The 72,089-nt window shown below is 45.2% G+C and overlaps 1 protein-coding gene across 1 annotated transcript; it reads left to right on the top strand.

Moving 5' to 3' along the window:
- The first annotated feature begins 25,454 nt into the window (after positions 1 to 25,454).
- Positions 25,455 to 32,509, top strand: LOC100285945 (glyoxysomal fatty acid beta-oxidation multifunctional protein MFP-a). Its single transcript, NM_001158834.2, has 18 exons — positions 25,455 to 26,075; positions 26,684 to 26,755; positions 26,889 to 26,954; positions 27,065 to 27,121; positions 27,211 to 27,278; positions 27,372 to 27,453; positions 27,554 to 27,609; positions 27,702 to 28,004; positions 28,104 to 28,190; positions 28,286 to 28,460; positions 28,824 to 28,945; positions 29,043 to 29,206; positions 29,276 to 29,530; positions 29,667 to 29,788; positions 29,880 to 30,001; positions 31,012 to 31,160; positions 31,258 to 31,396; positions 32,235 to 32,509. The coding sequence occupies exons 1-18, from the start codon at positions 25,979 to 25,981 to the stop codon at positions 32,268 to 32,270; spliced, it is 2,172 nt and encodes a 723-aa protein (NP_001152306.2). The 5' UTR covers positions 25,455 to 25,978; the 3' UTR covers positions 32,271 to 32,509.
- Positions 32,510 to 72,089: the final 39,580 nt, after the last annotated feature.

Raw genomic sequence — 72,089 nt, 5'->3', positions numbered from 1 at the left:
ACTCATAGCATTTGAGAACAAGTCCCCAACATTGGCGCCCACCTCTGGTGTACTCACTTCCACAACCTTTGGCAAAGCACTGACCTTCGTCATGCCGCTGAAGAAGATAACAGCGCCAGGGGCTGCTGCATTGCAGCCACTAGACACAAACCAGGAGACTTTCTCTCTCTGAGAGGCTCGAAGCTAGAATAGAAAGGCCACCAGTCCAACATTCCAGGAGGAGGAGTTGGACCAGGAGATCAGGGACATGGAAATCATCCATCAACAAGTGCAAAGGAAAAAGGAGAAGATGGCTCGGCTAGCCGATCTTCAAAGGAAGATCGATGAAGCTACTGAGGAAGTGCGTCAGCTTGCTCAAGATGACCAAGACCGAAGGCCCCAACACATGGAGCTTTGTCAAGAAGGCTTATTCAATGAAGAGGGATGGTATGATGATTTTAATCATGATACCTTTACTTTTGATGATGCTTCTCCCTTGGCAGCAGAATTGTAGGATATCCCATGGCCATAATCCTACAAGCCACCCTAGCTACCCATGTATGATGGGCACTCGGACCCAAAACAATTTCTGATGAGCTATGAGGCAACAATATCCTCATACGGAGGCAATGCAGCTGTCATGGCTAAGTCCTTCGTCATGGCAGTTCGGAAAGTGGCCCAGACATGGTATTCTTCCCTTCGGCCAGGGACAATCACGTCATGGAAGAAGCTCAAGGACATGCTGGTGACTAGTTTCCAAGGCTTCCAGACGAAGCTAGTAACAGCTCAGGCTTTGTTCCAGTGCACGCAAGATCATGAGGAATACCTTCAGGTGTATGTCCATATGTTCTTGCGACTCAGAGCACAAGCGCCCACAATGCCCAATGAAATTGTCATTGAGGCCATGATTAAGGGTCTTCGGCCAGGACCTACGGCTCAATACTTCGCCAGGAAGCCCCCACAAACACTGGAGAAGCTGCTTCAGAAGATGGATGAGTACATCCGGGCTGACAACGACTTCCGCCAAAGAAGGGAAGAAGCTTACAGGTTCTCAGAGATGACCAGGGGCTTCGGAGAAGAATCCACCCGAGGCCCCGAGGCATGTCAGGTCAATCCACAGCTCCAGTCAGAATGACGACAAAGGAAGCCAGCTTCAGAGGCCACAGTACACCTCACAATCTTCGGGGCAACAGCAAAGCTCTTTCATGCCACTAGCTCCGAGGGGCAGAGGCGCCAGGGGCTTCGAAGGAAGATATAGGGATCATCCTAGGAAGATCTATTGCCTATTCTGTGGTGAGGACAAGGGTCATACTACAAGAATGTGCCAAATCACCATTCTAAAGCAAAAGAAGATCGCAGAAGCCGAAGCTCGGCAGAATCAGCCGAAGCAGGTCTTGCACACTGCTTCGTGCCATTCTCCCTACATACCGGAATATGTGGGTAATCAACCTGCAGCTTCTGTTGCTTCGGCTAGCCATTCACAGGCTTCCTGGCCACAACTCCCACCCCCACCACCACTGCAACCGACCTATTCCCGAAGCCAACAGCCAGAAGGGCGCCAGCACTCCCAACAGCAACGTGAATTCAGGGAGGAATCCGAAGCTCGCACAGTCAACAGTACTGTGCCAGAATCAAAGCACATTTATTGAGCGATATCGTACCTCTGAAATACTTTTATGTTCTATGTCATTTTATTTTTCAATAAGGAACAAGCAATGTAAATCTAGTTTTAATTCATTGTAATAATTTCGCTTCTATCAGAATGAACTATATCATCTTCACAGACTTACGAAGCTCGAAAATTGTCGAAGCTCAAAAGTCATTCCTAAAGGAATGCAGAGCTAAAAATTGCCGAAGCTACAAAAAAGTCGTTCCTAAGGGAGCGCAGCGTAAGTTTTGCCGAAGCTACAAAAAAGTTGTTCCTAAGGGAGCGCAGTGTAAGTTTTCTGCTCAAAAGTCGTTCCAAAGGGAATGCAGAGCCAAATACCGCCGAAATATAAGGCGAAGAAGTTCAAAAAATGTTCCTAAGGGGATGCAGAACTTATACCGCCGAAATAGAAGGCGAAGAAGTTCAAAAGATGTTCCTAAGGGGATGCAGAACTTACAGCGAAAAATAAACGGTGAAGTCGAAAAATAAACGGCAGAGAGAATCCAGTTGTTCCTAAGGGGACGCAGAGATTGTGTGTTTCGGTGTGGGCGTGTGGGTGTGTGTCTTCGGCATTAGCATCATCTTTTGCATCATATCATCACATCATCCCGCATAGCATCACATCATACATCATATCACACCAATGACACGAATTGAATACGAAGCCGATCTTCGGAGAATGCTTTGTAAAAATGAAAATGTGCTAAGGCACAAAGTAACCTGAGAAATACAGTTTCATCAGCCCTGTTACAAAAGAAGGGACCCCTTGTTTATGAAGCATGGATATTTTTACGAAGCATGGATGTTTTTACGAAGCTTGGATATTTTCACGAAGCATGGATCTTTTTCTTTACGAAGCATGAAAAGAAGGGAAGGTGTTTTTTCGCCTAAGGCTCAAAAACGGTATGTATATAAAATTTCATGCATCGCAAAGAAGTGAATTACAAATAATTTACATAGTAGATTCAAAGATATACACATCAAATATACAATCTTGTTACAATAAAGTTACATTGACCATTTAAAAATGTTTTTACAATAAGTGCTAGTCTTCTTTCAGGATATTCTCCGCAACTTCATTTAGCAATTTATTGATGACTTCGTCAACAATAGATTCAACCATATTAATGATCTCCAGTGCTTCTTTCGTTTCTGGATCGGCCAGGGGATCGAACGGTTCCGGTGGCGGAGATAATTCAGCTAAAGTGGAAAAAATTAATCAGTCCGAAGCCACAAAAACAAATTCCGAAGCTAAACATCAAAAGATATTACATATACGTTTTCCGCGCTCTGCAGCTTCTTCAGCTCGCCTTGCTTCTGCTCGGGCGTCATGGATGTCGTTTTCACTTTTCTTCATAATTTCATGAGCCATCTCTCAGCCACCATTCACCCAGACATCATTATAGAATTTTCCGCCCATGAAGGTTGCTTCAGCTGAAGGATCCTTCTGACATCTGCGGAGAAGGCTGCTTCGGCCTGGGCCATGGTCTTGATGTGATCGCATCCCGCATTCTCCAAGATAGCTGAAATCTTCCACGCACCGGAAAACGCACAGACATCCCCGCGATCACTTAAGATTTCTTCGAAGCTCTCGGCCTCCCCACTTATCCATTCAATAACACCTTCGAGGTCGCCACGTTGGCGAAACTAGTTTTTATTTTCTTCACACAGTCTAAGGATTTTTCAAAGCATCTTTCCTTGGATGTGCGAAGTTCTTCAACGTTTTTCTCTAAATGATTTTTCCAATATTCGCTGATTTCTCGGTTAGCTTCTGCGAGTGCGCATTTTTCTTTAGCTTCGGTCAGTTGCCTCCGAAGGTCTTCAATTTCAGTTTTTTGGGCTTCGGCCTGGGTTTTGAAGCTAGCTTCATCTTCTTTGACTTTGTTAATCAGAGATAATAGGATTTTGTCTTTCTCGAGACCTTCGTTTCTCAGTTCAATTACCTCTGAACGAAGGTTGTTCAGGGCCATTGTATAGCCTTCATCCTCTATATTTTTCTGTGCCCTGAGGGCATTACTAAGAATCAAGCCCTGCAAGTGGAGGAAAGAATAAGTATGACAAATAAAATACCCCATTTTTAAATTCAAATGTAATTCTTATACCTTTATGCTATTATGTGCTAAGCTGTCAGCAAGTTCATCCTTCGATAAAATTGAAAGGCCATCTTCCAGCTTCGGGAATCCCATGCTGTTACCTATCTCCCGACAGATAGATATTTTTTTGTTGACTGGGAGACAGTATAGGAAATCATCTTCATTGCTTCCATTAAACACTAATGCCCCCTTCGGATATTTCAATTTTTGGGCATAGTGTCGTGCTTCTAGCCTTTCTTCTTAAGATAGTTCCTTTTCCGAAGCATGACGAATGATGTACTCAGTGCTTTCTTTTGAAGCTTCGGGAGCAGGAGTTTCGACCTTTTCAAAGGCAATTTGCTCTGTCGCCTTTTCTTTAATTACGACAGGCTCTGTCTCAGTGTGTACTGAAGGCCTAGCTTCAGCTTGAACTTGCGCAGCTTCGGCTTGCCTAGTTTCGGTTTCGGCCTGCGATTTAGTATCGGCTGGAACGACTTTCTTTACGAGAACAATACTTAAGACTTTCGTCGTTTCCAGCACAACATTCAGCACGTTTCTTCAATTTGCCTCTACTTAGGAGTGGCAGCAGAAGTCTTTTGTATCTTCGGCAAATCTGCCTCTACTTGAAGGCTCAAAATCTCTGGCATCTTCATTGTTTCTTCAATTTTTGGCTTTTCAGCCTTATCAACCTTCGTTTCTTAGGAGTGGCAGCAGAAGTCTTTTGTATCTTCGGCAAATCTACCTCTACTTGAAGGCTCAAAATCTCTGGCATCTTAATTGTTTCTTCAATTTTTGGCTTTTCAGCCTTATCAACCTTTATTTCAACCAGCTTGACTGTAAGCACCTTCGGCATTACAGGCGGCTCTTCAGTGCTCTGTGTAGTCGGGACAGTTTCTTTTATTTCGGTAGCAGAAGAGGTCCCTACGCCAAACTCAGGCACCATAGCCGGTTCAATGTAATGCGGCCGGTGCGTAAGAACCTTCACCTTTTTGCCCTTCAGCACAGGTTCAACAGGGGTGGCCGAAGTAGCAGTTTTCCTCTTTTTCCCCTGTCCCCGCAGCGGGTAGCGGTAATCGGGGTAAACGAAGCCAATGGCGTCAAAAACTCTATTCAGTCTCTTTTTCCCCGACCTCTGAAGGCTGCAGACAGTGCATTATCTTCCGCCTTGGAATACGCTCCAAGCAGTTCATCACTTGTAGCTTCGATACACTTCAGCCAGTCGTCGTTTGGTCATCAAACTTCTCCCTAAATCTGAAGGTATACTTCAGCCGGACCAGACCACCTTCGCTAGAGTCGGTGATGGTCTCCTTCGGCATTTCCCAGCTGTCTATAAGCGGCCATACCCTGAAGGCTATATGTTCTTGAATCAAATCTCTCGTCCCAATAAAGGAGCAAACAGTGCTGAAGGCCCGTTGACATGCTTCAACTGTCTCATCAATTTCTATCTTCGGCCTTTGGAGGCCGAAGAGGGATCAAATGGGGCACATGATGACTTCCTTAATGTCTTCCCTTGCTTTCAAATCATTCTTCACATAAAACCATTCTTCCATCCAAGCTCTGGGCCATCTCTTCCGAAATGTCGGCATCGTGTGGCTTGCGTTGGGGCGAGCGATAAATCCATAACAACCAAAGTTGTTGTGATACTGTTCTTTACCCATGGCCTTCGTCTCATATAGAAGTTTGTGCATACTGCAGAAGCACTTCGCGCTTGGCTCTAGCCCTTGACTCCTTACTGCCCAGACAAAAATCCCCATCCTTATTATAGCTTCGGGGGTAATTTGATGGAGGAAGATCTGGTAGGTTTTCAGCACTTCAACTACAAACTTGCTCAAAGGGAACCGAAGCCCAGCCTTGAAGAAGCTTCAGTAAATCACAACTTCGTTTTCCTCAGGGGCAGGGATGTTTGTAACACCCGGGTTTTAGGGGTCCAAAGCCCGGGCGTAACATAATCACCAGGTGTGCTGGGACCAAGTCTCACACATATGATGAATCGTGGCACAGGATCGAATGTCACAACTTTACTACATAACAGGAGTTCTATACAAAAATAAATAATTACATTATATGGAGACAACGGTCCAGCAACCCAAAGTTGACTGGGAGACGACGGCCTAGACCACTCACGAACTCATCACAGCATCCTCCACGCGCCTCATCCTGTGGTACCTGCTCTTGACCTGTGGGGGGGTGTGAGACAGCAAGAGTGAGCTCACATACGTTCATCGCTCAACAAGTTGTGGGGAATAATGTGAATGAACTCGCCAAAGGTGGGAGTTCATGTGAAGTGTAAGGCTTACCAAAAAGGATGGTTAGAGCTAAGCATTGCTTTTAAAGTTGGTCAAAATTTTATTAGCAATTACTAAGTATAAGTAAATACCAACCCAATTAAGCAGTAGAACAAAAGTAACAACATCACCTGCGATGCAATGCATATGACAAATTGAATTTAGTTCCATAAATTAATCATGTGAGGGTCCGAGCTGCTCATGACCGTGAGCACGGCTAGTATACCAGTTTTACACTCTGCAGAGGTTGCGCATCTTTACCCACAAGTCATGTTACCCATCTGCCAAGGGATCGCGACTTCCCTTACACCTCTACCGAGGAGGCGAGGCAGGGTAACACTACGAGGCCTTTACAAAGTTCCACTAGCTTCAGAAAACCCGCTACAGTTTATAGGAAGCTCCAATGCAGGAATCCCTTGCAGGACCGCCATCGCAGCAAAATCCTCCCGAGGGCCTCCCTACACTGACCACTCCCCTACTGCCCTTGCCCCTTTCGGGTAAGGTAGTCCTCCACTAGCTTTCCTAATTAATCAGCCAAGGGCGTCCCATTATACCCTTGTGGTAGCACTGTTTTCCCGGGTGGTCGCTCCATGTTCCAATTAACATAATGATCTTATCATGAACGATAAATAACAACGGATAACAAAAGTATAATCATGAGTAATGTATCTTCATACCCAAAACCACATAAAGCACTAGCAAGTACTACCCAAAAAGTTCAGTGGTAACAAGGTATAAAGATAATCAAACTAGGGTAACCTATTGGGTCCCATCAAAATTAACCTATGTAGATCATTATGATTAATTAGAACATGAGTGGGTAAAAAGAAGTGATCAAGGGCACAACTTGCCTGGCACTTGAGATTCCAGGTACCAACTTGCTCTTCAGATGACACGTGTTCTCACCGCTAAACGTAGCAATACAGACATACATGTATAGGCAAAATTAACATCACACCAAACATAAGAATAAACTGCGTAATAATAATCTATGCGCTGCTACGAGATCGTAGGAATGAGAATCATTAAATTCGGAGTTACGGTTATCGAGTTACGATTTTCCAAAGGTTGATGTGATTAAATAGGAAAACTAGGTTCTAGGTTAATTATTATAAATCCTGTGAGAAAGATATTCCTAAGAAATCATTAATTTAATTTTAATCCAAGTTATAACTTGATTAGAGAACGTATTTTAGTCAAATTACAACTAGGAAGTGAAAATACTACTTTAAGTAAGTTAATCCAATGGGCATAGGGTAAACAAATTAATTATTTACAAACATGTTTCATGATAAAATAAGGTTACCAAGGTGTAGATAATTCTATTACGAAGCTAACGCAACTTGAACGGGTCAAATTGGAGTTAAAACGTAGAAGTTATGAATTTTGTAAGCATTTAGTATTTCCTTTACACAAGAAATCATTTTCTAGGTCTATTTTATTAATTCCAGCGAATAAGTGTACTGCAAGCACAATTTAACAGGAGTTCAGGGTTCATTTTGTAAATCCGAGGTCTTCTCTGTAATGATCTTAACACTGACTCGGGTGGCGGGTTGATTTGAGAAAAGCCAAGGGGGTCTTTAGAATAAATGTCAAGGCGAAGGGGTATGATCAAACCTGAGCCGTCCGATCCTAGTTCTAGGGACCAGATTAGATCGCGAAGGGTTACGCCTTAACGGTCATCAGATCACCGATCAGCGGCCCACACGGCTCCATCGACCCATTTTGATCAGAGCCGCATCTCATCAGGTTAACGGTTCAGATCGCACCAGGCCAAACCGGTATCGGACCTCTAATCTAAGCCGATCAAAGGGAGATCAACGGCCAGCGACCATCGTTCCTAACTTCTAATCGCCGCTGTTCAAATCGGATCCTACGGTCACCGGGACCCATCCCCAACCTCACGCACCCAGGCGGCGGCGCCGCGCTCTGTGCGGCGAAGCACACGCCGGCGAGGCGGTCCCAGGGCATGTCAGGGCGCCAAACCTCAATCCGAAGACTTCTACACAATGCCAGAACGATAGCGCATCGATTAGAGGCACATACCATGGATTGAAGATGGCAGGGAGATCCGGCCGCGGTGCAGAGCGGGTTGGCGGCAAGGAGGTCGCTCCGACGAGCAATACGCTGGGCCCAGGTGACGCTCACGCCCGATTGCTTGCCTTCCCACGATCTACGGTCGCTGGTGAACGCCCAAACCGACCCCTATTGGTTCTCGAAGTCAGGACTGTGAGTTTCCCGGTTTAATGGTGGCGGCGAGCTATTCACCTGCGACGATGATGCGTTTCTAGCGGCGATTGGGACCTAAACGTCTAGTGGCTAGGCACGAGGGAATGCGGCGGAGAAGCAAGTTCCTAAATAGCCGAGCGAGGCAGGGAGGCGGAAGCGGACCGTACCGGCCATCCGCGGTTCTCCCAGGAAGCTCGGAGATTCTGTTGCAAGGGAGGAGATGAAGCTGGCGAAAGGGGGCCCACGCGGTGGTGAGATGAGGCGCATACGCCAGGTCAATCCGTTCCCGTGATTCAAGCGCAGAATCGGTTCGCGGAGATTCGGCTGGGGAGGTCCTGAGCTAGCAGCGAGGTTTGCGGCGGGCGGTTGCAACGGCCACGACCGAGCTGGGGGTCGAGGAAGTAGCCGACATGTGGGTCCCACATGGCGGCCGCTTGGGGTCAAAGCACACGCAGCAAGAAGCCCTGGCCGAGCGTACACGGCGCAAGCAGGCCGATTCGGCCAGCAGGCCCAAACCGAGGTCTACCCCTTCCCTTTTCCTTTTTATTCTCTATTTTTGTTTCTTTTCTTTCTATTTTCAAATTTCAATTTGAATTTTGAATTCTTTTGTGGAAATTTTTGTACTTAAGTTGAATGTCCGACTTAATCATAACATTATGAAAATATTTATTTCTATATGATTTCTTCTTTTCCTTTACAAATTTGAATTTGGCATTCAATTTCCAAATTTGAAGCATTTAAACCATATTCAAATCCCTGTTGTGAATTTCAGACTCCCAGTGTCAAAATCGTTACTACTGTGAATATGACCTCTACTATTTTTAATTTTACTAGTTATTATTTGTTTTGTTATTTATTTATGGAAGGAATAAAAGGGTTTTATTAATGTCCCCATTCTTATTTTCTATCTTATATTTTTATTTGATTTGAAATTGGGGATCAAGTTTATGTTTTCCATAAAACGCATCATCCAAAAATTATCATCAAGAGATCAACCTTTTCTTTATTAATCTATCAGTTACTTAACTAATTTAAAATTATTGTTTGGAGTACGAGGAGGAAGATTTCTAATAGATTCCAAAGATCTAAAAAAAATTCTCACCACACTTATTATATATATTTTTATTCCTTCATTTTACTATTTCATGATATTTTTTTCTACCCAATTTTAGGTCTTACAATGTTATTGTCTCCTCCAGCCCTCACGATAGACATGTCCCGAAAGTACATTCCTCTCATGTTCTCAAGATGACTCTATTTGATGGTTGATTTTCCGAAGATTGAATGACTTGGCCGCCATGGCCGATCCTCAGAATCATCATCCCCACTTTCCACATCATAGCTATCGCTGTCACCAGTATCTTCAGATAAACCTTCCAGTATCTCTCTAGTAATTTTCTCTGTGTTTTTTTTTTGCTATCGATTCAACAAATCTAGCAATATAAGGATCCACACCCTTCTTCTCCTCAAACAGCTTCGCCTCTTCAGTCAGCTTCGTCTCCGCAACAACCTTCTTTTCCAGAGACATTTTTTCTCCAGACATGGTGAAAACGCGTTTTTTAAACCGAAGCTCAGAGAGCTTGAAAATCTACCAAGCGCTAGTGAGCAAGAGCTATAAAATTGAGAAAATAATGCAAATGGCAGAAACAGCGTATCAAATGCAGCTGGTGTGAGTTCCTATTTATACGCCCAGTGCGCTGCAAAATGGAGGGCCCCATCTGTCATTGTTTATTGCTATTCTAGCAAAGGGAAGGTGTTTTTTCGGACCTTTGGCTTAAGGCCTTCGTCCATGTCGCTGTCTGAATTCGTTATCTTAACAAATTAATACTGCGAGGGGCTACTATTGGGGGCCTTCTCTTCCAAGTGTTTTCCAAGTGTAACACATGAACAGGTACCTTCGGACTCGGGTTAAAAACATATACGATGTGAAAAGCATGGTCGAGACGAAGACTGATGTTGCTCTGAAGCTACGCGCAAGGGAGCTTCAGCGCAATGGCGGAAAGAGGAACCGACTGAAAGAGGAAAAGGCTATCTAGTCCCCATTGAATTGCCCATAATTCAATAGTAAATATGAAGGGCATGAATATAAATTTACACAGGCTGTGCCATGTGCCTATAAATAGATGAACAGTACCCCCGTACTGTTCACGCTGACTTGTGTTAAATAGCTCTGTTGATCTAGCCTCTCACGGGCGCTGTGCGGGGGTATTTATAGGTATCTGAGTGCCCAGCGCCTTGTGTTAAGGACGCATGTGCCCTCAGACACCTAGTTTATCCCCAGAATATTCCCATAAAGCAGGGTTACAAGCTATAATTACAAGCATGCCTTTACAGATTAGGCCCGTAACACAAAGGCGGCCACGCAGGGCCCGTTACAATGGGCCAGATCACACGTGGGCCTCGGAGCTGAACGAGGCCGCGCTGCGGGATGGCGTCGCCGTAGGCCTTCGTCTGGTGCCGAATGGAGCGAAGGGTGTCCCCGCCCGTTTTGTCTCTGTCAGACCAGCGACTGCAGCAAAGGCCTCGAGCGAAGGGTGGCGTCTTTGCCTTCGCCCCAACACTTGTATTCATTTGTGCGTCACGCTTGGACTTTTACCTTCTGTCAATCCGAAGGTACAAATGTAATTCAATATTGTTTCTGTTTATCCTTGTTAATAAGAAGAAGATATATTAATAATGTCATATGATTATTCATGTTGTCTCCTATATTTCATATGTTTCTTCTTTCATTAACATATTTTGCGATGATGAAGGTATGTCCTTCATGACCTTCATCTGAAGATCATTATATCCTAAGGGAAATAATGCTTCGAAGGACGAAGGACTTTTAACCATTAACATTTGTGTTGCCTTGTTCTTAACTCATATCATTTGAGAATAAGTCCCCAACAATTATAAAACCCAAGTTGTTATCCTAAAAGGCACCTCCTCAGAGAGGAAAATACCAGAAACCATAAGCATAGTCATCATCATTAAACCATCATCATAAAGTCATCTAGAGTAGTTCTAATCAAAGAGAATTCCAAGGCTGCTCGTAACCGTGAGCATGCTGATATACCCGTTTCTAACCCTCTGCAGAGGTTGCACACTTTACCCACGAGTCGTGATCCCTTTTTGTCATAGGTCGATCAATTCCTTAAACACTCCCAAGGTGAGTCAGCAAGGTTTCACTACGTAGCCTTTACAAAGATTCACTAGAGGAATAGTCGCCCGTTAGGATTCTCCGGGTTTGATAAACACAATACTCCTCCCCACAGGGGGCGACTAACAAAAAGCAGAACAAAAGAACCTCGGCACCCATCCTCGACAGAGACAGTACTGTGCCACGGACCCCATTGACGGCACGATGGTGAAGCAACTACACCTCTAGCTCCTCTATTTAATTAGCTAAGGGCGTCCCACACAACTATTTTTCCGGGTGGTCTCTCAACGAACAGGTCCTTACGGAGAGGTACTCGTAAAACAACCCGAGCCCCTTTAGTGCCACAAGTTCATCACCATATCCAGAATAGTTCATCTTATCATAAAGTATTTCTCATCGTGTTCATTGATTAAGGTAAATCACTAGCATGATATTGATCATAATAGCTCAACCCAAAAAGGTAATTCAAGGATAGGATAAAAAGAAAACTAGTCAATCCTTAGGTTGATCATGGTATGTGAGAGATTGAATTATAAAGTAAATATGACATAATAATTCAGAGAACACTTGCCTTCACCAAGCTATTGCTCAGGGACTTCTCCTGCAACTCCCTCGAGAAACACGAACTACTCGTTGTCTAAACAAAGCAATCATTCATTCAACACACTTGGGAAATAACAAAATAAAAATACACCAAACAAATGCAACAGAGTGATCACAGGTTCAACTGAAAAGTATAGATAGAGAGGTGTTTTCTAAGCCTAGGGCGGATCACTATAATAAAAGAAAGTCCATTATTCACTAACCAAGCCTATGTTGCTATGACATTTGTTCAATTATAATTAGTTAAGTGATGGGATTAATCATTAGATGGTGTTAAGCCAATAAACTTGAACATTTAAACATTTGTTAGGGTTTTGTATCCATATTTTATTTCTATTAAGGTTCTAAAAGCATCATCTCCAAATTAGAGACCAACTATAAATTGAGATATCGAAACCAGTGGGTGAATATACTTTTAATAGATGGACAAAAATAAAATGAACAATATGCAATTTGAAGCACTTGATTTGGAAAGTTATGAATTTTGCAAGTTTTGTGATTTAAAACTCTATTTTAAACGCATTTTCTGATTAAATAAAGATCTAAGGGCCTAACTGTAAAATTCCATGGGCTTGGGTGGGAAAACGATGGACGGTGGGTTAATTTCCTGGAAACCGGGGGAGCTCTTTAACAAAATGCGTGGGCAAAAGGGTATCGACTTCCTCAGCCCTCAGATCACGACTGAGACTAAACTAGGCAGGGGCGGGACGCGAGCGTAGGGCATGAGCGACTGACACGAGGGGCCCACGGGCAGTGGCACGGGGCGAGTGGCGAGGAGCACGGGACGACTGACAGGGGGGCCACGGTGCGGTTGGGACCGATAGTTAGAGACACGGGCTGGTGCGGGTGCGGTGAGGCGCAAGGGCCGCACTGACACGCGAGGTCCGCTTGTCGGTGACCCGAGAGGAGGGGAGAGGGGGTTGGCAAGGGGAGGCTGATAGTGGGCCCCGGTTGTCGGGGTCCTCGTCTTCACTGGTCGTGCATGCATGGGGATGTCCGGCCAACGCTGGGGGCACACCAGCGTGACCTCGAGTGTGAGCGCAGGCTATGAAGGCTCACCTGCTCGGCCTGGTGGCCATGGTCGGAGAGAAGAGGGAAGGAGAAGGGAGTGGGAGAGGAAGGAAGGGGGTAGATGCTCACCCTCGGCGGCAAGCATGACCGATCTCGGTGGGGACGGTACGATGACGAGGAAGGGCGGTGCTTGGCTCTGTTGTTGGCGGACGACGCTGCGGGCACTGTGGCGGCGCTCCGGGCGCGTGGGGCTCGGCATGCTCGACAGGGGGGAGTGGCACAGTGACGCTGAGCGGGGCTGAGGGCTACAGGCGTGCGAGTGGGAGGGGGGAGGGGCGAGCGGGGGGCTGGGCGTTCAAATGGTCGAGGGGGAGTAGTTGGGGGTTTAACGCGTAGCATGGGCCAAAGTCCTCGACGTGCGTGTGGGCGAGGCGGAGAGAGGCGGTTGCGCGGGTGAGGCGAGAGGGGCTGACAAGCGGGGCCCGCTATGCAGTGACCACGGGCGCGAGCGGCAGTTGTGGCGCGCGGGACAGCTGGCAAGCAGGGCCTCAGGGCAGAGGGAGAGGTGCGCGTGGGGCTAAGGGCGCCAGTACCGACAAGGCGGGCCCACCGGTCAGCGAGAGAGGGGGGAAGCGAGCACGTGGCTAAGTGGGCTGGCTGGGCTGAAAGGCCGAGGGGGATGGGGTGTGGGCCTCTTTAGGTTTTTCTTTTATTTTGGATTTCCAATTCCCTTTTCTTTTATTCCCTCTTTTGAATTCAAATGCAAATGAGCCACAAATTCAAATACAACCATATCAAGCATATGCATCAAACAAAGACAAAACTTAGGGTTCAACATGATGCAACATTCCATTCTCCGTTGAGGTTTTGCCTTCTAGAATATAATTACATTTTCTAATGAAGTAATAATCCTTATTCTATAGAAAAGAGAAAGGGGGTTGAGAGGGAAGGGATAAGAGGAGTAACACCCGAATTTGTGGATATGATCAAAGAAATTTTAAACTCACAAAGTCAAAGTGTTACAACCCTAAGAGTAGTTGTAGGGTTCACATTGTTCGTTTGTTGCCTTTTGTATCTATTTTCTACTAACAATGATAGGACCAAAGACCCAAACAGACAAAGATAAGTGTTGGGGGCCTTCATCTTTCGAAGGTCCTCAAAAACACGTTAACCATTGGTTGTCAACATGTTATTAAGTGTTACAGGAGCTTCGGCGACGAAACGCGTTCGATGCAGAACGTGGAAAAGGATGAAGAAGCAAGCTTTGTCATAACGACACAAGGAGATGATAACGGGAGAAGGTGTTATCATGATTATTAGATGTCGAAGACAATATTGCCCTCACGTTGTTTGTAAATTCTATGTACTGTTCCTACGGGCATACATGTAATTTCATACGAAGTTGTATGTTTCGCTATAAATAGATGAACAATGCCCTGCATAAAGTACCTTTTGGGGTGGACTGGATACTTGTCTTGTGTAATCTCTTTCCATGTCACCTTCGTTCCAAATCACTTTTTGGAACCAAAGGTATGATTGTAAATTCGTTATATGAAAGGGGAAATGAGATATGAAAATATCTGAGATGAGTTAATACATTTAACTCCTTTACATTTCTTATATATTCATTTATACGCTGATGTTTGATTCTTCGAAGGAGTTGTTTTGAAGAGACAACTACTTAAGGACAAAGGTTGGTCATCTTTTGAATGATTATGTTCCCTTGTTTTCAACTGTGTATAGCAATTGGGAACAAGTAACCAACAATAAGGGCCCTAAGTCTACTAATGATGAGTGTGTCTCCTATCTGGATTTGAAGGAGATGATGTGCGCATTAACTAAAGCCTTTGAGAGCCACATCATTGATGATAATTTGTATCCCTCAGGTTCGATATATCCATCATTCTCTTCTTTTGATGAAAATATTGCAAATGAGTATAATGAATGTGAAGTATCAATGGATAATATTTTTCATGATGTCGTATATGTGATAGCGAAAATTGAATATGTGGCTATTACTTTAATAGATGATTCGTTAGTTTGGTAGAATAATTTGCATGAATATGAGAAACCACAAGCTTGTACAGATGTGAAAGCACTTATGAGAGAACAATTTGTTTCTATGGATGATACTAAAAATAATTTGAGTAATTCTACTAATGCCATGCCTTTAGATAAATCTGAGTTGCCTTTGTTACAAGAGGATTGTCTTGTTGTTCCTTGTGATAAAGAAGACTTTTGTGATGATATTACTATTATTTCTATGCCACAACTAGAGAACAAACTTGATGTTGTTGCTTCTGATCCTATTAATTGTGCCAAAATTAGAACATTCAATCCTATAACTGGCGTGCAGGATGAGCTGAAATTGTTATCTTCTTTAAATACTTTAGGCTATATTAAATTTGATGTTCTATGTAATCTAAATAATTTAGAGGAGAAACTTTCTTGTAGTGCTGATTTGCCATGGCTATCTAAATATACATATCATGTTATTGGAAGATATAATTGGACAGGAGAATATATGGTACATCGAGTATATATTTGTTCAAATGTGAACTCCTTTTGTCATGAAACAATATGATCAATTAGAGGGTTTTGTTAAAGCTAACCATATCATGTCCAGTTTCACTTGTCCTTCTTTGTATGTTTTACAACAACATGGTCAAATTTAAGAAGGGAGCAAGGTTGGACGACATCAAGCACTACATCAACACCTTTTGCAGGCACCAACGAATTTGAGTCGAGGACAACTCAAAACCAAGAATGGGAGAAGGATGACTATATGGATGTCAATTATATGGTCAAGGCCCAATCAATCATAGAGTCCCAAGCTTAAGAGGAGTTCAAGTCCAGTTTATTCGCTAATCAGGTTAGGACTGCATGAGTGGTTCTCACAAAAACGGACGCCTAGACCACATACAGACTCTGTTTTCGACGTTCTAGATATCATTGGAAAGCTAAGATAAGCTTTCTAATCCAACTAGTACTATGTAAAAATATGCTTGGAGTTGATGGGAATCATTATAACAAGATGATGTCCAGAATCTGCCAGAAATTAGTGATACATGTTTCTTGGCCTAAAGGCCTTGTACATCTTGGATTTGCTCGGCCACCCCCTTGGCCACCGTGTGAGTCGAGGAAGACTCCAATTCAAGTGGAGGAGGATGATGATGACATCACTCCCATACAAACAATGCATGGACTGACAACACGAGCACGTGCACGACAGCTAAATCTCCATGTTCGTTCTTACCTAATCAATTGTGTTTTAGAGCTTACGCTTGGTGCCATGGATGCTTTGATGATTAGGAACCTTGGAGAGAACCATCAAGGACTTGGAAAAGGACAAGATGTCAAAGAGGAAAAGCTAGGACATTCACAACAAGAGAAAGTCAAGTCTGACTCAACTTCGTCTCCACCTTGGAGTACAGGACCAGTCTGCACTAAAATGGATGCCTAAGATGCATCCACTTCGATTAGGTTGGACTTTATATGGATGGAAATTTAAGGAGATAAGATTTTCAACCCTACTGAAACCACCTTAAAATTCATCTGGAGTCAACAGGAATCGTCGAAACCATTCAACGTTCAGATTCTGTTTTAGTGTTGCGACACTGTCTATTGAGCTATTGGATCGTGTATCATGTTGGAGCCCTTTAGGGGTGCGACCAAGGGTCACACACGCCCATAACCTCTATTTTATCAGCATCCTCCACCACATTAGGGTTTGGGTTTTTCTTAAATCATATCTGTCATCAAATAGTATCGACGTTCATCGGTTTGTGAGACCCCATCTCGTGATCAATGCAGTTTTGATTGTGTTCTTCCTGTTCTTGCATACTAAAACAATCATCCAAATTACCATACATCTCTTTCAAAGCTTGTTGCATTCCTTTCCAAGTCACATCATAACTAACCTTACAGTTGTATGTATCTTGTAGTCTCTTTTGTAAAGCTTTAGTATCGAGTGAAGGCTCGTTCCTTAAGGTAAGGCTTTCTGTGCTACCCATGCTTGATTGGTGTTACCATAATTTATCCAACTACTTGATGAACAATTATGATCATTGACTAGTACAGTAACCTACAAAAACAGTGAAATAAAGAAAATTGAAGCCAAAATGTCACAAATACCAGTATGAAGTTAGAATTAAACATAGGGAGGGTTAGTACCATAACACTAGAATCTGGCCTTCTAGAACCATTAAGTTTCCAAGTTCCCTATATATCTACTCATATCTGATTTTGTTATGCCAAGCTCAAACTCCTCATTTATAGCATATTGCATGACATCTAGCCTAAATTCTTTCATCCATGCATAGATAGTTACCAACTTCATATCAGGGTGATCAGCGTCATGCAATATATTTATCATCTTCGGATTGTCATCATCAACAAGCATGGCTACATCTAAATCATTTGCATCTAACCTAGAAGTTTCTAATGCAAAATTACATGGTTCTGGCTAGGTTCAATTCATCTCTTGATCCTCAGCTTGAGGTCCCAACAACACATACACGTCATCCTCATCAGATATCTCTACTACTTATTAAGACGGTAAAGGGTAGGCTGCCATTCCGTGTTCTGCCATTCCCATTCCCCCCTCCCCGCAAAGCCCATTCTCATTCCTGGCTACAATTCCGTGTTTTGCCATTCCCATTCCCCCCTCTCCGCACTGTCTTTCTCATTCCCCCCTCCCCGCAAAGCCCATTCCCATTCCCACGTGCTTCCCACGCCTAGCTAAAATTAAATTAAAAAAACACAAATGTGGCTCCAATGGGATTCAAACCTGCGACCTCTCAAGCAAATGTGCTCGTACCTACCACTACACCACATGTGTGTTTATGTCAATATCTGTTATAGTAAAAATATCTACTACATCTCTCCCAAAGCACACCTGCTACCCTTGCACAATGTGTAGTAGTACATAATTATCAACGATATTCCTGAATTATATTATTGGATGGAGAGAGTAGTATTTAAAGAAGAGCCTTGCATGCAATTTCTTTTGTTTGAATAATGTTTTCAACTTAAATTTCTTTTTTATATGTGTGACATTTATTCTCCGTAATATTTTTTCCAGGGATCCGACTTATGAGTCATTTTCATAAACCAACCCCAAAGATGAATCCATGTTTCTTACTTGAAAACCCCGAACAAACACCACTGGCAGGAAGCGCTCGCGTTGGCGTCGCTCATCGACGACGAGAAGAAGCTTGGCGACTGCCAGTTCGACCTCTGGAAGCATACTATGTGGCCACATGCGTCACTATGTTCAGCAAGCTCCGGCGCAATCGCTGCTTGGACGTGGTCCAAAGCGGCTGCACCGCGCTGTCCATCTTCAAACAGGGGGGACCTCATGGTCATCGTCAACGCCGGTGACTCTCGGGTTGTTCCGGGCACCGCATCCGACAACGACGCCGTCACGACGTCCAGCTCATCATTCACCTGAACCTCAACCTGCCACATAAGTCACTACTGACCGGCCAGCGGCCATGAATTCTTGTGCGCTGGGACGACGACCGTTGCTGACGTTGTGTGAGTGTCCTCGAACAAGATGTATGTAGAGGAGTAGCACATCTGGTGGTGCAACGGCTAGGTGTACTACCTCGCTAATCAGCCCGGGGTGTACTTCGTTTGGCAGCCCAGCCAGAGTCATCGGTACTCGCCATGTCGTGCGCGTCCGACGACTACTATATCAAGGACTATGGTGTCATCTTAGCGCCAGAGGTGACGCAGAGGAGGACCGACAACAATGACTACTCGCCATCGTCGGGGTAACTTTTATGCCGGCCTGCCTTTAATTCTTTCGCAAACACATACACTTGCCTTTTTTGTTTAAGCAAGCGTGTATGGCGGTGCGTACCTGATGACTGATGTACGAGGGAACTTCTACCGGCAGGTGTGACACGTGCTCTTCAATGATGAGACCATGCAAATCGTGGTATATATCGAAGTCTGTATAATACCGATGGTTGCAATGTAGTAGTGAAACAACTAAATTAAAATAACAAAATTTATGTATGGCTAGGATTACAAATGGATTATGAAACATTTTCTTATAACAATATAAGACACATTTTGTATATAAATTATTATGTTATTATATGTTCACGTTGCAACGCACGGGCACTCACCTATTCTAAATAAATCCTTGTCGCCTTCTGTACCATCATTTTGAGAATTTTCAATTACAATGCTAGCCCAATCAACTGACATGCTATCAGGACCATTACCATCCATTGCTCTCGAAGTAAACTTTGTCTACCTAATTATTTTGTGAGTTAGCACAAGCAGCAAAAATACGAATTCATATGAGATGGTAAATGGTGAAAATGAACACAATGGGCACCTTGGTATGTGTATGGTCACGTATAACTGAGACACAACTCCATTGCTACCGGGGTTGCAATACAGCGGGCACCTTTAAGATGACAGCACGACAGCCGACGGGGAAGGGAGAGGGCCTGGCGAGGCGATGCAAAAATCCACGCGCCGGTTACGGAGACGACAACCATCGGGTAGACCGGCCATCGAGAGAAAACTGCATCCACTAAGGCCTTGTTCGTTTCCGTCGGATTGCACCCGAAATCGTTCCAGCTAATCAAAGTTTATATAAATTAGAGAAGCAATCCGGTCAGGAATCGTTCCGACCCACCAATCCGACAGAAACGAACAAGCCCTAAAGCTGCCATCGATCTACTCTCGTCGTAAGCTACATAGCACTAAACCGGTTTAGATCTTGGGAAAAAGAGACGAACTAGGGAGGAGAACTCACTGTGGGCTGACGTGTTTACGACGAGAGAAAGGTGACGAATTGGGGAGAGAAACAACCAAAGTCAAAGAACAGGGATGAGACAGTGATGACATCTGGCCGTAAGGGCATACTAGTCATAAGGACAATGCGGGTCCACATGTCAGGTCTGTAAAAGAGGTAGCAACCTAAAATGATGAATGAGAAACGAGGAGCGACATATTTTTACCCGCGCACCGGAAGTCGACCCAATTTGAAGAGCGCCTTGTAGAGTGACCCGTTTTGACAAATTTCTGGCCAGCGCGCGATCTCCCAATTCACCTGGTTTTATCCATTCACGTGCCTGATATTTCCTTCGTGCCTCCACAGTTCTACACGCTGCCAAATCTCTCGCGAAGCACCCCTCCTTATCGATGTCGTCTGGCAGTGGTGAGTTTCCACCGGATTCATCTTAGACAACGTCGACACAAAATCCATCTGCGAAGGCTGCAGATTTTGAGGTAAGCAGTTTGATTCGATCAGAGGTCCAGAGCTGCTGTTCGCATAGCATGCGTAGGACACTTGCGAGGCGGCTTACGTCGCAACTCCTACGGACCACTGCGAGCACGAGGGTCGTAGTTAGCTCTGAATAGTGGATGAAGCTGTGTTCGTCGAACCACGTTGCCTAGATCCGGCGAAGCTTCGTGTGACTGAGAACAGAGCCTAGGTTGGAATATCGCACAGAGTAGGGCTGGACATTCGGGTAATATGGGTAATTCGGTTCGGTCTATTAGGATTCTACAAAAATCGGGTTCTGTAAAATAGGAACCGAACCCGAACCCATAATTACAGGAACCAAACTCAAATAGACCGAAAAATTCGGTTCGGTCTATTCGGTTCCTACAGAACCCGAATAACACAATCAGTTACAAATCATGAGTTCATGGATGACACACAAGCTGATACAATACTGCACATATGTCCATACAAAGTTCATAACAAATTAACTTAGAAACAAATTCACACAATATAATACCACTACCATTGTACCACAACATATGGACAAGAGAATAGGAGTAATTTAACAAGTTCATGACAATTGACAAATGCCAACTTGATTCTTGGAGCAAACTGGACTGGGCGCCTGGACAGCACAGCAACTCATCAAGGCAGCAACTCCACTCACGCCATGCCTGGGCGGCACCTGCCAGTGACCACTCACGCCATGCCTGGGCAGCAACTCCACACACGCTGCCACCAGCCAGTGACCAGTCCACCACCTTGTGTCCTTGTCCACCAACTCCACTCACGCCATGCCTGGGCGCCTGGCCAGCAACACAGCACAAGCACAATTACATTGTGTAACTTACACAGTATGACAGTAATAGTGACACCAAGTAGATTTTCTCACCTTATTTGATTATTTCTATATCACTCAATCACAATTTCCTTGTCCTTAGAAGTTGTATCAGTATTGTTGGCAATATTCGAACTATCCATTTCCGCAAAAAGTGCTGAAATAAAAACTCAATTAAAGCAATAAGAACAAGAACTTAATGAGTTAATGTGCACAACAACAAATAACAAACTGCAAGGTACCTTCTTCCAGATTGGCCAACTCCTCAGTATCCTCTTCATTGGTGATATGACATGCACGCCTCATCCAGTCTTGAGTGCAAACAAGAGCTTCAACCATGAATGGAGTGAGAGAGCTTCTAAAATCATCTAAAATGCGTCCACTAGTACTAAAGGCACTCTCAGATGCGACTGTGGAGATGGGAATGGCTAGAACATCACGAGCCAAGCACCATAAAATTGGAAACCTTGTAGAATTCACCTTCCACCAGTCCATGATATTAAATTTGCTAGTATGTTCTTCATTCTCTTCAGCAAGGTACTTCTCCAACTCTGATTTGGAAGCACTGACACCACAATTGTTCGACTTCATCCTTTTAGCAACCAATGTTCTCATCAAGCTACTACCTTCATCTTCTTCTTGTGGGTTTTTTGCTTTAGTGGTCTAGCCATCCTTTTCACTTGTAGCATATATTCTCCCATACTCTTCAAACAACTTTGTGAGTGTTTCATTCATTTTAATCCAAACCACTTCTCCATGGACCTCACCAAACATCTCTAAGGTAGCAATCTTGGTGTAGTTTGAAAGTTTGTACCTCGGATCAAGAGCAACAACCACAAAGATGAGAATGTTGAAGCTAGTATGATCACCCCAATACTTGTTGTACTTTGCCAACATTTTTTTGCCATTTCCTTGCGCAAAGGATCGTTGCTTTCACACCAAGACCGCAACAATATGTTTAGTTCAGCAACCTCATGAAAGAATATGTGAGTTGTAGGGCAAAGAATGGCAGAAACACGAAGGGTCAACTTGTGGAAGTGCTGAAGAAACTCAACCATCTTCGCTGCACTAGCCCAATCATCCGAATCTGGAACTCCAGGCTATTTTTCGCCATTTAAATCAATTGTATAGTATGGATCATCATCTGCATAACTCTCAAACACCTTCTCATATGCTACCGCTGCCTTTAGCATATTGTATGTTGAGTTCCAGCGTGTGACAACATCAAGTGACAAGAAATCATTGGTGTTTACCTTCTCTAGCTCTCCACACTTCTTAAATTTGGCAATCCTAGCAGGGGAGCTCTTAATGAATTTAACAGCAGCACGAACACGCTTGATAGATATGTCAACCTCTTTCAATCCCTCTTGAACTATCAAGTTCACAATATGTGCTGCACATCTCATGTGAAGTAACTTGGATTCCAAGACGCTAGTCCTTGATTTGTTTGTGACCTTTGCCATGTAGGAAACTGCACCATTATTAGCTGAAGCATTGTCAACGGTGATGGTAAACACCTTGTCCAATCCCCAATCAGCCAGACACCTCTCCATGTCTTTTCCTATGTCATCTGCCCTGTGACCCTTCACCATGAAAAAGCCTATTATCCTCTTTTGTAGTTGCCATGATTCATCGACAAAATGAGCTGTCACACACATGTAGCTTTGCTGATGGTTGGATGTCCATGTATCTATGGTCAAGCATAATCTTTGACAATTTGTCTTCAAAAATGCTTTTAGCTTCTCTTTCTCTTTGTTGTAGGCACCAGTTACATCTCTAGTTGTTGTTCTTCTAGATGGAACCCCAAACCGTGGACAAGCCTTAGACATGAACTTTCTAAAACCTGGTCGCTCAGCAAAAGCAAATGGAAGCTCATCTGTAATTAACATTTCAGTAAAAGCCACCCTAAGCATTTCTGGATCAAACCTCCAAGCAGTGATGCTAGACCTACTGCCATCTTCACTACAAGCTTGCAAAATAGGCTGCTTGTCATCATTGATCTTATTGGGATTCTTTTTGCATACCTTCAAGTGTTTTCCTAATGCAGATGTACCATTGACTTTTGCCTCACACTTGATAATAATCTTGCAATAGTTGCACCTTGCTTCCTTCACAACACTAGAATCTTTGTCTATGATCTTGGTGAAACTCTGCCATACCTCTGATCTGGGTGCCATAGCTTTTCTTTTCTTCACCTCTTTCTCTGCAGGTGCCTCTGCAATACCTTTCTCGGGTTCTTGAGTTGAGTTGTCTCGCATCGGAACATTCTCAATCAATTCTAGTTGAGGCATTCTTTCTTCAGGTTGTGCCATCTGCAAATGAGATGTCCTTAAGCAACATTGGAACAACATTCATATTTGAAACATCATTCATCTAAGCAACATTTGCGAGTTTGCAACAACATTCATATTTGCATGCAAATTGCCAAATTGGAATAGCGAGCTAGCAACAACATTCATATTTGCATGCAAATGAGAAGTCAGCTTACATTGCAGGATTCCTCGCTGGTTGTCGTCGTGCCTTCGATGGGCGTACCTTGCGTTGTGGCCGGAGCTTGCAGTGAGGGAGTGGCACGCCGGAGCTGCAGCGTATGCTGGTTTGTTGGCCGACTGGACGCTGGACCTTGGCGGGCGGGGGAAGCTGGGAGCTGGAGCATTGCTGCACTAGAGCAGCACGACGGTCGCCGGACGCCGGAGTTAGATCAGCCGAGCAGGAGCCTGTACACAGGAGCAGAACGCCGGACGTGGAGCAGTGGAGAACCAAAGCTGGACGCAGGAGCAGAACACCGGACGGGGAGCAGTGGAGAACTGGAGTGGAACACAGGAGCAGAACGCCGGACGCAGGAGCGACGAGCGAGTAGCTCTAGGCGGCGGCCGGACGGGGAGCCTCTAGCTCTAGGGTTGCCTGGTCGGAGTGGTGGACTGGTGGGCGCCTGGGCGGTGGCTGCCTGCGGGCTGCGGCTGTGGACTCAGGTCTCAGGAAGTCAGGGTTCAGGGAGGAACAACCAGGCGGGCCTTGGACTGGGCCATCAGCTATATCCTATTGGGCTGACTGCTGTGTGTGGCCTACGAAGGTATATTTCGGTTTTTAGTCTATTCGGGTTACACGCTATAAAACCCGAACCCTAACCCGATAACCGAATAGGAACGATCTTTGGACTGAACCCGAAAACCGAAACCCGAAAAACCGACCAAATCGGTCTATTTGGGTTCGGGTTCGGTTCACGGGTTTAAAATGCCCAGCCCTAGCACAGAGGCATACAAAAATCCTCCCTGTGAAGCGGAATCTACCTCCTGCAGAATGATTTCCGCAGTCCATGTTTCTTTGTTGGTCAGCAAGATGCACATGTTGTTGGTACATTGTTTAGTTAATTTATAAACTCTTTTTCTGCATATAACTTGGTTGGCTCTAGAGAAAAGCCCTTCGGTCTAGGCTTTCAGCCCTCGGGTAAAGAAGAATGATGATTGATGGCTTAATGTGACATTATTATCTTATACATTGCAGGGGAGGGGACGAAATTTGTTTCAGTGTTGATTTCTGAACATGGTATGATGCTTTTGTCATCCTCTTCGATTGTCTTTGGAGAACATCTAGCACATGTTGTACCAGTTAAAAGAATACCTGTTGATCCTGATAAAAGAATAGCACTCGGGCGTTATCACAACTAGGATGGCAAAGATGCAGTTGGTGGCGCGGAAGTTGTTAGGATTAAGGGTTAAAAAATAAGGAACTGTTAGAGATATATAGTTGTTAGATCCCAACTTGTTTAGGGAGATCCCAATTTAGAGTTTTAGGGGCTTAAATATAAGGAGTTATTAGAGATGCTCTAAAATCCACCCAATCAAATCACCCTCACATTCATAATATCGCCTAAATCCACTAAATGAATTACACCTACACATAACACACCCTCAAAATCAACAGTTCAGATCGCTGCAAAACCCTCATTTCTCTTGCTCACTCAAATTTAATGGTCAATATTATTTAGATTATCCTTGCTTCCTGATCCCTTAGACACTGCTTCCATTCTCTTCCATTACCTCGCCGTCCCTCCCTTTCCCCCTCACTCGTGATGTCTCTGTCGTCGTCGACCCTTCCCCCTATCCTCCCACATTACCGGTGACGACCTCTCCTTCTGGGAGCGTCGACGGTCCCTCTCTCTTCCCTTCCAGGGACAGTAGCTTTAACACAAGTATTAGACTAGTATAGATATGAAAACCAAAAACTAAAATGAACAATGTTTTGAAACTGAGAGATTGTTTAAAATTATAAATATCATTTTTTATTTATTACTCAAATTCAAGTTACGAAACATGATAGTGTGCTATAATTTCACGGAGTGAGTATCTACGAAGATCGCAACATTATAACAAGTTCATTGTTCCGTTTGTACCTATGGCAATTTCTTATATCATTGTAAATATTGCAATTCCTTTTATGTCATTCGAATGTGATTTCTTACTTTTTTTTATACCATCACTAGTGTTATAGAAAGGATTCGGACATGTAAAAAAAATTTATCCTCCAATGTCACTAGCACATAGAATTTTCTCTTGTTCCTGTTGAATACAGTATGTATACTACACGTCCTCGAGAATTCGCGGTAAAACACAAGGGCAGATCTGATCCTTCGACGCGCTGATATTTCCGTTTTCCGACAATATCCTAATCTACAAACTCAAATTTCGCAGCAGCTGAGCCGAGTTCCATGCCTTCTCGGGAAACAAAGCAGTAGATGGATGAGGCACATCGCGTCAGCGGCAACCGCCTGCGGTACGCGCCAGAAATAATAATTAGGGGATCCTGATAAGTGTTGGCACAAGTAGCTTGCCAGCACCCAACTCCAAGCAAGCCATAACTGCAAGAAAGCAACGGCAGCAAGAAACCTTGTAAACATCGGAGCATAGATCGCGGCGGTGATGGCGGCCAAGGTGAGGACGGAGCTGGACGTGGGCGCCGACGGCGTGGCCGTAATCACCATCTACAATCCGCCCGTCAACTCCCTCTCCATCGACGGTATGGTACTCCGCTTAACCCCCGTCATCCCAAATCTATTTTCTTGTGCCTGGCCGGTTGATGCGAGATTGGGGTTTGTGGCTCGCGGGTGGTCGAATCCGATTTGGAGGGGTGTACTAGTACCTCCTTTATGCCGATTCGTGCCACCGCTGTGCTTCATTTTGTCGTCGTGATCTACCTGATCCAAAATTGGGGGTCATACACAGGTCGATGCGGCATGATAGAATACGTGTGGAACACCAAAAAGATTTCCTTCTGTGTTCGGTGTATATGCACAATTTTCAAAACTCCAGAAACACGGAATCACTACAACCATGATAGTTTCATTCAGAAAGTAAAGATAACATTGCACTTAGATTATAAGGCATGCAATATGCACATATAGTTTATACACACAAACAACTGTCTGAACATTTCTTTCATTTTTGTACTTAAACATATACATATGTAAGGCACCTCAAATGCAGTCAAATGCATCTGTATATATAAGCCAATCAGAATAATTCTCATATTCTTTGGTTCAGTGTTATAATATAGGGTCATCATGTGTGATATATTAAATTAGCTGCTAAGTATATTGTTTCAAAATTGCACTTCTTTTCTTTCAGTCTTACATAGCTTAAAAGAAAGCTATGAAGAAGCACTTCGGAGAAACGATGTTAAAGCTATTGTCGTTACAGGTACAAAGCAGTTCATTGTTTCAAGCAATATGTGTGTCAATTTTGGTTGGCAGAGACCTGACTGCAGCACCTTTAATCCCCTCTCCGCCTGTTTGCCTGATGACAATATTTCTTTTATAACCTACTATCACAGGGAAAGGAGGGAAATTTTCTGGAGGATTTGATATTAGTTCCTTTGGTGGTGTTCAAGGAGGCCAAAGTATGTTGTACTTTCCTACTTTCCATTTCTCACTACACTATCTCATCTTATAATTGTTTCTTATTTTATCTACTGTTCTCAATACTAATTGGTTTATTATTTTTTAACAGCAATGCAACCAAAGGTTGGCTACATAGCAATAGATATTCTCACAGATACTGTAGAAGGTATTTAATTCATTCACCTTTCTTGATTGGTTATTGATTTTCTGTTGAAGAACTGTCTTGATCTTTTTGCTATGTACTGTCCTAAATAGCTGCGACAAAGCCATCAGTGGCAGCAATTGATGGTCTTGCTCTTGGTGGGGGTTTAGAAGTTGCCATGGTACTTTATTGTTTTATTATCCTTGTCATTGTCATTTAATTTTCATTATTTCAGAGTGTTAACATTAATGAAAATGTTTATGTATTCGTTTAGGCATGCCATGCACGGATTGCAACTCCAACAGCTCAATTAGGTCTTCCAGAACTTCAGTTAGGAATTATTCCAGGATTTGGAGGTATATTCATGTTACTATTTGTATAAGAGTTTCTTAATGTCCTAGGTACAAAATGATTCATTTCTGATGTCCTTTCAACCATGTGGTTCCCTAATTGTAGGAACACAGCGACTCCCACGACTGGTTGGTCTGACAAAATCTTTGGAAATGATGCTGGTAAGCTCTGATGCTTCTTTCCTTCCTCTTTTCAGCTTCAGGATTCTGTTATCGGGCATTATCTTCTTTTAAAACATGTATCATTTTTCCAGTTATCTAAGCCAATCAAGGGCGGTGAGGCACACCAACTGGGTCTGGTTGATGCCTTAGTTTCTCCTAATGATTTGGTGAATACTGCTCGTCAATGGGCTTTGGATATATATGAATGTAGGAGGCCCTGGATCAAAAGCCTTTATAAGACTGACAAGCTAGAACCTCTTGGGGAGGCTAGGGAAATTCTGAAGTTTGCAAGAGCTCAAGCTCAAAAGCAGGCAGCTAATCTTCATCACCCACTTGTTTGTATTGATGTCATTGAAGAAGGTATAGTTGCAGGACCACGGGCTGGACTCTGGAAGGTACTTGATATGATTTATGTTCCTTTATGCTAATTTTATTTTTTTATTGATGGATAGCATTTACAAAACTCTGGGCACATTTACTTGATGAAAATGCAGGAAGCAACTTCTTTCCAGGAACTGCTTTTCTCAGATACTTGTAAAAGCTTAGTTCATGTGTTCTTTTCTCAGCGGGCAACGTCTAAGGTATGAGGATGCTTTTTTATATTAATATGAAGGGATCGTACATATTAATATGAAGGGATCATACAATGTACTAATTGTTTTGTTACATGGAACAGATTCCAGGTGCTACAGACTTGGGGTTGATGCCTAGGAAAATAACTAAAGTTGCCATTCTAGGTGGTGGGCTTATGGGTTCAGGAATTGCAACTGCGATGGTATTAAGTAACTATCCTGTGCTACTTAAAGAAGTAAATGAGAAGTTCCTAACTGCTGGAATCAACAGAATCCAAGGTGGAACATAATTTAGCATCATCTTAAAGGCAACGACTAATATGCAAGCAGCTATTATGTGCAAGCGTGCAAGCAGGTCTTTTAGTCCGTTAGATCTAGATCTAACCGTATGCAATATTTAGCATTTAAATCCTCCCACCACCACCTCGTGTAGCTTTATAAAAAAGCCCCTAACAAACCACGATTACACATACGGTTGGATCTAGATGCAACGGACCAAGAGAGCTGCTTGCACGCTTGCACCTAATGACTGCTTGCATATTGGTCGTTGTCCATCTTAAATCCTTCTTATTCTTAGGAAAATCTTTTGATATTTCAATCAGTTCTATTATATTAGGTAAACTTACTATTTTGTTTCCCCAGCCAATTTGCAGAGTCGAGTAAAGAAAGGAAAAATGACCGAGGAGCGATATGAGAAGGCTATGTCTCTCGTTACTGGTGTCCTTGATTATGAACGTTTCAAAGATGTAGACCTCGTTATAGAGGCAAGTCTTTACTCTTTGCCCTTCCTCATTATGCACCAAATGGTACTTAATATAGTGAACTCCTTTATCCTTATTCATTTGCTTGTCATGATTGCAGGCAGTTATTGAGAATGTGAAGTTGAAGCAGCAAATATTTTCTGACTTAGAGAAGTACTGTCCTTCACATTGCATCCTTGCTACTAACACATCTACAATTGATCTTAATCTGATTGGGGAGAAAACAAAGGCTCAAGATCGTATTGCTGGTGCACACTTCTTTAGGTAATGCAGCGTAAAATTGATTTATGCTTTTTTTTTTGCATCACTGTATTGACTTATTATATTATGTAGTCCTGCGCATGTGATGCCACTTCTGGAAATAGTTCGTACTCAGCACACTTCACCACAAGTTGTTGTTGACTTGCTGGATGTTGGGAAGAAGATTAAAAAGACACCAATAGTCGTCGGGAACTGTACTGGCTTTGCAGTTAATAGGATGTTCTTTCCATACACTCAATCAGCACTCTTTTATGTTGATCTTGGTATGGATGTTTATAAGATTGATCGTGCTTGTACCAAATTTGGAATGCCTATGGGTCCTTTCAGGTAATATATCGATCCTTGCATTATTGCTGTTCAGTCTATAAGTTTCTGCAACTTCATTTCTATTTCATGAGGTTGTTTATGAGTGACTACAGATGGATTCAAAACTGTTGTTCCTTTTCAATTTCTTTGTATCCAGACTGGCAGATCTGGTTGGTTTTGGTGTGGCTGTGGCCACTGGTATGCAATACCTTGAAAATTTCCCAGAGAGGGTCTACAAATCAATGCTACTTCCTCTGATGATGGAGGGCAATAGGGCAGGTAAGCATAATCAAACAATATTTTTGCTTTAAATGTTTGTTCTCTATGCAGCTCATATCTATATTGGTTTATTATGAAATGTTTAACTCAGGTGAAGCCACCCAAAAAGGATTTTACAAGTATGAGGGCAAGAGGAAAGCGACTCCTGATCCTGAAATTATGAAATATATTGAAAAATCTAGGAGCATGGCAGGAGTTACACCAGATCCTGAGGTTTGCTTTCATAATTCTGTTGACTGTGCACGCCCTTCTGTTGTTCCTCGAGAAACATGCAGTTTTTCCTTTTTCCAAAGTTCATGTGTTTTGTAGTAATACAATCGCTTAGTGGCTGTGGTCCCGTGAATTTTTCTTTGTTAGTCTGTTGCCAGTTGAGAAGTTGCCATTACTGTACAGTCTCATCTGTGCTGATAGCAATACAGCACCTCAAGATACGGTGTTATGTACTTTCCATATAACCCAGCTGCTTTTTGGGCGCCTAACTCAATTGGTCCTGGGCGTAGAACGGTAGAAGGCGATAGCAGTATAGCACCCAAGTTCAAAGTCCTCGTCCAGGCAAATCTGGGTGCATATCTCTTAATTAAAAAGAAACCTGGTTCACTTGTTTGGAAACATGTTTCGTGGGAACTGTGGTTTGATGGTGTCCATTAAATTATGAAAAAACAATTTGAAGTAGAGCCAACACTGTGTCAAGCCATTTTTCTTTATGCTAGATATGATGGTTAGCATGGCATGAAATGCCAAAGCAAATTGGACATAACATGTGGTAAAGTAAATGTTATATTTTTTTGGAACTGATAAGGTTGCTTTTTTTCCTGAGAACGTGTCCATTTACACGTGTTTTATTAAGAGGGGAAAATCAAGTTATTACAAAGGCACAGCTATCCTTCTTTAAAACACGAGCAGCGTTTACAGAAGGCATTTGCACGGCCACGGTAATTGCACCAGAACATGCATCACCTAAAACTGACACTCGAGCGGATTACATTTTCATCAGTTTGCGCGATGGTTCGTAATCTAGTCTCTTAGCAAGCTGAGAAGCACCAGCAAGTGGGAGTAGCCGGCTAAGATTCACTCATTCCCCTGGTGTACCACATCGTAGCAGAGGAGTGGTCGTTGCGGTGTTGCTCCAAGCACTGCCATTTCGCTCCTTCCAAATGGTCCAAGAGGCCAAGAGCCCAAGATAAGGTTGCTTCTAACACTGAAATCTTTGGTCCTTGTACCAGCTGATGAAGCTAAGTGAGAAAGACATAGTCGAGATGGTGTTTTTCCCGGTGATAAATGAAGCCTGCCGAGTCCTTGATGAGGGTATCGCCGTCAAGGCTTCTGACCTAGACATCGCTTCAATCTTTGGCATGGGGTTCCCACCTTATAGGTCTGCTTTCAGAGCCCTGGTGCAATACCCCTTTCTCCCTTTGTAACTATATACGTAACTGAATGACTGCTCGCATTCTATTCGTTGCTACAAGCAGGGGAGGTGTCATGCACTGGGCAGATTCCATCGGCGCAAAGTACATCCATGGAAAGTTGGAGGAGTGGACAAAGCGGTATGGGGGCTTCTTCAAGCCCTGCTCTTACCTCGCTGAAAGAGCTGCAAAAGGGATTCCTCTGGTGAGCAAGTCATTATCCTTTCTTATTCTTTTTCTTTTTGAGGAAAACGTACGTGTTTGATTAAAGGGACGTTTGGTTTCACTTAACTAAAGTTTAGTTGAGTCTTTGTCACATCGAATATTTAAATAATCACACAGATGAATACTAAAAAACAAGATAATTTATTGAACCTAATTAAGCCTATATTGAATACTCATAATCGATATTTTTGATGTGACACAAACTAAACTTTAATCAGGAGAACCAAACACTTCCTAAGTCCTAAGGGCTTGTTTGATTAGGGAGGGATTGAAGGGATTAAATCTTTTTGTAGTTAAAATTGAATAGGAAGGCATTTTAATCCTCCTCAACCCTCCGATCTATGTGCAATCGAACAAGCTTTACGGGACTGTTCAGTTAGGAGGGGATTAGAGAGAATTAAATCCTTTCCTAGTAAAAATAAAAATTGAATCCCCTCAACCTCTTCGATCCCTATGCAAGCGAACAAGCCTAAAAGGGAAATACATGCTTAATATGAAGTCACAGTGGGCCTACAGTAAGACGCGAGTGGTTACAGAAGCCATGATTTTCTTAAACTACATCGGTTTAAATTAAATCTTGCACATGGGTGCCTTGTCATGCAATACTCTGAATTTTGCACCTCGTTAGCATAAATACATTCATACGTTCAATGTTGCAGCTCATTGGCATGTTTACAAAATGCTAGTGTGATACCATTAAATTACCTACACTAATTATCTTATTTGTCTGTAACATTTTGTATTCTTTTTGGTCTAATTCATAATGCAACAATATTATGACCATAGCACCTGATTCGAAAACAAAATTTCATTTGCAGAGTGCACCAACAAAGAAAGTTCAGGCTCGGCTATAAGATGATTTCCTTGTGGATGGAGGAGACAATAATGGATTCCGGTGAAGCATTTGGAATGCGTAGAGCTGTAGGCTACCACTATCACATGCATGTAACGCAATATACTACTGTGAAAATAAAGTGCACTGCACGGCGGTTTTTTTATATATAAATACAAGGATTTTTTTCTTGTCACCTGTAAAAATTTAAACAGATTTTTTGTGGAATCTCATGAGAACTGAGGCACCGCTCCAAATTCTAAACAAACCCTAAGAATGGTACGGAAAGTAAGTTCCGCTCACGATCCATATAACAAGATGGAATAATCAGAAAGTAGGCCTTTACCCCACAAAAATATGCGAAAATAGGTCTCGGTTATATATATCTTGAAACGACAAAACATGTATCCGGTATTCCGGTCAATGAACATGCGAAGCTGTATGCCTTGTGTTTTTCCCTACACACATCTTTTACTTTTTTAACTAATACAATACTATATCAAACTAAACATATGTACACGTTAGATATTAAATTAATAAGAACAAATATTATATTTTGTTTTAGCCAAAAGACCAAGAAAGTTACGAGTTGAGAAGGGTCTCGATCTCTTTTTTTATAGCTCCCTTGCTCGTCCGTCCTTCTTTAACTAGTAAGATGGTATTATGTGAAAGTGTTGCGTTGCTTCATATCATGTTAGGCTTATATGATTTCTCACAACTCATCTATAATGTAATAGTTCATTGATAGGCGAGAAGCGAGTAAATGTAATAGACCTAAGCGCTTTGCACGTGACATACAATGCACAAAACTGGTGCCTTAAAGGAGTAGAAATTCGTGTGATCATGGACAACAGACACATACAGGCCTAGTTGTGCCACCTAGTGTGGCGGTTGTTAGAAATTTAGTCATTTTCACTATTAATTTAATCCAGAACAACAATGTGATTTATGTGATGTCATGTATGTGCATGTGCGTACAACTACTCGCATTAGTAGTAAACAACAATGAAACATGCACAAATACAAAGAACAGAATGTATCCTGCAGAGGGACCAATGGTCAAAGCATCAGTGGCTCCATTCACACCAGACATCTCGTGTGTTTGTTCGATATAGCTGTACGAAGTCGATGCAAGAAGATGTATGTAGTGCAGTCCCTCGAACGGTCTTCGGGAAGAAGAGCAACAACACGCGTCTCCGAGAAGACGACGAACAACAGGATGTAGACGAAACAACGGGACAAAGACGTGGATAAACACACCACATGAGCAGTCACGAAGACGCTGCCCAAAAATCTGATCGCCCGCACACGCATGAAAGTGTATCTCTGCCGACGGTGATTTCGGAGGACTATTCTCCCGCTCATTCTATGCTCGCAGAAGATGGAACAAGGATATGTTGTCTGCACTGCGTTTTTGGAGAGACGGGATGCTCTGCTGTCATTATTCCATTCAAGTGTTGTAATGAACAAAAACGGACAGACGTTAATCCAGCCAAAACTGCTCGATCGTTTAGAGGTAATCAGACCAAGGTTCGATCTATAGTCACAACCACGGCCCAGCCAGCCGCGCCATGCGATGCCCATAGCCTGGCTCGACGGCGACGCGTGGGTGTGGCAATCCCTCTATCCTCTATCAACTTCTCAATAGATGCACGCATAGTCTACCTATTTAAGTTGATTGACAGTTATGTAAACATCCAATATGGTACCAAATGATTAGTGCACTGTAACATTGATGTGGGCCTTTACATTTAATTCATCATTGAATAAGTAATAAAATGGGCCAAGCCCATATTTATCCAACAATCCCTACCAAATGCTAAGTCACACAAAAATGCTCTCATCATCTCAAACATTTGATATACAGGTGTTTTTGATGGAGACTGTTAAGTTGAACATCCATCTAGAGCATATACTACACTTAACCACAACTGCACAATGGACTATGCCTTGAATTGACAGTTTTAGCATGGAATGAGTTTCATCTAAACTCTTTACTAGTACTAGATTGCCAAACGCATCCCCTCTGGTTGGAGCATATAAGTTAAACTCCATAGCCTTTCATGGGTATGTAGAGACCACCTAGATCTCATAAATTGTGTCTAGCAGTTAACCCATATAGGTATGTTACTCAAAAGATGTTCTATATGAAACATCTTTGCTTCAAAAATATAATTGGAACATGTTAAGGTGTAAATACCAACCTACCTTCTAGTAAGAAAAGATATGCATCTGAAATGAGCCTTATTAAGGGTCTTTTCTCTTAGTCTACCACTAGCTTGTTTCACCATTCTAATTCAAGGGATATCTGATCACATAGAACATATTACCACTATGATAAACTTTAGGTGGGTCTCAGGCCCATCTCACTCGATGCACTATCAATCACACTACGTGATAGTCCCTTAGTGAATTTTGATCTGCCGGATTTTTAGACGTATGGACATAATCCAACGCTATTACTCCAGAGTTCCTCAATTTTCTGACAGACTTCAAACGCCTCTTTATATGCCTTATCGATGTAACACCCTGAATTTGGGGATATAAATTTTTTTTCTAAATGGCTACCAAATTTAGGTGTTACCTCTTGTCTCTCTCTCTAGACTCTCTCTCTTTTCCTTTTGATTAGAATTAAGTTAATTAGGTGAGGGAATAATTATTTATTTTATCAAAACTTATGTGAGTCAAGAAATGTTGCATCATGCTGAGCCTAAATTATCTTTTTGTTTGATGCACATGTTTGAATTGGTTTGAATTTGTATTTGGTTTGAATTTGATTTGAAATCCATAGAGAAAATAAAAAGAAAAGGCATTAGAAATTCCAGGGAAAAAGAAAAACCTAATTCAGCCCAGCCGGCCCAGCACGACCCAAGTCCCCCACGCGCGCCCGCCCCTCCCTGACAAGCGGACCCCGCCTGTCAGCGCCATCCCGCGCGTGCTCTCTCTCCCTCTCTCCCTCTCGCTGCCCGGTGGGGCCGACTTGTCGGCGCTAGTTTCCTCCGTGCACGCGCGCATTCTCTCTCTATCCCACGGGCCTCGCTCGTCAACTCTGCTGCTCGTTTGTGGCGGAACTGCCCGAATTATTCCAACTTAAGTGCCCAAGTCCCGCCTTAGAGGCTAGACCACACTTAAATGGGAATAACCCGTCAATCCCTCGGATCTAGTCCGACACGGCCACTGACAGGATCAAGTACCACAATCTCACTCGAAGATGAGTCACAGAGCAAATACAATAAAGCATAAAACCACACATGTCACAATGTTAAATTATTACATCACCATCATCATCATCGGAGTTTTTGCAAAAGTATCCATCATTGTTCGAAGTGCAGCGGAATAAAACTAATGGTAATTAAACAGAGAGATGGGGAAGCCTGTCCCATCACTCCTCATGCTCCTCCTCAGCCGAGGCAGGGTCCCACTCAACAGTCCAACCCGGTGGCAAGGTGGACGGCCAAGTTATCCCAGCAACCATCTCCTCCAGAGAACCTATAAAAATTATGCCACAAGCAAGGCTGAGTATACTAATACTCAGCTAGACTTACCCGGTGTGAGGAGTCTACTCCTCTACCTCTAGACATGCAGCTGTTTGGCTGTGGGGTTTGGTTGCCAAAAGCACTAGCTGAGTTTCTAAATCAAGATTTTAACTTAGTCAAAGTTAAGTGTGACTCTCTTAAGGCTAAAAGTGGACTATCTACTCATACATGGTAGCAAGCATTATTAACAATCAACATCTTATCTCAACTCCTCATACTTCCACTTATTACTCAATGTAGCAGCATGGATCAAGCAGTCTCATTAGCTGCGAGAAGCAGACGATTCGAATCGAGTTTTTATCCTTGCAAGGTAAACCTAAACACACGACATGCAGGGGCACTTCGTCCCCACACATATCAACCGTCCCCATCGATTCCCCGTCAGCAGAACAGGGCTCACCGCCTTGGCGTACAATGCCTCACTGACCCCGACTGGCCGTCGTGCAGTGACCGCACTTGTACCCACCATAACCGGAATGGGAGACCTCGTCTCAGGTCGCGTGAGGGGCAAAGTCTACTGCCAGGTTCAATCAGGTACTAGGCTTACCGATTTACCATATTTCTCGGTATGTGTTTAGTACGTTCAAACGCTTGACACACGGTACCACACCTTAATCCTTATTCAATTTCATCTCGTAGACAACCAATCCCCATGGATTGTTGTCCATCAACTAGTATCATGATAATGTGAAAGTGGGTACAATCAATTTCCTGATCTCGCGCGAGTGCTAGAAAAATCACTCGTCTTCTACCGAGATCCTAATTAAATAAAGCAACTACTTGACCTATCATACTAGTATTCATCTCAATGGGATTCCTGAGATCATGCAACTAGGGTTTCAAACAATTCCTACACCTAAGTGCACAATCAATCCTACAATCATTAAGTGAAGTAAAGTAGCATAAATAACAGGTTATGCATAAAACCGGGGCTTGCCTTCCAAAGCAGTGGCAGGCAGGTCCTCTCGTGCAGGCTCGGGTGCTGGATCTGGGGCTACCTCCTGAGCAGCTCCTTGCTCCGGCACGAGGATGTCTCTCCGTCAGCAAGATTACAGTCTATCGAAATGCAATGAACATGTATGTCATGATTATGCAAGATTTAAGAATATTAAGCTAAAGAAACTAAGTTAAGAAGTAACTTAGGGTTTTCTTAGTCATGCGGGGCTTCCAGTGGGTTAGGCTCAATACTCCTTAGGCTTGGGTTTTCAGTGAGGGTAACATAGGGGATTGGTATTGTCTTGATACATTTTAGTGGACAGATTACAAAGGTTTTAGAATAACATTATTTCACATCTTTCATTTTTCTTTCCTTAGTTTCCATTTAGGGTTTTTAGTGTAGGTTTGAACTACAACAGGGTTTTAATAATTTCCAAAAATTCTGTAAAAATTACAGTGGGTTGTCACTGGCTATTCTAGCTTGTTTTAAGAATTTGAGGCTTAAAGTATAAAAGCTAGGTTTTAAACAAAAATAACAACAGTTAGGCAAAATGGGCCACTTTACACTACACCTCTTAGTTAGGGGTAGGTTCTGTCCTAAAGGTTATTTTTGCTGACATCCCATAGTAATAATAGGCTTCTGTGCTAAAAATCACAGTAAACTAAGGGGTGGTTATTTAGTTATGATTTTCTTAAGTTTAATGTCAAAAAGGCTCTTTCTACTACATTATTATTTGAAAAATGTCAAACAGCAGATCTCCTATTTTTCCTAAGTTCTCCTTAACAAAATATTAGTTATCCCAAGGGTGGGGGTGTTTTTATCTTGGGGTTATTTTTGTAGAGTTTTTCTAAGTTTCACTTGTTTTATCAAAACAAAAGGGATCCTACTTATGTTACACTAAAACAGGGTATGATATATTTTTCTAGTGAACTATATTGAATAAGTAACCTAACAAAAATAGAGGTACTCTCTGGTTCATTAATTAAATTACATTTTCTATTTTCCTTATCCTTAAGCATATTATAGAATAAGGGGTAAAACTAACTTAAATGGAGTGGACAGAGAGGTTAAACATTTTTAAACAGGTTAGTAGGTAAATATAAACTTCCCCAAATTTTCCTACCCCTAGTCAAATAGCCTAACTATTTTTCTTACTATTATTAAGCTTTTGGCCAACACTAACATTAAATTAGAACTTTTAAGTTTTCCACAGCACCAAGGGGTTTTACATTTTTCTTAAATAGGTTACATTAATTGGAGTCTGACAAAATTGGTTTGACCAAATTTGGATGATTTAAACAGAAGTTATGCATTTTCAAAGTTGCTGTCCAATTTAAAAACAAATTTAATTAAGGTTTTCTGGAAAAACAGTTTACACCGAGGTCCCTGGGTTTAAACTAAATCCACCTTCACAAATCTACCCCCACGCCACTATTCCCCTGTGTCTCTGACATTTCACAAAACCCACTGACCTTCTCTCCCTCTCACCCGTAGTCCTTCCCCTTATGCAAACAGTAACCGCGGGAAAGAAAAGGGCGGCGCGGCTTACCGGCGGCGAGGGAGGTCCGGCGAAGGGTGGGTCGGCTCGGGGAGACTCTAGCGGTCACGTCGAGGTACGGCTCGACGTCGGAGATGGCCGGAATCGCCCGGTCCACGCGTGCAGGTGGGTGTCCTCATCGGCGGCGAGTATACCGGCCAAACCACGGCGAACTGGTTCAATCCGAGGGCACGGTGAGCTTCACGGGGTCACGCAGCGACTGTGTGCACAAGGAATCGAAGGATGGTGGAGTGGTTTACCCGGTCCACGTACTCCGGCGGGGGCGAGAGCTCCGGCGAGCGTGGACTGGCTTCTCCGGCGAAGTAAACTCCGATTCCTTGCTCGGGGAGCCTCACGGAGGTGTGCACAGTCTTTTCCGAGGGCTGGACGGGGTTGGAAATGGCTCTACCGGCCGGTCTATGGTGGCAGAGGGATTGGGCGGCCGCGGACTCGCTGCGCACGGGCAAACGGCGACGAGCTAACTCCGGCGAGGTTTGGAGGGTGCGCGGAAGGGTGTAGTCGAAGCCTGGGAGGGCTTTATAAGCTCGGGCGCGGGCCACGGCGCTGGTTTGGCTCGGGCGCGGCGCGGGGCATGCGGGAACGCGCGCGAGCGTGCTCTGGCTCGGGCAGAAGGCGTCGAACACGTGGCGGTGAGTTTCTTCCAATGTTCAAATGTCTCCAGAGATCGCAAACGTGCGAATCTCGCCATGAATCCGGCGCAGACCTCCTCCTGGCACCTAGGGCTATCTCACATGTGTGAGTTCCAAGGGATGATACGCCCTAGATCGGGAGATAGACGGGCGCCAAATCTGGCTTGTCTCACTGCCCACACAGCGACAAAACTGATGTCAAGTGCTGTCAAACGTCTGAGTCTCGGTCTCCAATTTTTCCAGGGGGTGCCTTAAGTGGTATACCACATTTTTGGTATAGAACCCAAGTGGTTTTGGCGCCATCTTCAAGGTGAACATGGCTGGTCTTTGGATTAGGGCTAAAATGTGACTTAGAGGGAAATAGAGAGCTCTAGCTCTCTCTCCACTTGGAGATTTGAATTGGGGTTTCTCCAGGGGCCTTTTTGCAATGTTTCCTCCCCTTAAATGATGGTTACAAAGTTAGTTAGGGTTTGGGTAAAAGTTACCCATGCTTTGCCCACTTGTTCACTCTCTTTCCCCCCTTACTTAGGGTTTTGGAAGATAGGGTTTAGGAGAGGTCTAGGGTTCTTCTCCCCCCTGATCCAAGGTAGTAAGTGTGCAAGGATTAGAGTAATGCTTCTTATGTCATTAGCAACTTTATTAGCACTTGATCTCCAAGTTCTTATGTGTTGCCCTAAGCCTTTACCCCTTGTGATCACAGCTTCTAGTGCCAAAGTGGGTTTTAGCCAGGGTAACACCTGGGGTGTTACAGCCCTCCCCCCTTAAAGGAATCTCGTCCCGAGATTTAGGTAGAGTCCCTTGGAGGGTGCTTGAAGGTGTGCTGGTGTTGTTTTTCCTTTACACTTAAGTTTCTCTTGTTAACTGCTCTTCGAATGTCATCCTCTTTGCAACTTCAGAAGGAAGCCCTTCTTAAGTTAATTCCACAACTTAGACTATCCTTGTTATCTAAGTTTTTCTTATAATTGAATTCAAAGGGCAGGTGGGGGTGGGGTTCTGGGGTTACATACCGACTCCTTTGGGCAGAAAGTCGGGGAAGCGAGAGCGTAGAAAATCCTCAGTCTCCCATGTAGCTTCTTCTGCTGAATGGTGACTCCACTGAACCTTGTACATTCTGACCGACCTTGCCCGAGTTGATCCCTCCTTTTGATCTAATACCTTGACGGGGTACTCTTGGTAGGTAAGTCTGGCTCTATCTCAATGTCTGGTTCTGGCAGTACTTCAGTGGGTAGGCGAACACATTTCCGCAATTGAGATACATGGAACACATTGTGAATTGCTGACATGTGAGGTGGCAATTCCACTTGATAGGCTACGGGTCCACAAGCGAGGAGCTAACTTGCCCTTGATCCCGAATCTCTGGACACCCTTGGTGGGTGACACCTTAAGATAGACATGATCTCCCACTTCAAACTGTAGAGGCTTCCGCCTCTTGTCATGATAGCTCTTTTGCCTGGCCTGAGCGGCTTCTAGGTTCTTCTTGATGATCCTGACCTTTGCCTCTGCCTCAAGTACCAAATCTAGCCCAAAAATTTCCCTTTCTCCTGCTTGAGACCAATTCAGTGGGGTCCTACACCGCCTTCCATATAATGCCTCAAAGGGTGCCATCTTCAGACTGGACTGATAACTGTTATTGTAAGAAAACTCTGCCAAAGACAGACACTTGTCCCAATCCTTCCCGTAGTGTAGTGCACATGCCCGCAGCATGTCTTCCAAAATCTGGTTCACCCTTTCTGTCTGGCCATCGGTTTGGGGGTGGTATGCTGAGCTTCGGATGACATGGGTCCCAAGTGACTCTTGCAATTGCTCCCAAAATCGTGCCACAAATGGTGCCCCTCTGTCAGATATAATGGTCTTGGGAATACCATGCAACCTTACTATCTGATCAATATAAATTTCAGCGTACTTCTCTGCCCTGTGGGTGGTATGCACTGGCAAGAAATGAGCAGTCTTGGTCAACCTGTCCACGATAACCCAAATTGAATCATGGTGCCTGGAGGTATTGGGTAATCCCACTATGAAGTCCATGCAAATGTCCTCCCATTTCCAAGATGGTATGGGAAGGGGTTGCAAAGGGCCTGCTGCCTTCAAGTGACTAGCTTTAATTCTCTGGCAGGTGTCACATTCGGATATGTACTTGGCAATTTCCCTTTTCATTCTAGTCCACCAATATAGGGATCTGAGATCATGGTACATCTTGTTGCTACTAGGGTGCATGGAGAATTTGGAAAGGTGAGCTTCATCTAGTATCTTCTTTCTAAGCTCAGGGTCCTTGGGAACAACCAATCGATCTCCAAACCATAGAATTCCCTTGCTATCCTGTCGGAAACACTTGTATTTTTATGCCTTTTGCTTGATCATATCTTTGATGACCTGAACACCCTTATCCTCAACCTAAGCCCTTATGATCTGCTCTTGCAACGTGGGCTCCACCGAGATATAGCTTAGGTCACCCGAAGAAACAACTTCCATGTTCAGCTTGCACAACTCATCACACAGGGTGGTCACTCCCACATCCATGCTCATACAATTACACTGGGCCTTTCTGCTCAAGGCATCTGCCACAACATTGGCCTTCCCTGGGTGGTAATGCACCTCCAAATCATAGTCCTTGATCAACTCTAACCATCTCCTTTGCCTCATGTTCAGGTCTGCCTGAGTGAAGATGTATTTGAGACTCTTGTGATCAGTGTAGATGTTACAGTGAGCTCCCATCAAGTAGTGTCTCCATACCTTTAGAGCATGAACTACAGCTGCCAATTCTAGATCATGTGTAGGGTAGTTCTGCTCATGGGGCCTGAGTGCCCGGGAAGCATAAGCAATCACTCTATTCTCTTGCATCAAAACACATCCCAAACCAGTACCAGAAGCATCACAATAAACTTCAAATGGCTTGGTGTTATCAGGTTGGGCCAGCACTGGGGCTGTTGTCAAATGCTGCCTCAAGGTATGAAAGGCATCCTCACACTTTTGGCTCCACTCAAACTTGACTCCCTTCTTCAACAGTTCAGTCATTGGCTTGGCAATTCTGGAGAAATCCGGAATAAAGCGGCGATAATACCCTGCCAATCCCAGAAAACTCCGAATCTGCTTCACTGTAGTCGGGGGTTTCCAATCCATTACCTCTTGTACTTTCTCAGGATCAACTGATATCCCATCCTGAGAAATTGTGTGACCCAAGAATTTAATCTCCTTCAGCCAGAACTCACATTTAGACAACTTAGCATAAAGATGATGATCGCGCAGTCGTTGAAGCACAATGTGCAGGTGCTCAGTATGTTCGTCCTCATTCTTGGAATAGACCAAAATATCATCAATGAAAACGACCACGAACTTGTCCAATTCTGGCATAAACACTGAGTTCATCAGGTACATGAAATAAGCCGGGGCATTGGTCAGCCCAAAAGACATCACCAGAAACTCATACAGTCCATATCTGGTAGAGAAAGCTGTCTTGGGAATATCGCTAGCGCGGATCTTGATCTGATGGTATCCTGAGCGAAGGTCTATCTTGGAGAATACCTTGGCTCCAACCAACTGATCAAACAGAACATCAATGCGGGGCAGCGGGTATTTGTTCTTTATAGTCACCGCATTGAGAGGACTGTAGTCAACACACATCCTCAAACTCTCATCCTTTTTCTTCACAAATAATGCTGGACATCCCCATGGTGAAGTGCTTGGACGAATAAACCCTTTGTCCAACAACTCTTGCAATTGTTTCTTCAATTCTGCCAATTCCGCGGGAGGCATCCTATAGGGTCTCTTGGAGATAGGAGCGGTCCCGGGTTGCAATTCGATGGCGAACTCAATATCTCGGTCAGGTGGCATCCCTGGCAATTCCTCCGGAAAAACATCCGGATAATCACAGACCACTGGGATCTTTTCCACTGGGGATTCTAACATAACAAAGGCACAAGAACGGGTGCATCCCTGATCGGGTAGATATAAGGTAATCTCACCATCCAAAGGGGAGCGGATTTCTATGGCTCTGGCTGCAACATCAATCACTGTGTGGTGTCGTGACAACCAATCAGTCCCTAAGATGATATCCACACTATCCAATCCCATTATCATTAGGGTAGTTTTGAAAATGAGACTACCCAGCTTAATTGGTACGTGCCTACAGATCTGATAGGAGGCAACCCTGCCTCCTGGTGTTGAGATTGTAATACCCCCATTGGTGTGGTGAAAAGGCAATTGGCACTTGGCACAAAATTTGGTACTGATAAAACTGTGTGATGCACCGGAATCAAAAAGAACAATAGCAGGATAATTCAAAACGGTAAAGATACCAGTCAAGACGGGTGCTCCCTCTGGGATATCAGCCATGGTGGTGAAGTTCAGCCTGCCCTGCCTCACTTGCACCTTCTGCCTCTTCCCTTGGTTCTGATTAGCATTCTGCCCCTGCCTCTGCTGGTTCCTGGGGCAATTCTTGGCGTAATGCCCGGTGTTGCCACAAGTGAAGCACCTGTTGTCATTTGCCTGGCGGTACTGCTGCTGCTGATTATTCCGCTGAGCTGGAAACTGGTTGCGGTTGGGTGCCTGCTGTTGCTGCTGCTGAGGTCAGATTACCCATCGCCCTTGCTGCTGGGATCCCCTGCCCTGGGTGTCGGACACAATCCTGAAGCGCTGGGGCTGAGCTGAGGGTCCGGCCACAGGGGTCTTCCTCTTCTTCTCTGCCTGTCTAGCTGTAATGCAGTCCTCTTGGGAGATAGCCATGTTGACCAACTCATTGTAGCTGTTGGCCCTGACGGTGTTGAGACGGTCCCAGAGCTTAGTGCTGAGCCCCCGTCTGAATCTGTCCCTCTTCTTCTCATCTGTATCTGCATGATATCTTGCGTACTGGCACAAATCATTAAAAGCCTGGGCATACTGCAACACTGTCCTGTTGCCCTGAGTGAGTGCCAAAAACTCATTGAGCTTCCTGTCCATGATCTCGGCTGGTATATGGTGTCCTCTAAAAGCTGCCTTGAACTCCCTCCACTCCACCTCTCGGTCCTCTGGCTGCATAGCAAGAAAATGATCCCACCAAGTCCTTGCAGGTCCGCGAAGCTGCTGGGTGGCGAACCTGACTTTGGTGACCTCTGAGCAAACTCCATGGAGCAGTGGGAATTTGGATTCCACCACTCGCAGCCACACATCTGCGTCAAGTGGGTCTTCCACCCTTGTGAACAATGGAGGCTGGGTGCTAAGGAATTCCTGGTATGTAGCCGCCGCGGGGTGACGTTGATGGTCTCCACCACCATAATGCTGAGGTGGTGGCTGACGTTGAGCCAGCTGCCTCAGGATCTCATTCTGCTGAGCCATGAGCTCCTGCAGAGTGGGAGGTGGTGGCGGCGGTGGAGGAACGCGCTCGTTCTGGCCACGACGCTGCCTCCCGACCATCTGAAAAACCACATACTTACTTAACACCACAGTTCCAAATTTCAAGATTTTATCACGGGGAAAAAGTTAAAACAGCATGATAGACTCCGACTTCAACAAAAGGGATTTTAAGAGGCATAAATTCCTCCTTCCAAATTTAAACTGATAATAGCATCCATCAAACAAGCTCCCAAGAGAGTTTTAGCACGATTACATCAATTTGTTCCAAAATGACTCAACTCTATCTAGCCTAGTACCCCAAGGGTGCAAAAGCTAAGCTAGCTGCGAGGAGTCCGACTATCCAACTTCTAAGCCTACCCTGGACACCTAGTGAGCGAACGAAGCAACACTCGACTCGGGGGAAGGTGGTCTTCCCGAGCCAGCAGTGTCCACACTGGAGGCAGGCTCATCTCCTCCCTCAATGTCGACGTCCTCGTTGGCCTCCTGGTCCTGGATCTCCTGGTGATGCATGTCCAGGTGCTCGTTAGCCTCAGCAAGCTGCTGCTGAGTGTTAATGAGCTGATCTTCTAGGACCTCGATGGTGTTCTCCCTGGTGCCCACCAGCTCCTCCAACTCTTGAATATCAGTGGATAGCTGCTCCACCTGCAAGTCCTTCTCCACCATTTCTTGAGATAAATCAACCACGAGCTCCTCTCTGTTATCCAACGTGATCTTTGTTGCCTCCAGCAGTGCCATCAGATGGGACATTGCCTCACCGCGCATCACCTGCAGACGGTACAGAGCATTCATGCACCGTACTATCAAGTGCGCAGTCTGACCTAGGTAGATGGCCTAGATGTCCTTGGCATGCTCCACCCGATCCTTCCACATTGGGTCGTCCTCCTTCTCAGGGGGGAACAAGCCAATGGGGTGGGTAGCCAGCTCCAAGGGATGGAATCCATAGAAGGTAGTCAATCCATGCAGAGCGATCGCCTCGATCGTGTCCTCTGCCCGGTACCCGAAAGACTCGGAGTCCAAAGAGCGCCATCCTGGCTGCAAGGGATGAGGCTCCAAGGTCATCCTCACCCGACAGCGAGGCACTCGGTGCTTCTCGAACTGCTGCACCGCGTACTGAGGGGGTGTCGTGTATCCGGCCCCCTGAAGTACTTCCCACAAAATGCGGGGAAAGCCCTCTCGTGCAAGTCCGTCAGTGTGGGTTAGTGCATTTCCGTCATCGGAGGATCTGTGGGAGGTCATCTGTGTACGGTTAAGCGTAAGTAAAAGAAAAAGAATTATAAAAAGAACAAGGAAAAGTAAAACTCAGCCTTTCTCTAGTTAAGAAAAAAAAGCACTAGAGACCTAGTTGGTTGTTATCTTGTTTTTAAGTCCTTTACTCAGTTATCCATTGCTTAGTTATGAATGCATGCATGCTCGTCCTGAACGACCTCACAACAAGATAAAAGGAATAGGGAGGAACTCCCATCCTGTAAAAGTGGCCTGTGGGGCCTAGTTACTTAGCCACCTAGCTACCCTTTTATTACCCTAAGGCTTCACGTCCTAGGTCTATCCTGCTCGTCCTACTATCTATCCAACATTGTTTCTATCAAATTTTACTTGGAAAATTGATGGTATTTACATTTTATTGATTCCTCTGTGGTGGTACAAGCTCTGATACCAGCTGTGGCGGAACTGCCCGAATTATTCCAACTTAAGTGCCCAAGTCCCGCCTTAGAGGCTAGACCACACTTAAATGGGAATAACCCGTCAATCCCTCGGATCTAGTCCGACACGGCCACTGACAGGATCAAGTACCACAATCTAACTCGAAGGTGAGTCACAGAGCAAATACAATAAAGCATAAAACCACACATGTCACAATGTTAAATTATTACATCACCATCATCATCATCGGAGTTTTTGCAAAAGTATCCATCATTGTTCGAAGTGCAGCGGAATAAAACTAATGGTAATTAAACAGAGAGATGGGAAAGCCTGTCCCATCACTCCTGATGCTCCTCCTCAGCCGAGGCAGGGTCCCACTCAACAGTCCAACCCGGTGGCAAGGTGGACGGCCAAGTTATCCCAGCAACCATCTCCTCCAGAGAACCTGTAAAAATTATGCCACAAGCAAGGCTGAGTATACTAATACTCAGCTAGACTTACCCGGTGTGAGGAGTCTACTCCTCTACCTCTAGACATGCAGCTGTTTGGCTGTGGGGTTTGGTTGCCAAAAGCACTAGCTGAGTTTCTAAATCAAGATTTTAACTTAGTCAAAGTTAAGTGTGACTCTCTTAAGGCTAAAAGTGGACTATCTACTCATACATGGTAGCAAGCATTATTAACAATCAACATCTTATCTCAACTCCTCATACTTCCACTTATTACTCAATGTAGCAGCATGGATCAAGCAGTCTCATTAGCTGCGAGAAGCAGACGATTCGAATCGAGTTTTTATCCTTGCAAGGTAAACCTAAACACACGACATGCAGGGGCACTCCGTCCCCACACATATCAACCGTCCCCATCGATTCCCCGTCAGCAGAACAGGGCTCACCGCCTTGGCGTACAATGCCTCACTGACCCCGACTGGCCGTCGTGCAGTGACCGCACTTGTACCCACCATAACCGGAATGGGAGACCTCGTCTCAGGTCGCGTGAGGGGCAAAGTCTACTGCCAGGTTCAATCAGGTACTAGGCTTACCGATTTACCATATTTCTCGGTATGTGTTTAGTACGTTCAAACGCTTGACACACGGTACCACACCTTAATCCTTATTCAATTTCATCTCGTAGACAACCAATCCCCATGGATTGTTGTCCATCAACTAGTATCATGATAATGTGAAAGTGGGTACAATCAATTTCCTGATCTCGCGCGAGTGCTAGAAAAATCACTCGTCTTCTACCGAGATCCTAATTAAATAAAGCAACTACTCGACCTATCATACTAGTATTCATCTCAATGGGATTCCTGAGATCATGCAACTAGGGTTTCAAACAATTCCTACACCTAAGTGCACAATCAATCCTACAATCATTAAGTGAAGTAAAGTAGCATAAATAACAGGTTATGCATAAAACCGGGGCTTGCCTTCCAAAGCAGTGGCAGGCAGGTCCTCTGGTGCAGGCTCGGGTGCTGGATCTGGGGCTACCTCCTGAGCAGCTCCTTGCTCCGGCACGAGGATGTACTCTCCGTCAGCAAGATTACAGTCTATCGAAATGCAATGAACATGTATGTCATGATTATGCAAGATTTAAGAACATTAAGCTAAAGAAACTAAGTTAAGAAGTAACTTAGGGTTTTCTTAGTCATGCGGGGCTTCCAGTGGGTTAGGCTCAATACTCCTTAGGCTTGGGTTTTCAGTGAGGGTAACATAGGGGATTGGTATTGTCTTGATACATTTTAGTGGACAGATTACAAAGGTTTTAGAATAACATTACTTCACATCTTTCATTTTTCTTTCCTTAGTTTCCATTTAGGGTTTTTAGTGTAGGTTTGAACTACAACAGGGTTTTAATAATTTCCAAAAATTCTGTAAAAATTACAGTGGGTTGTCACTGGCTATTCTAGCTTGTTTTAAGAATTTGAGGCTTAAAGTATAAAAGCTAGGTTTTAAACAAAAATAACAACAGTTAGGCAAAATGGGCCACTTTACACTACACCTCTTAGTTAGGGGTAGGTTCTGTGCTAAAGGTTATTTTTGCTGGCATCCCATAGTAATAATAGGCTTCTGTGCTAAAAATCACAGTAAACTAAGGGGTGGTTATTTAGTTATGATTTTCTTAAGTTTAATGTCAAAAAGGCTCTTTCTACTACATTATTATTTGAAAAATGTCAAACAGCAGATCTCCTATTTTTCCTAAGTTCTCCTTAACAAAATATTAGTTATCCCAAGGGTGGGGGTGTTTTTACTTTGGGGTTATTTTTGTAGAGTTTTTCTAAGTTTCACTTGTTTTATCAAAACAAAAGGGATCCTACTTATGTTACACTAAAATAGGGTATGATATATTTTTCCAGTGAACTATATTGAATAAGTAACCTAACAAAAATAGAGGTACTCTCTGGTTCATTAATTAAATTACATTTTCTATTTTCCTTATCCTTAAGCATATTATAGAATAAGGGGTAAAACTAACTTAAATGGAGTGGACAGAGAGGTTAAACATTTTTAAACAGGTTAGTAGGTAAATATAAACTTCCCCAAATTTTCCTACCCCTAGTCAAATAGCCTAATTATTTTTCTTACTATTATTAAGCTTTTGGCCAACACTAACATTAAATTAGAACTTTTAAGTTTTCCACAGCACCAAGGGGTTTTACATTTTTCTTAAATAGGTTACATTAATTGGAGTCTGACAAAATTGGTTTGACCAAATTTGGATGATTTAAACAGAAGTTATGCATTTTCAAAGTTGCTGTCCAATTTAAAAACAGATTTAATTAAGGTTTTCTGGAAAAACAGTTTACACCGAGGTCCCTGGGTTTAAACTAAATCCACCTTCACAAATCTACCCCCACGCCACTATTCCCCTGTGTCTCTGACATTTCACAAAACCCCCTGACCTTCTCTCCCTCTCACCCGCAGTCCTTCCCCTTATGCAAACAGTAACCGCGGGAAAGAAAAGGGCGGCGCGGCTTACCGGCGGCGAGGGAGGTCCGGCGAAGGGTGGGGTCGGCTCGGGGAGACTCTGGCGGTCACGTCGAGGTACGGCTCGACGTCGGAGATGGCCGGAATCGCCCGGTCCACGCGTGCAGGCGGGTGTCCTCGTCGGCGGCGAGTATACCGGCCAAACCACGGCGAACTGGTTCAATCCGAGGGCACGGTGAGCTTCACGGGGTCACGCAGCGACTGTGTGCACAAGGAATCGAAGGATGGTGGAGTGGTTTACCCGGTCCACGTACTCCGGCGGGGGTGAGAGCTCCGGCGGGCGTGGACTGGCTTCTCCGGCGAAGTAAACTCCGATTCCTTGCTCGGGGAGCCTCACGGAGGTGTGCACAGTCTTTTCCGAGGGCTGGACGGGGTTGGAAATGGCTCTACCGGCCGGTCTATGGTGACCGAGGGATTGGGCGGCCGCGGACTCGCTGCGCACGGGCAAACAGCGACGAGCTAACTCCGGCGAGGTTTGGAGGGTGCGCGGAAGGGTGTAGTCGAAGCCTGGGAGGGCTTTATAAGCTCGGGCGCGGCGCGGGGCATGCGGGAACGCGCGCGAGCGTGCTCTGGCTCGGGCAGAAGGCGTCGAACACGTGGCGGTGAGTTTCTTCCAATGTTCAAACGTCTCCAGAGATCGCAAACGTGCGAATCTCGCCATGAATCCGGCGCAGACCTCCTCCTGGCACCTAGGGCTATCTCACATGTGTGAGTTCCAAGGGATGATACGCCCTAGATCGGGAGATAGACGGGCGCCAAATCTGGCTTGTCTCACTGCCCACACAGCGACAAAACTGATGTCAAGTGCTGTCAAACGTCTGAGTCTCGGTCTCCAATTTTTCCAGGGGGTGCCTTAAGTGGTATACCACATTTTTGGTATAGAACCCAAGTGGTTTTGGCGCCATCTTCAAGGTGAACACGGCTGGTCTTTGGATTAGGGCTAAAATGTGACTTAGAGGGAAATAGAGAGCTCTAGCTCTCTCTCCACTTGGAGATTTGAATTGGGGTTTCTCCAGGGGCCTTTTTGCAATGTTTCCTCCCCTTAAATGATGGTTACAAAGTTAGTTAGGGTTTGGGTAAAAGTTACCCATGCTTTGCCCACTTGTTCACTCTCTTTCCCCCCCCCTTACTTAGGGTTTTGGAAGATAGGGTTTAGGAGAGGTCTAGGGTTCTTCTCCCCCCTGATCCAAGGTAGTAAGTGTGCAAGGATTAGAGTAATGCTTCTTATGTCATTGGCAACTTTATTAGCACTTGATCTCCAAGTTCTTATGTGTTGCCCTAAGCCTTTACCCCTTGTGATCACAGCTTCTAGTGCCAAAGTGGGTTTTAGCCAGGGTAACACCTGGGGTGTTACATCGTTCGCTCGCCCGCTCTCTCTGTTATGTGGGCCCCGCATGTCGGAACCGTCCCCCCAAATCGCATGTGCTCTCCGCCGTGGACGCGCCCATGACCGCACAATTCCCGGCCACGCCCCCACGCACCTGAGCCCTTTTTTAGAGCCCGCACACACTCACTCCCCCCCGCTCAGTTGTGCCCTCAGCCGAACACCCTCGCCCTCTCTCTTGCTCTACGTGCGCGCCCGTGAATCTCCGCCGTGGTCCGCCGCCCGTTCTGTGGCCGTCTTCGAATTTATGCCACGTCTGTTGCCTCGGTGAGCTCCGCCTCTTTGCCAGCAACGTGGGACACCTTCTGGTTTGCCCCCAGCCCCTTTGGTTTGCCCGGTCCGCGCTCATCGACTTCTTCACCGTGCAACCGGAGCTCCACCGCCGTCAACCCGAGGCCTCCCTGTGTCCCCACCATTGCTCAAGCGCTCCAGAGTCTCCACTCGAGGTGAGCAACTCCCCCACGCCCTTAATTCCCCGTGTATTATCGTGTCGTCAGCGCAATTTCTCGCTGAAGCGGGTCTACGCCGCCGTTGGGCCGCTTCGCCACGGACCGCGCCCTTTAGTGCCCCCGCGCCGGTGTCGTGCCCATGGTTGAGTCCTCCGTGTCACCCCGAGCTCGCCTGAGCCTTTCCCTAGTGCCCTAGACCCTCGCCGTGGTCGTGCCCTCGCCTCCGGCAAAACCTCATGGTGGAGACGGGCGGCGCCACCGCGAGCAGGCCAGCCACCTAGCCCGAGCCCGCCATCAGATCTCAGGCGTCCATCTAGGATCTGACGGCCTGGTTTCTATTTAACCCGACCCAATCTCAACCGTCCGATTTAGATCTGGCCTCTTGGATCTGCACCCTCGCTCGTGCTCTGCAGCTTGGCCCAGCCTGTCAGCCCTGCTCACCCCAGGTCGCTGCTACCCCTGCCCCACCTGTCAGCCACGCTCGCTCTAATCTCGGTCGTTCGTTCGCGATCGTGCGGTCAAGATCGGTTGATACCCCTTCACGAAGCAGTTTTGCTAAAGAAACCCTCGGTTTTCTAAAAACCAACCTGCCATCCCTCAGTTTTGCATGCAGGCCCCTGTATTCTTGCAAACAGACCCTGACCTTTTAATTAATCATAGATTTAGACCTAATTTTGTATTTTGAACTCCAAAACTTGTTTATTTCATATCTTTTGCATATGAACTCCAAATTGAGTGATTCAAATTGCAAAACGTTCATAAGATTATTCTTTGTCTATGTAAATTATAATCATTCATTGTCTGCACATATTAATTTTATGCCTAGACTATAGGTTAGCTTAGGTAATGGTTTATTTACTAATAAGAAAATAAAAGGGGGAAACCCTAGTGGTAATTAGAGGTTTAACTTTGTGAGATTAAGAATATGTAAAGTAAGAATCTTTCCCTGGTATAATTTTTTGTGCCTCATTAAGATAAATGCATTTAAGTTATGTGATCCCTGAGCTAGACAGTACTTAGAGAATCACGGACCCCTAGGTGTATTAGTCCACTCTAGACCCTAGACTTCGTTTAAGAGTTTGTTACTTTCTTTTGAATTAGTGTTCACTTGCTTGTACATGTTTGGTGTATTGTTTCTTTATCATTATCCAAATGTGTTGAATGCATGATCGCTTTGCGTAGACAACGAGCAGCTCGTGGTTCCTGAGTGTGTTACCGAAGATCTTCCTGAGCAACAAGCTGGTGAAGGCAAGTGTCCTCTGACCTATTATGTCCTACTTACTTTATAATTCACCGTCCCACATTAATTTATTGAAACCTAAGGATTGACTAGTTTGTATTTACCTTATCCTTGTTTACCTTTTGGGTTATCATGGTTAGCTATGTGTTATTGCTTTACTTTAATCAGCGAACATGATGTGAATATTTATGATACGATGAAGTTATCCCGATGATGATTTTGTGATACTTTAGGGGACTCAGGTTGTTTCCTGAGTACCTCTTCGTAAGGACCTATTCATTGAGTGACCACCCGAGATAACAGTACAACCATGAGGGTAGAATGGGATGCCCTTAGCTGATTAATTAGAGGAACTTGAGGTGTAGTCAGCTTCGCCGTAGGGCTGTCAATGGGGTCTGGGCACAGTAGTTGTTTTGCCGAGGCTAGTTGCCGAGGTTCTTTCGATTTGGTTTTGTTAGTCGCCCTTCCTATGGGGAGAAGTATTATGTTTATCAAACTGGAGAAACCTAACGGGCGGCTATGATCTCTAGGGAATCTTTGTAAAGGCTACGTAGTGAAACCTTGCCTACTCACCTTGGTAGTGTTTGAGGGTTTGATCGACCCAAGGCAAAAAGGGATCACGACTCGTGGGTAAAGTGTGCAACCTCTACGAAGTGTTAGAAACTGGTATATCAGCCGTGCTCACGGTTAAGAGCAGCCTTGGGATCCTCTTTGATTAGAAGAACTCTAGATACTTTTATGGTGATGGTTAATGATGATGGTTATAATTCTGATCTCTGGTATTTCCTCTTAGAGAGAGTTCACTTGGGCAATAACTGGGTTTATTATTAAAACTTGGCTATACTATTAGTAATAAATTCTAGACCAACTAAAAGCACTGGCTTTGCCTCAACTCCACATACAACTAGTCCACTTTAGCCAAACGGGACATTTGCTGAGTACATTGATGTGTACTCACCCTTGCTTTAGAAACCACCCCCATCCTAGGTTGTCCCCACTATATTCAGTGCTCAGGAAGAGATGTAGGCAATATGGAGAACTTTTAGGAGTTCTAGGACTACGATGAGTTCTAGTTATGTTAGTGGCAAACCCTTAGTCAGCTACCTGTGAAGGCCTTATTTGCTACGTTTCGTTTTCCGCACTTCGATAATATTAATGACAATGTTATGTTAATGAGTCTGTGGATGTCTTGGACATCTTGATGTAATAAAGTACCTTTTCCGCTATTTACTTTGAGCAATGTGTGATGATGTCCAATTAATTGCTATATACGTGAGTTTCTGATCCTGTCACGTACATGGTTCGCATTCGGTTTACCTTCCAAAACCAGGTGTGACAATCGATTTCATGTAATCCTTAAAACTGTTTATCTTAATTATCACAGTTCATGGAAATAGTCAGCACAGGTTTTTTTAACTACTGGTAAATCCATAAGGAGTTCACGAAACCACTCAGCCTCAACTGAAGCAGTATCTAATGTTGTGAGTTATGCTTCCATAGTCAACCTCGTTAAGATGGTATGCTTGCAAGACTTCCAAGAAATAGCACCACCTCCAAGTGAAAATACATATCCACTTGTGGCATATATCTCATCAGCATCAGTTATCCAGTTTGCATCACAATAACACTCCAATACTGTTGGGTACCCGATATAATGGATGCCTAAACTCATAGTACCTTTTGGATAGCGCAAAACTCCCTCAAGAGCATGCCAATGATCATCTCTCGAATTTGAAACAAATTGGCTAAGTGTGCTCACATCAAACGAGAGTCGGGCCTTCTAGCGCTATCTAAATACATGAGTGAACCAATTATTTGGAAATATCTCAATTGGTCCCTTGCTATTCTCCGATTTTTCTTCAATAGTTTATTAGGATCATAAGGCATAGTCGCGTAGGAGCATGTTCACATTCACTAAAACCAAAGCGACTCAAAACACTTTCCACATAATGGTATTGCACAAGTGTGATCCCACCATCGCCTTCTCTCAGTAGCTTAATGTCAGGAATAACATATGCTTCTCCCAAATCTTTCACTTCAAAATTATTGGAAAAAAAGTATTTTGTTTCTGTAATCACATCAAGACTAGTCCTTAGATTACAATGTCATCAACATAAAGGCATAAAATTACTCCCTCGCCCTCACCATACTGATAATATACACATTTATCTGCTTCGTTCACAACGAAGCTGGAAGAAGTAAAAGTCTTAAAACTTTTCATGACATTGCTTAGGTGCTTGTTTTAGGCCATATAATAATTTCAATAATTTACACAACAAGCCTTCTTGACCATTTGCTACAAATCCGGCTGGCTACTCCATGTAGATTTCCTCATCTAGCTCTCCATTTAGGAAGATTGTCTTAACATCCATTTGATGGACGAGAAGACCATGAGAGGTAGCCAAGGAAAGTAGCACACAAATTGTGGTCAATCGAGCCACATGTGAGTAAGTATCAAATAAATCATCACCTTCCTTCTGTGAATAGCTTTTAATTACAAGTCTCGCCTTGAACACCCATTTACTTACAATGGGCTTACACTCATAAGGACGCTCAATGACCTCCCAAATTCCATTAGACATATTAGAATCCATCTCACTCCTTATTGCTTCCTTCCAAAAGTCAGCATTAGTAGAGGAATATGCCTCTTCAATGGTACTTGGTGTGTAATCCATAAGATACACAATGTAGTCATCACCAAATGACTTTGCAGTCCTTGGTCTCTTACTCTTTTGAGTTGTTACATTGCCATCTTCCATAGGATTTTGCATATGGGATTCCTCATTGTGTTTTACCGGAATAAAATGTTCATAGGGGTATCATTGGTTCATTACTAGACGCATCATGTGTAATTTTCATAGGAAATTTGTTCTCAAAGAATATAGCATCTCTAGACTCTATAATTGTGCCAACTAACATGTACGATACTCTAGAGTTCATAATTAAACATATATCCAATGTTGTGCAAAGCATACCCAAGGAAAACACAATCAACAGTTTTTGGTCCTAATTTGCACTTCTTGTTAGTTGGCACATTCACTTTAGCCAAACAACCCCAGGTGCGCAAAAAGGAGATAATTAATTTCTTCTTTTGCATTCCTAGAATGGTGTGATTTCTTTGTTCTTTGTGGGAATTTTATTTAGGACATGACAGGTCAAGATCACCTCACCCCACCATTCCTTAGAAAGTCCCAAAATCTCTAACATGGTGTTAACCAAACTAGTTAGAGTACGGTTCTTTCTTTCAGCAACCCCATTGTATTGTAGTGAGTATGGCAGTGTCCTCTCATAAATAATACCATGTTCCACACAAAATTAGAAAAAATCACTCAAAAAAATTTCGCCACCACGATCAGACCTTAACCGTTTAATTTTTCTCTCAAGTTGATTTTCAGCTTCTGCTCTGTAGGTCTTAAAATAATGCAAAGCTTCATCTTTTATTTTAAAAGATATACATAACAAAATCAAGTAGAATCATCGATAAAAGTAATAAAATATTGGTTGCCACCTTTAGTCAATATTTTGTTCATCTCACATAAATCGGGATGTATTAAGTCTAGTGGTGCCAAATTCCTTGCCTCCACAACCTTATGAGGCTTGCGAGGTTGCTTAGTTGCACGCATACCTGGCACTTAGAACCTTTGACTAAATCATATTTCGGGATTAAATTCAAATTTGCTAGCCGCGAGACAACCAAAATTGATATGACAAAGTCGTGAATGCCAAATATTAGACTCATTTGAAACAACATTGTTCACACACTTATTACATGTGTCAAACAAAGATAAGCGAAACAAACCTCCGCTGTCATAGCCTTTTCCAACAAATGTCCCATATTTAGACAATATAAATTTATTAGGCTCAAAAATTTTTTTGTAGCCATCTTGACACAATTTAGAGACACTAACTAGATTCTTTTTATGGAGGGGACATGTTGCACGTTCTTCAACTACACCGTCTTTCCCGAAGTAAACTTTAGAATGATTATACCAACACCAAGAACACGTGCATGCGATCCGTTCTCCATCAGCAAGGCTTTAGTCCCTTTGCATTGATAATAAGAAAATAAAGAAATATCAGCACACACATGAATATTAGCACTGTATCAACCCACCACTCAGGTGAATGACACACTGAAAGAACAATAGGTAAATAATTACCATACCCCGATGTTCCTTCTCCAGTCTCACTAATAACCATGTTTGATGTTTCTTATTTTGAGCTAGTTTTTTCTCTTGCTTAAATTTGCGGTCTAGACAAGCGCTTGCCCAATGATTAGTACTCCCACAAACAAAACAACCAACTTCTTTATTCTTCTTTTTGAACGCGGCTGACTGCTTGGGCTTCGTGGCGTTCTATTGCTTGTTCTTCTTTTTATTATCACGGGATGCATTGGAATTCTTATTTTGTACCATATTGCACTAAAAGTCTCAACTCCTTTTCCTTGAGTGTCCTTTGCTCTCGCCCTCTTCTCAACATCAAGAGTACCAATAAGTTCAGCCACGCTAAACTCTTGTCTCTTGTGTTTTAGAGTGGTAGCAAAATCCATTCAATAAGGTGGCAACTTAGCGATAATACCTTTGGCCATGAACTTATCAGGCAAGACATATGAGAATTGTTCAAGTTTCTTAGCCAGTGCCTGTATTCATGAGCCTGTTCAACTACAGGACAATTATCCACCATCTTATAGTCAAATAGTTACTTCATGATATACAGCTCGCTACTGGCATCAGAAACACCGAATTTCCCATCTAATGCATCCCATAAATGTTTTGTAGATGTGCACGTAATATAAGAATCAACATACATATTAGCAAGAGCGCTAATCATGGCGCCTCAAAATAGGTTATCAGCAACATCGAACGCTCTCTCTTCTTCATGAGTGAACTGTTCGGGTCTCCCCTATGCGGCGTGATAGCAGTTCATTGCTGTCAACCACAGTATCATCTTACTACACCATATCTTATAAAATATCCCATCAAATAATTCACATGGTTTTAACGCAGCAGCAAAACCACTAACTGAAAAATGCCTAATATCAGATTTTTGGATCGTTAGAAATTTAGGCATTTTTAGTTTTAATTTAATCCAGAAAAACAGTGCGATATATGTGATAAAATGTATGTGCATGTGTCTATAACTACTCGCATATGCAGTAAATAGCAATGAAACATGCACAAATACGAAGAACAGAAGGTACTCTGCGTAAGGACCGATGCTCAAAGCGGCAGTGGCACCATTCACACAAGACATCTAGTGTGCTTGTTCGATGTAGCCGTACGAAGTCGATGCAAAAAGATGTATGCAGTGTAGTCCCTTGAATGGTCATCAAAAAGAAGAACAGCAGCACATGTCGGTGGGAAGACGACGAACAACATGATGTAGACGAAGCAGCAGGACAGAGACATGGACGAATAGATCACGCGAGCAGCTGCGAAGATGCTCCCAAAAAAATCTAATGGACTGCACAACCGTGCAAGTGTATCTCTCGGACGGTGATTTTGGAGGCCTGCTCTCCCAACCTTTGTGCTCACAGAAGATGGGACGAAGATGTGTAGTCTGCAATGCATTTTTTAGAGAGATAGGATGCTCTGCTTCTTATAGCACTCAGGAAGGAGGTGGATGGTCAGATAATGAAGAAGAAATAGATGCTATAATGGCTGATAACTGACAGTCGTTATTCCATTCAAGTGATGTAATGAATGGAAATGGACATACATTAATCTAGCTAAAACGCTCGACCGTTTAGAGGTATTAAGTCCAAGGTCCGATCTACGGCCACGTCGTGCCTCACCTAACCACACCACGCCCACAGCTCGGCCTGGTGGCGCGCACTCGTGTGGCAAGCCTTCTATCCTCTATCAACTTCTCAATAGATGCACCCACAATCCACCTATTTAAGTTGATTGACAGTTACATAAACATCCAATACGTTACTATATGATTAGTGCACTTTAGCATTGATGTGGGCCTTTGCATTTAATTCATCATTGAATAATTATTAAAATGGGCAAAGCCCATATTTATCCAACAATTACATCAAATGCTAAGTCACACAAAAATGCTCTCATCATCTCAAATGTTTGATATACTAGTGTTTTTGATAGAGATTGTTAGGTTGAACATCCATCTAGACTATAGACTACACTTAACCACAACTGCGCAATGGACTATGCCTTGAATTGATATTTTTGCGTGGAATGAGTTTCATCTAAACTCTTTACCAATACTAGATTGCCAAATGCATCCCCTCTAGTTGGAGCATATAAGTCAAACTCCATAGCCTTTTATGGGTATCTAGAGACCACCTAGATCTCATAAACTGTGACTAGCAATTAACCCATATAGATATGTTCCTTGAAAGATGTTCTGTAGGACAACATCTTTGCTTCACAAAGCCAATTGAAACATTGAAGGTGCAATCAACCCTAACTGAGGGTTTTGGTGATTTAATGAAAAAACAAATAAGGGTACTAACAAGTTTGCTCCTAATGTATGCTCAGTATCTACATAAATTAAAGGAGTTACAACTTTTGTTGAGAATTAAAAAGGGAAGTTTCAATGACAAAGCACACACATCAATGGTGCCTTAAAAAGACTCCATGCAACGAACGTGTAAAATTTCATATATATCTTGAGTTGCAGGATCTATTTCTTTATTAGTAGTTTTCACACACGTAACGATGTTTGCTATAGCTCAAGACTCCAAATTCAAAAGCTATTTCGAAAATCAAAATTCCTTGGACACTTTGTGTATGACTATTGTTAGGATTGAAAAATGGAGAGTGTTCTTGTTGAAAAGCAGTTGACCTTTTTCAGCTGAGTTGAACTTTGTCACACCTGGATTTAGAAGGTAAACCGAATGCGAACCATGTACGTGCCAGGATCAGAAATTCACGTACACAGCGATTACATAAATGACTCATCATAGCACAATGCTTCAAATAACAATAAAGAGTAAGTAATAATATTACAGACTAGAGTCATTTACATAATATAAATCAAAGTACACAAAATCGAAACGTAGCCAACGTAAACAAACCCACCACAGGCAGCTGACTGGGGGAGGTCGCAAGCCTAATCCTCGAACTCGTTGAAGTCCTAGAACTTCTGGAGATCCGCCTTGACACCTTCTTCTTTACCAGAGCATAGATTGCACCAAAGGCAACCTGGTGTTTTGTGAAAGCAAGGATGAGTACACATCAACGTACTCAGCAAATGTCCCGTTTGGCAGTAGTGGACTAGCTTTATGTGGGGTTAAGGTCAAGCAGTTGCTTTTAGTTGTTCAGATAATTATTACTAGTAGAGAGCTAGGTTTTAACATTAACCCAAGTTGTTAACCCAAAAGTACTCTTTCCAAACAGAAAGAATACCAAAAACCATAATCATAATCATAATCACAATAGAAACCAGCATTATCCTCATCATCATCTGTAAACAAAGTAGCCCTGATTCAATGTGTGTCTAATCAATTGAGCTCCCTTGGCCGCTCATAACCGCGAGAACGGCTGATATATCACTTTCATAACACTCTGCAAAGGTTGCAAACTTTACCCATAAGTCGTGATTCCCTCTCTAGCTCGGGCTTGCAAGACCCTTGTTCACTCCCGACGTGAATGGCCAGGGATTCACTACGAAGCCTTTACAATGATTCTCTGAGGTTGTAGCCGCCCGTTAGGTTTCCTAAATGTACCGCACTCCTCCCTAAGGGGCAATCCACTCTCGGCAGAGCGATCCGCATACACCGAGCCCCATTGATGGCACGACGGCGAAGCAAACTACACCTCAGTTCCTCTAATTAATTAGCTAAGGGCGTCCCATACCACCCTCATGGTTGCACTGTTTTCCCGGGCGGTCATCCAACAAACAGGAACTTACGGAGAGGCACTCGAGAAACCGCTCGAGCCCCCTAAAGTATCACCAATCCAACATCATAATCATAATGACAACATCACATCATAAGTGTTCACATCATGTTCATTGATTAAAGTAAATCAATAGCATGAAGCTAACCATAGTAACCCAAAAGGTAATCAAGGACAAGGTAAATACAAAGCTAGTCAATCCTTAGGTTGATCATGGTATGCGGGTTGATGAATTATAAAGTAAATGAGACATAATAGGTTAGATGACACTTGCCTTCACCAAACAGATGATCAGGATATTCAACCTCGTAGAACTCGAAGAACCTGACCACTTGATCGTCGAAGTTTGATCGTCGATTCCTCGAAGCTCGAAAACGAATTGCGATCTATTCGCGACGCATAGCGAATACAAACATGCACAAACAAACAAACATATATATGCATAAGAACATTACATCATTTGAATAAAACTTAATAAAACATGCAGAACGAAATAGTGCGTGTTACTTCGGTCACACGAGGAAAAAGAAACGTCGAACTTGAAGCTACGGTTGAGAAGATATCACGTTTACGCTAAATAAATATCAACTATAACATTTAATTCGACATTATCAAATATAAATAATAGCTGTTATTTAGTTTCGATCAATTTGCTACACTAACAATTGCCGAATAAATAAGTAATTTAATTAACACAAGAGATTCTAAGTGATGTGAATTTACGATGCACTAAACAACATGATAGCGTGCGAACGACGCGCGGACTCAGACGACTTAGCGTGTGGACAACGCGCGAAACAACACACGAGATAGCACGCGCGACTTGAGCGAACGACGAGCGTACCAGCAAGCCACCACATGTAGAACAACACGCGCGACAGGCGGAAAAATACTAATTAGATGTCGTGTTTAAACTAAACAAGTATTAAATAAATAAAAAGTATTTAAGTAAATACTAACCATGTTAATGTTTATTTATTAAAGCGCAAGTTGAAAACTACACCTTTAATCTAATTGGAATATTAATCTAATAAATATTAGTCGAGCAAACCTTAAGTTAATTATCTAAAACGTGTGACCTGACGATTTAACGTTATTAACATGAGTGTTTAAAAGACAAAACAATTTATTATCACGCGCAGACGCCACACGATAGGGTGCGTAGCTCACTAAACAAGGTGTACGGTGCATGCGGAACAGCGCACGCGATAGCGCGCGTCGACACGTGTGAACGACACGCACGATGCGCGTGAATAGCACGCGCACGGCAGCGCGCGAGTCAACATGACTACGCACGTGAACAGCATAACGATGCGCAAACGATGCCGCGCGCGACAACAACAAACAAATAATTAATTAATAAATTAATTAGAACGTTTGAAATGATAAAACAATATTTTTTATGGGTAGACCACATTAATACAAATCTAACACAACTTGCGCGAAGTAAAACATATTTATAGTGCAAAAGATATGGCGCATTTAGTAACCCATGGACCTATTCCTAATTAACCATAAACTTCAGTGGCTAGCAAATAACTTTCTGAAGACTAAAACAACAGCATACCAAATTCAGAAAAAGATAGGGACTTTTTCGCGAAATAGGCTTCCTTCCTCCTTGGGTCGTCACCATGGGGCAGGGGACGAGCTCGCGTTGGGGGGGGGGGGGGTTCGGCCAACCAGCCGGCGGCTGCGCCACCACACCTAGTCGCGCCCCCATGGGATGCGCCAGGGAGGGGCGGGCGAGCGAGCGCCGTGCTAGGGCCATGTCGCTGGGGCTGGACCGGCTGCCGGGCGACAGGGCGCCATGGCCGACCTCTGCCAGCACGGGAGGCGGCTGGTGCGCAGGTCTGACAGAAGGGGAGGATAGGGGCCAGCCTGGGCGGGGTGGCTGGCATCGTGGGCGAGATGAGTGGGGAGAGGCAGTTTGGAGAGGATGATCAGGAGATGGGGCGGTCTGGTGGGTGGGACCCACCCACAGGCGGCGGTGGCGCTAGGGTTTGGGGGAAGGTGCGCTGCGCCAGGTGGGTCGCGGAGGCGCGCGGGCTGGGCCGCGCAAAGGGGGGGAGCGGGGTGGGCCTCGGCCGCGGGATGGGCCGCTAGGCCGGTGGGGGAGGTGAGGGCGTGGGAGGTGGCCGGTGTGGCTGAGGCGGGCCGGGGGCGCTGGGCCGGGACACGCGCGCAGGCCGCCGGGGAAGGACGCGGCTGGGCCGCGCGATGGCGCTGGGCTGCTGACAGGCCAAGAAAAAAGGGGGGGGGGAAGAAGCAGGTCGGGCCGCCGAGCAGGCTAGATAGGGGAAGGAGCTAGGGTGGGCTTTTCCCCTTTCTTTCCTATTTCCTATCTCTATTTTCTCTTCTTCCTACTACTCCAAATTGAATTCAATATTAAGCGCATGCTTCACGATTTCACTCATCTAACAAAGTGGAAAAATGCTCCAGCATGATGCGACAATCAAAGCACCACTAGGGTTTTATTTTACTAGGCTTACAAATCAAAATAATTCTTCACTATTATGAAAAAAAGAAAGTAAGGAAAAGAGAGAGAGAGAGAGAGAGAGAGAGTAACACCTGAATTTGATGGATATTAGAAAAGAAATTTCATAGCCCCAAATTCAGGGTGTTACATATCTAACCCCCTTAACAGGAATCTCGCCCTCGAGATTCAAGAAGAGGCTAGCAAGAAAACAAGAGTGGTTCCTTGGTTTTCACCGCTTTTCGATGCGACTTTGATTCTTCCAGCTTAGCTTGTGGACTGGGTGATTTGACCTTCAGATGTTCACGACCCACTGATGCAACTCTTGAGAATCTCTTGGACCTGTGGGTTAGGAGCCACACACGCTTTCGCTACGCCACTCTGATCTTATTGGTTGATGTTGATCGCATTGTCTTCATTGGGGTTAGCGGCTAACCCCCTTAACAGGAGCGTTTATACGCACTTGGTGAAGATGCTGCCGACTCTGATCTTGACTGATTAAGAGAGTTTGTAGGATGCCAACCGGATAGGTGCAAGTGGATAGAATGTAGATAAAAGGTAAGCATAGATGGATTAGAGAGAGAGAAAAAAGGGAGAGCACCCAACTACCTAACTATATAACACTCACTTAGTAAACTGATGTCATTGCAGACCAAGGGCCACAACACATAAACACTCATCACAAAGAAGCAAATCAGTCATCACACAAAGACAAACAGCGCAAGCATACAACAACAAACACCTCGTTGCTACACGTTAATGCTAACTAGATGGTGGTCTTCTCTAAAAGGGAATAACTAATCTCTAAGGTTGTCGAAGGACAAGGAGAAGAACAAGACGTGTAGGATAAGGACACGAGCACAATAAAGGATGGAGTTAAAGCAAGGATTGTAATCGACAAGGGAGAAAATACAACCAAGGGCAGGGTAGGTAAAACACCATTCTCAAATTGAGATGGGAAAGATGATATTTAAAAAGGTAGGCATAGGATAAGCATCATGGAAAGATCTAGATACTAGAAAGGTAAGGGTGATATCGAGCAAAAGCTAAGACTTGCAACGTGATAGAAGAAAAGGGAATGAACAAGAGCGGGATGGGTAAGACATCACTCTTGAAATGAAATGAGAGAGGCGACTTTAAAATATAGGTACAGGATAAGCATAAAGGTAAAGATCGAGGGCTGACAAGGGTTAAGGTGATAACAGACAAACGCACAACAAAGGATGTATTTTAAATAGAACTTGCAAGGTGCCAAAGAAGGGGTAGCAGTCAATGATGAAATAGATGAGGCATTGTCCTCGAATAGGGATAGAAAGGAGAGGCTTCAGAGGGTATGTTCAAGGTAAGCAGGAAGGCACTGGCATAGATATCACGAGTGTTTTAAAGGTAACAACAGACAAGGATGTAGGAGAGGAGGTAAATAGGCATGGGACCAAGGATATAAATACCATAAAGGATGGAGTTAAGACATGACCTGCAAATGGAAAATGAGAGGGTACGTCCAAGGGCCAGATAGGTAAATTGCCACTCTCAAATTGAGGTGGAAGAGAGGAGATTTTTAAAGAGCAAGCATAAAGATAGGTATGAAGGTAAGATCGATGGATGGCAAGGTAATGGTGATAGCAAATAAAAACACAACAAAGGATGGAATTAGACAAGACTTGTAAGGCGACAAGGAGGGAAAAGAAATCAAGGGAGAGATTGGTAACTCACGGCTCTCAAGGTTGAAAGAAAGGGGAGACTTTTAAAGGATAAGTTCAAGGTAAGCGTTCATGTAGAAGACATCAATATTGCAAGGGTCAAAGGCGATAACGTACAAGGGTGTAAGGGAAAAGATGAAGGCATATAATAGCCAGTGGTATGAGTACAACAAAGAATGGAGTTGCGCCCAAGCGTACACGCGGTAAAGAAGAGGATATAGCCAATGGTGAGGTAAGTAAAACACCACTCTCAAATTGAGATAAGAGATTGGAGATTTTAGATAACAGACATAATGTAATCAAAAGGTAGGATAGAGTGATGAGAAGGGTAAAGGAAGTAACAAACAAAAACCCAACAAAGGATAGAGTTAAAACTCGCAGGTGACAAAGAAGAGGATACACCCAAGGGAAAAGTAGGTAAAGTACGATGCTCAGATTGAGATGGAAAAGAGGATATTTTAGAGGATGGTATAAGATAAACATCAAGGTAAGATATAGGGGTGATAAGGATAAAGGTGATAATGATGAAAAGCATAATCCATGGATAGAGTTAAGGCAAGATTCGCAAAGTGACGAAGTGGAGAAAACAATCAAGGGCAAGATAAGTAAAGTTCCATCAGGACGATCGAACTAAAGAAGTTCATTACCGAGGGATGTTATTAGGAACAACGAGATTAGCAGGAATGTGTGAAATAAAATGACCGCTCACGGTTCATCGAGAAACAAGGGTGGTCAGGGCATGTTAACTGAAATGTCTCAAATAGATATTGGGATATAAAGGTAAGCATATATAAAAATAAGAGTATGAAAGATTCCAATGGTACGAGCATACCAAGACCGAGAGAGTACAAATTGCCAAAAAGATAGTGACTTAACAATAGAATAGGAAAGGGTCTCAAAAGATAGTAAGATCATGGACATATAAACTGAAATGTTTAAATAGGCAACAGAGTTTTTATTAGAGGTAGGTATTGAAACAAGAGTATTAAAGAATCCAGGGATATGAGCATGTCAATACCAGGGGAATAAAGATTGCCAAATGGTAGCAATTTAATGACGAAAGAGGAAAGGATCCCAAAAGACAAGAAGGTTATGGTCAGGGGGCATCTACAAAGATGTCACAAGCACAACAGTGAGATCAGATCTAATAGAATGAATAGGTGAAGCATAGACAAAATTAGAATAAAGTACATTTGGCAAGATGATATATAGAAGCATAACATAGAATTAGCCGATGTGGCTAATATTTTGAAGCAGCAACAAGGATAAGGTGAAGTAATAGTCAATAAGTTCTTAAAACGACCAATGCTACTCTAGGTTAGCGGTCCTACAGTCAGCACGGCTTTGATACCACTTATGTCACACCTGGTTTTAGAAGGTAAACCAAATGCAAACCATGTACGTGCCAGGATCAGAAATTCACGTACACAGCGATTACATAAATGACTCATCATAGCACAATGCTTCGAATAACAATAAAGAGTAAGTAATAATATTACAGACTAGAGTCAATTACATAATATAAATCAAAGTATACAAAATCGAAACGTAGCCAACGTAAACAAACCCACCACAAGCAGCTGACTGGGGGAGGTCGCTAGCCTAATCCTCGAACTCGTCGAAGTCCTAGAACTCCTGGAGATCCACCTCGACACCTTCTTATTTACCAGAGCATAGATTGCACCAAAGGCAACCTGGTGTTTTGTGAAAGCAAGGGTGAGCACACATCAACGTACTTAGCAAATGTCCCGTTTGGCTGTAGTGGACTAGCTTTATGTGGGGTTAAGGTCAAGCAGTTGCTTTTAGTTGGTCAGATAATTATTACTAGTAGAGAGACAGGTTTTAACATTAACCCAAGTTGTTAACCCAAAAGTACTCTTTCCCAACGGAAAGAATACCATAAACCATAATCATAATCATAATCACAATAGAAACCATCATTATCCTCATCATCATCTGCAAACAAAGTAGCCTTGATTCAATGTGTCTCTAATCAATGGAGCTCCCTTGGCCGCTCATAACCGTGAGCACGACTGATATATCATTTTCATAACACTCTACAGAGGTTGCACACTTTACCCACAAGCCGTGATTCCCTCTCTAGCCCGGGCTTGCAAGACCCTTGTTCACCCCTAAGGTGAATGGCAAGGGATCCACTACGAAGCCTTTATAAAGATTTCCTGAGGCTATAGCCGCCCGTTAGGTTTCCTAAATGTACCGCACTCCTCCCGAAGGGGCAATCCACCCTCGGCAGAGCGAGCTGCATACACCGAGCCCATTGACGGCACGATGGCGAAGCGAACTACACCTCAGTTCCTCTAATTAATTAGCTAAGGGCGTCCCATACCACCCTCGTGGTTGCACTGTTTTCCCGGGCGGTCATCCAACGAACAGGTCCTTACAGAGAGGCACTCGAGAAATCGCTTGAGCCCCCTAAAGTATTACCAATCCAACATCATAATCATAATGACAACATCATATCATAAGTGTTCACATCATGTTCATTGATTAAAGTAAAGCAATAGCATGAAGCTAACCATAGTAACCCAAAAGGTAATCAAGGACAAGGTAAATACAAAGCTAGTCAATCCTTAGGTTGATCATGGTATGCGGGTTGATGAATTATAAAGTAAATGAGACATAATAGGTCAGAGGACACTTGCCTTCACCAAACAGATGATCAGGGTCTTCAACCTCGTAGAACTCGAAGAACCTGACCACTTGATCGTCGAAGTTTGATCGTCGATTCCTCGAAGCTCGAAAACGAATTGTGATCTATTCGCGACGCATAGCGAATACAAACAGACACAAACAAACAAACATATATATGCATAAGAATATTACATCATTCGAATAAAAACATAATAAAACATGTAGAGCAAAATAGAGCGTGTTACTACGGTCACGCGAGCAAAAAGAAACGTCGAACTTGAAGCTACGGTTGAGAAGATATCGCGTTTACGCTAAATAAATATCAATTATAACACTTAATTCGACATTACCAAATATAAATAATAGTTGCTATTTAGTTTCGATCAATCTTGTCGGCGTTTCGAGACCGGGGGGTCCCTAAGCCGACGAGTGAACTGTCGTCGCGTGCCCCAGCCCAGATGGGTCGGCGCGAGGCCGAGCGCGAAGGGGGGAAGTGAGGTGGCCGGAGATGGGCGTGAGAGAGGTGGAAATCCCGTGGCCTTCGTGTTCGTCCCGCGCCCAGGTCGGGTGCGCTTGCAGTAGGGGTGTCGGGGACCATAATTAGGGGTACCCTCAAGGCTCCTAATTCTCAGCTGGTAACCACCATCAGCATAAAGCTGCAAAGGCCTGACGGGTGCGATTAAGTCAGGGATCGGTCCATTCAAGGGACGCGATCACGCCTCGCCCGAGCCTAGCCTCGAACAAGGGCAGCCGACCCCGGAGGATCTCCGCCTCGCCCGAGGCCCCCCTCCAGCGGCTAACTTATTTCCGGCTCGCCCGAGGCCCTGTCTTCGCCAAGAAGCAACCCTGACCAAATTGCCGCGCCGACCGACCAAATCGCAGGAGCATTTAATGCAAAGGCAGCCTGACGCCTTTATCCTGACGCGCGCCCTTCCTCCGATAGAGCCGAAGTGACCGCCGTCACTTCGCCGCTCCACTGACCGGCCTGACAGAAAGACTGCGCCGCCTGCGCCGCTCCGACTGCGGTGCCACTTGACAGAGTGAGGCTGACAGGCAGTCAGGCCCGGCCGCAGGCACCATAGGAAGCTCCGCTTCGCCCGACCCAGGGCTCGGACTTGGGCTCAGCCCCAGAAGACGACGAACTCCGCTCCGCCCGACCCAGGGCTCGGACTCGGGCTAAGTCCCGGAAGACGGCGAACTCCGCTCCGCCCGACCCAGGGCTCGGACTCGGGCTAAGTCCCGGAAGACGGCGAACTCCGCTCCGCCCGACCCAGGGCTCGAACTTGGGCTCAGCCCCAGAAGACGACGAACTCCGCTTCGCCCGACCTAGGGCTCGGACTTGGGCTCAGCCCCAGAAGACGATGAACTCCGCTTCGCCCGACCCCAGGGCTCGTACTCCGCCCTGGCCTCAGCCAACGGTCTCCGCCTTGCCCGACCCAGGGGCTCGGACTCGACCTCGGCCACGGAAGACGGACTCGACCTCGGCTTCGGAGGAGCTTCCACATCGCCCAACCTAGGGCGCAGACCTGCCACGTCAACAGGAGGCGCCATCATCACCCTACCCCAAGCTGACTCGGGCCACGGGGAACAAGACCGGCGTCCCATCTGGCTCGCTCCGCCAGATAGGCAATGATGGCGCCCCACATACTCTGTGACGACGGCGGCTCTCAGCCCCCTTACGGAAGCAAGAGGACGTCAGCAAGGACTCAACAGCTCCGACAGCTGTCCCTCCGCCAGGCTCCAGCGCTCCTCCGACGGCCATGACATCACACCAGCTGGGTGCCAAAATCTCTCCGGCTGCCACAACGGCATGTACTTAGGGCGCTAGCTCTCCTCCGCTAGACACGTAGCACTCTGCTACACCCCCATTGTACACCTGGATCCTCTCCTTACGCCTATAAAAGGAAGGACCAGGGCCCTCTTAGGGAGGGTTGGCCGCGTGGGGACGAGGACGAGACAGGCGCTCGCGTGAGGCCATTCGCTCCCTCTCCCGTGTGGACGCTTGTAACCCCCTACTGCAAGCGCACCCGACCTGGGCGCGGGACGAACACGAAGGCCGCGGGATTTCCACCTCTCTCACGCCCATCTCCGGCCACCTCACTTCCCCCCTTCACGCTCGGCCTCGCGCCGACCCATCTGGGCTGGGGCACGCAACGATATTTCACTCGTCGGCTTAGGGACCCCTGGGTCTCAAAACGCCGACAGTTGGCGCGCCAGGTAGGGGCCTGCTGCGTGTTGACGAACAGCTTCCCGTCAAGCTCCAGATGGGCAATCTCCAGCAACCTCTCCGACCCGGGACGGTGCTCCGTTTCGGGAGCCTTGAGTTCATGTCCCTCGACGGCGGCTACGACATGATACTCCTTCCACCGCCGGACGACCGCGACAATGGCGGCCGACAGCCCGCCCGTCGGCGGCGGAATCGACGACGTCTTCCCCGCGTGGTGGAAGAACAACATTCGAGCTCGCCCCGTCCTCTCCCCTGCCAACGGAGGAGGAGGCGGGGCAACCAAGGCCAAGCGGGAGGCAGCGCCTCGTCGACTGTCGAGCGAGTCGACGGCCCCAGCGCCCCTACGGGGGGCGCGTCGAGCATCAACCTCGCGTTTGAGACGAAGGCGAGCGCCGTCTCCCCGCGACACGCCAACTCCGAGCAAACGGACGACGCCGGCACGCTCGCGAAAGGCTTGCTGGACGTCACCCTCGTACCTGAGACGACGGTGCAGTCAGTTCCCAACGTGACTTCATCACCGCCCGTCGACCAAGAGGTACCGACCGATTCCCATCCCACGCCTTTCGGATTCAGCCTCGACCCGCCTAGCGGCTTCGCTTTGGCGGACGCTCTCGTAGAGGCGAGTCCGAACCCTCTGGGGTTTCGTATGCGGTCACCTTGGGACCGGCTGACGGACGTCTCAACCTACGGGCCCTCTGGGTCCGAGGAAGATGACGAGCCCAGCTTCTGTTGGGATTTCTCTGGACTTGGCAACCCCAGTTCCATGCGGGACTTCATGACCGCATGCGACTACTGCCTTTCCGACTGTTCCGACGGCAGCCGCAGCCTCGGCGACGAGGACTGCGGCCCAAGCCGCGAATGTTTCCACGTCGATCTAGGGGGTCCCTCCGAAGGCAACCATCTCGGCATGCCGGAGGACGGTGACCTCCCTAGGCCGGTGCCTCGCGTTGACATCCCATGGGAGCTAGCTGTGGTCCCCGTTCAGGCGGGGGGCCATGACCCACAGCTCGAGCAAATCCACGGGGTGCAGGCCAGGCTCGACGAGGGAGCAGGAGCGCTTGAGCCGATCCGCCGGGACGTCGGGCAGGAATGGGCGGGCCAGCCTCCGGCCGGAGAAATACGTCATCTACCCCAGGGCTTCCAGCACCGCATCGCCGATGATGTCAGGGTCAGGCCGCCACCCGCATCCAGTGGGGTTGGCCAGAACCTGGCTGCAACAGCAATGCTCCTCCGCGCGATGCCGGAGCCATCAACCACCGAGGGGCGGCGAATCCAGGGAGAGCTCAAGAATCTCTTGGAAGGCGCCGCGGTCCGACGGGCCGAGAGCTCCGCCTCCCAAAGGCAGGGGTACCCCTCGGAACCTCATGCCGCGACTTCCCGATTCATGCGGGAAGCCTCGGTCTACCCCGGGCGCATGCGCAACACAGCGCCTGCGGCCCCGGGTCGCCTCGGCAACGAGCACCATCACCACGACCGTCGGGCCCACCTCGACGAGAGGGTGCGCCGAGGCTACCACCCCAGGCGTGGGGGACGCCACGACAGCGGGGAGGATCGGAGTCCCTCGCCTGAACCACCCGGTCCGCAGGCCTTCAGCCGGGCCATACGACGGGCACCGTTCCTGACCCGGTTCCGACCCCCGACTACTATCACAAAGTACTCGGGGGAGACGAGACCGGAACTGTGGCTCGTGGACTACCGTCTAGCCTGCCAACTGGGTGGAACAGACGATGACAACCTCATCATCCGCAACCTCCCCCTGTTTCTCTCCGACACCGCCCGCACCTGGTTGGAGCACCTGCCTCCGGGGCAGATCTCCAACTGGGACGACCTAGTCCAAGCTTTCGCCGGCAATTTCCAGGGCACGTACGTGCGCCCCAGGAATTCCTGGGACCTCCAAAGCTGCCGATAGCAGCCGGGAGAGTCTCTCCGGGATTACATCCGGCGATTCTCGAAGCAGCGCACCGAGCTGCCCAACATCACCGACTCGGATGTCATCGGCGCGTTCCTCGCCGGCACCACCTGCCGCGACCTGGTGAGCAAGCTGGGTCGCAAGACCCCCACCAGGGCGAGCGAGCTGATGGACATCGCCACCAAGTTCGTCTCCGGCCAGGAGGGGGTCGAGGCTATCTTCCGGAAGGACAAGCAGCCCTAGGGCCGCCCATCGGAAGATGCCCCCGAGGCGTCAACTCAGCGCGGCGCCAAGAAGAAGGGCAAGAAGAAGTCGCAAGCAAAACGCGACACCGCCGACGAGGACCTTGTCGCGGCCGCCGAGTACAAGAACCCTCGGAAACCCCCCTGAGGTGCCAACCTCTTCGACAAGATGCTCAAGGAGCCGTGCCCCTATCACCAGGGGCCCGTCAAGCACACCCTTGAGGAGTGCGTCATGCTTCGGCACCACTTCCACAGGGCCGGGCCACCCACGGAGGGTGGCAGGGCCCGCGACGATGACAAGAAGGAAGATCACCAGGCAGGAGAGTTCCCCGAGGTCCACGACTGCTTCATGATCTACGGTGGGCAAGCGGCAAACGCCTCGGCTCGGCACCGCAAGCAAGAGCGCCGGGAGGTCTGTTCGGTGAAGGTGGCGGCGCCAGTCTACCTAGACTGGTCCGACAAGCCCATCACCTTCGACCAAGCCGACCACCCCGACCATGTGTCGAGCCCGGGGAAATACCCGCTCGTCGTCGACCCCATCATCGGCGACGTCAGGCTCACCAAGGTCCTCATGGACGGAGGCAGCAGCCTCAACATCATCTACGCCGAGACCCTCAGGCTCCTGCGTGTCGATCTGTCCTCGGTCCGTGCAGGCGCTGCGCCTTTCCATGGGATCATCCCTAGGAAGCGCGTCCAGCCCCTCGGACAACTCGACCTTCCCGTCTGCTTCGAAACACCCTCCAACTTCCGAAGGGAGACCCTGACGTTCGAGGTGGTCAGGTTCCGAGGAACCTACCACGCGGTACTGGGGAGGCCATGCTACACGAAGTTCATGGCCGTCCCCAACTACACCTACCTGAAGCTCAAGATGCCGGGCCCCAACGGGGTCATCACCGTCGGCCCCACGTACAAACACGCGTTTGAATGCGACGTGGAGTGCGTGGAGTACGCCGAGGCCCTCGCTGAGTCCGAGGCCCTCATCGCCGACCTGGAGAGCCTCTCTAAGGAGGTGCCAGACGTGAAGCGTCATGCCGACAACTTCGAGCCCGCGGAGACGGTTAAGTCCGTCCCCCTCGACCTCAGCGGC

This window comes from Zea mays, chromosome 8, assembly GCF_902167145.1.
Source record: "Zea mays cultivar B73 chromosome 8, Zm-B73-REFERENCE-NAM-5.0, whole genome shotgun sequence".
NCBI classification, from domain to species: domain Eukaryota; kingdom Viridiplantae; phylum Streptophyta; class Magnoliopsida; order Poales; family Poaceae; genus Zea; species Zea mays.
The sequence above is the reverse complement of the archived record's forward strand: the minus strand, read 5'-3'. Positions and strand labels throughout refer to the sequence as shown.

Bases quoted from the DNA above. Each gene is read 5' to 3' on its own strand.
- LOC100285945 (NM_001158834.2), top strand. From the start codon at position 25,979: ATGGCGGCCAAGGTGAGGACGGAGCTGGACGTGGGCGCCGACGGCGTG. The intron at 27,610-27,701 runs GTAAGCTCTGAT...TCATTTTTCCAG, and splicing joins AATCTTTGGAAATGATGCTG to TTATCTAAGCCAATCAAGGG. The intron at 28,191-28,285 runs GTATGAGGATGC...TACATGGAACAG, and splicing joins CTCAGCGGGCAACGTCTAAG to ATTCCAGGTGCTACAGACTT.